We start from the raw sequence: 72,089 nt of genomic DNA on the forward strand, positions 1-72,089 counted from the left end.
ATTGAATTTGTCTTGCTTTAGAAAGGTATCGGCTAAATCCTTCCAGAGTGCGACTTGCTCTGTCATTGTATGCACCATCTCGGGCTGCCCGGAGAGGCTCTCGTGAAAGAAGTGAATGAGAAGTCTATCGTCTTCATTAAAGCGGACATTTTGGCAATGTAGGTTGCCAAGTGGATGCGAGGATCTGAGTTTCCGTGTACTTGTCAAATCCGGAACCTTGAATTTGGGTGGTACCACCACATCTGGCACCAATCTCAGTGATGACACATCGACTGAACCATACATGTTCAGCCCTTCTATTGCTCTCAGTCTTTCTTCTAGAGCTAATAGTTTCTCGTTTTCTCTCGCCCTATATTCTCCTTCCACCGTATGATGTGCTCCTCCAACTGGGAGCTGAGGGGTGGAGTAAACTGGAGGGATCGGGATTGAAGGGTGAGGCTCGGCATTTGAGATAGCCGGGTAATAGGAAAAAGGTAGGTCATTATTTATGGTCACCGGATTGGCCAGTGGCCAGTGGTCCGGATTGATGGTGGAAAGTGAAGGAGGTTGAGCGTAGTGAGAATCAAGCGTTGTAGGAGGTAGGGAGGTAATGGTAGGTTAGGGTCGGAAGTGGGCCTATTTTGGGACATCTCCTCATCATCTTCATAAGTTACGAAACACAGTCTTTTAGTTCGGACACTTGCCCCTGTAGGTTACGTACTTGTTCTGGTCTTCCATTAGTTTTCTTGTTCGAGATCTTGTTAAGTACACTTCTTTGAGGTTGAGCAGTGTGCTTGGTCGGACTTGCGTTGTTAGAAGCAATATTGATTTCTGTAAGGAGTAAAAAGAAAATTTTAAATAAACTTGAATTTTGCAAAGAAACTAAAAGTCCTGTGCGGGCGAAGGATCTGATGGCATTTGAGAGCCGAGTTGAAATCAGAAAAGGATAATCGCCTCAGCTTTATCATGGCATCGTTCGATAGTCTGACCGTGAATGACGGGATTGAATGCGCATTTATGATACCTGTTCATATGGCGCATTTCAATTTTTCACATAACCCTAGCGAGGAAGTTCCTACGGGAGTCATACTATTCATTCACAAATTTTGCTAAACAATGGTCCAAAAATCACTTCATTAACTGAGTAATTTGTACATCGTATCTTTTACATTGGCCTAAGCTCTGGAAGGTTCTTTATAATAAGATGACATTTTCTGAGATACTCATATAACCTTTCTTCTTGCTTGGCGGGGTCGAATGCTTTCAGAGCGTACTCGGATTCAGGTAATAATTCTTGTTTTCCCCGTGCTATTGTTCTCTCCAGCTGGTCAACATTCTCTTTCAGTCCTTGATAGAGAGCAGCTTGTTTTTTTTTCTCTTTCCTTTCTTTAGCACACTTCTTTCAAGATATCGTTGATGAGTAGTGCTTGTACTTTCAATTCGAGCTTCTTCTTCTTACTTTCTTGCTTATATTCTTCGACGAGTACCTCTTGGTATTTCATCTTTTCCTGAAACTTGCTATTCTGTACTTTCGCTTCTTTTACCTCAGCTTGGAGAGAGTCTCTTTCCCTTTCCCACTGTACCTCTTGCTCCTCGAACCCCATCCTTTCGGCCCTTACCTCTTCCTTAAGTCTTCTCACTCTCCTTTTAAGTTTCTACTGTTGGTCCTTCAGCTGTTTATTCGTTCCTGCAGTTGTGAGTTCTCAGTATTAGCCTCTCGTAGTGAATCATCCAGATGTCCATTCGTTTCTTCTAATAGGACATCGTGGAGCGGGTTACTGTCTTCGAATTTCACAGTTGAATGTTCTCGGTCCCTGTCAGCTCTCCATTTAAGATAATCGCCCGAGGTGCTTGGGCCTTTAGGCGATCTCTCCATTAGAGTGACGTTTTCCCAAGATTTGCGATCCTTTTTTAACCCTTCTTCTTCTTTGAGCTCGTGGTAGAAGCGACCTTGGTGGTATTCTTCAATGTTGATCACAGACTGTGTTGAGCCGAACTGCCTCATTACCAATGCCGGAGTGTAACTTGTGTATCCGATTACTCCGATCAGGGACACCGACTGAATACCCCCTGTACCGATCAAAACGGGTTGGCTTGACATCCACAGCTTCCTCCAACAGTAATCATGGCTATTGAAACTCAAAATCCGTTCCCACCATTGTTTTTCATTCTTCGGGCTGATCACTAACCGGATCATCTTCTCAATGGGAGGCTGGTCAAGGTACCAAGTCAATCCTTTTGTCTCCACAGGACACATGTGGTGATAATCCAGGTATAACGATTGAGAACAACACTTAGGGATCCTCCGCCTGTTATGCGATGAGGTAAGGGTTAATAAAGTCTCCGCAAGGATTGCAGGTATTGGATTAATCTGCTGCCTTTCCACCGTCCAGAACACTTCCACCGCGTTGCAAGTTATGATTCCCAATGGTCCCGGGAACAGAATCAGACCGTAGATTCCCAAAGCGAGAGCTACTGAAGCCCGGTCCCACTGTTTCTCTTGGAGGCATTGATCTAAACATTTCTGGAGATATGTCCAATACCAACCATGTGTTTTTCCCTTGGCAGTTTCTTTGGACTTTACTTCTTCTGGGGGAGAACCCAACATATGTGCCAACCGTTTCCAGGTTTGCCTATGCTCGAGGTGTAAGTAGATCCGGTTCTGCAATGAGTATGGGATCCCCAGCAATGCCTGATATTCTTCCATAGTGGGGACCGTATCAATGTCATTGAAAGAGAATACCCCGTACTTAGGATTCCAAACCGACAACATGGCTTTTAATGCCGGGATTTGGACCTTGACTTGCATTAAGGTTGCAATCTTCCCGTACTTCTCTTCAAAACGTACCTTGGCCTGATCGGGAAGCGACCTCCATCCGTTAGACAGACCCTCTAGGCTGTTCATTCTGACCTCTATTTTATTCAGATCTAGCGAAGGTAGCGAGCTAGCAGGTGCCTCGGAAGCATCATTTTGCGAGGGTACCGGACTATGAGCTGATTTGGACCAAAACTTAGCATTCTGAACCTTTTCTGCCGACTGACTCGAGGAGGCCATGATAAAAATGATGCCTATCCTTTTACAGACTCTTGGTTTGGTAATGCCTGTGAGAAAATTTGTTAGTAAGACAAATTAGGGTAATTTTGAATCATACTGTTGACAGAGTGACACGCACACATTTATCAAAGTAGGAAAATGCGTAGGTGTTCTAGTAGGATTCAAGATTACCCTCAAAAGAAATGAACAAAAGGAAATTAAAGCAGAATAGGGTAAGAGAAAGTATGCCCCTTTTGTCCTATAGTAGGGAGACTCCTAACACCGGGTGAGCGCTACCTACCTGGATAGTTCTATCTTATGAGGTAGTTTACTACGGCCTTCAACTATTGTGATAGTTTAGCTCAGGAACTAATTTTCTAAAAGCCACAGGTTCCCAAATTGCCCCTACATGTGATGAGGCCCCATTCTACCCACTGTGATGTTATCGGAAAATTCCATGAGTATCACGATGGATAGAGCGAGATTCAATTTGAGCGAAGCCTTCACGGATACTAACGGGTAAAACCCACAGATGCAGCTACATGACTCCCTCCTACTTTCCTAAAAGGGTAAGAAAGCCCGGGTTAGGACCATAGTGTGTGAGGACATTGTGTGAGTGTTCGGTGTGTGAAGGGACACCTTTACCTCTTCCCAATTTAGGGGATTTTATTTTTCCATTTTTTTCCTTTTTTTTTTCCTTTTTGAAATGAAGAGCACTGTAAGAGATAGAACAGGCAAAACAAAATGGTTAGCAGTAATAATAATTAACATATAAGACATCGCCGAGTGAACCCATCTAACTATAATTTGATCAGACAAAATTAAATCTACTTTTGGACCACTAGACTTGGGATACGATCCCCAGCGGAGTCGCCAAGCTGTCGCAATGCGATTTTGCGGTCGCCTGGTCGATCACTCACCGAAGTGGGAAAAAGTGAGGAGTCGCCACCTTAGTTTTGAGGGAAACCAAAGAAAACCATTTGAGAAGTTAAATTAAAAATGAAACCACTTCAAAACAGAGATTCTAAGTTCGGTCCGTAGCGGGTGGGAAGGTGTTAGGCACCCCACCTCGTCCCTTAATAAGGGTAAGTAGATTTAATTCTGCGTCCTTTATAAATTAGTTAGGAGGGCTTAGACGGCAATGTTAATCCTTTTGGTAAAAGGAATATTTGATTTTTCACTAAATTTGGATCACCCAGATACATAAGTAAATGAGACAACCTTAGTGTACGGGTGTGAGAATCGGATAAGAACTCTCCTCCGATCTCTTTTAAGTTGTTTATTAAAATTTTGAGGGGAGACCGGATAAGAACCCTCCTCCGATCTCTTTTAAGTTGTTTATTAAAATTTGAGGGGAGACCGGATAAGAACCCTCCTCCGATCTCTTTTAGAGTTATTTATTAATGTTTTGAGTTGAGACCGGATAAGAACTCTCCTCCGATCCCTATTTAATGTTTATTAAAATTTTGAAGGGAGACAGGATAAGAACCCTCCTCCGATCTCCTTTAAGAGTATTGAGATTTTTGGATTGGAGACAGGATAATAACTCTCCTCCGATATTCTTTTATTGGGATTTCGGGTTGGAGACCAGATAAGAACTCTCCTCTGATCTCCTTTAGCTGTTGATTTAAAACTTTTAGGCAAGGATAGGATAAGGACTCTTCCGACCTCTTCTATTTTGACGGGACTCGGACAAAGACTTTTCCGACCTTTAAAAATTTAACCACTACGGGTCCTAAGAACCTAAAACTAAGAATTCGGCATTCAAAAATCTTTGGGGATAAGGTTTGGATACCACTGTGGCTGAACGGGGAACACTATACTTAATTCACTGACCTTTTAATGTAGTCATTTTACCAATATCTATTAACATCCGATCTATTCTGTTATGTTTACTTTGGTTCTATTTCGCTTTATGACATCTTGCCGAATTGCTGTTTACGTCAGCCTAATAGTTTGGCTATCTTCCTGACGTGTTATTCATGTTCTCTCTTTTAAAAGAGACCCCTAAGTTGCAGTTACCTACGTTTACCCAACCACTTACGTACTACTAGGAGTTAAAAAACTTGCTTTCAAAAAAAATGAAGATTAATAAAAATGAACTGATCACTAAATAGATGATTTGAGAGTGTCATTCTTTGGGGATTGTTTATGCAAAAATAGTCTTGAAGAAAGTTGCAGATGTAAGAAGAACACAGGGAAATGCGGAAAGTAAATGTAGACACTCGATAAAACAGTGATATGAGCTCTTACAGTAACATTCTTTGGGGATCGTTTGTACAAAAGTAGGAAGTCACAGATGTGAGAAGAACAAGGAAAATGCAGAAAGTAAATGTAAGCACTTAATAAAACAGTAGTATGAGCTCTTACACTGTAGGAGCCAAAGCTACTAAAATTACTATGGGGTGCCAAATAGTGATAAGGCAAGGATTGATTGGCCTGAGGGGTGGTGTTCCTCGTGAACTGGAGGGTGATTAGCTAAAATGCGATCAGATCAAGATAAAAAGAACCGAATAGAATGAAGTTGAGCTTGGACAGAAATGATAAAAGGCAGAAAGTGAGAGTGTGAACAGATAATGAACAAACTGGAAATGTAGAGTTCAGATTGAGAATCTTTTCAAGAAAAACACTTGAAAACTTGTTTCAAAAGTCTTTTGATTGACACTTCTAAGTAGTGACGATAAACTAAATGAAATTTGAGTTCCTCTGCTATAATATGACCTCTTGTCTATTTTTTCTTGCCGTCCGTCCCTTGAGCAGTTTTATGCGGTATTTATAGGAATCGGGTGCTCTTCGTGAAGGGTCAGGATTTATTTGAGGGAGATGGAGGGTCGAGATTTCGAAGGACATGATCGGAGGTTCAGGAATTAAAGAGAATCAAAATGAATGGTTGAGATCACTTTTCATAATATTTGTCCTTTTCTTCTTTCCATCTGACGCCCCAAATTTCCTTGTCCTAACGATCCGAGGGCTAAGAGCGAAAGACGCCGGTATTGTCGTCTTCTCTCTTGATCTAAGGGTTCGGGTTTGTCCTTACAAGTGGGATCAACGGTGGAGATTGGGATGTACAGATGTCATGACATACCACGCACTGTCAAGATTGCGGCGATTCTTAGGCGTGCGGTGAGATCTCGCTGCAACGCCTTAACTACCTCGGCTCCGATTCTCGGCGGCGGTTATTGGAATTTGTCTTATTCTTTTTGCCTACCGATCCCTCCTCTTTCTGATCTCTTTCACATGTTCTTTCCGACCTTTCATGCTGGTCTCCCACCTTCCGATCTATTATTCCGATCTCTCCTTTTCTCTGGTCCGGTTTGGTCAAAGCATTAATTGTCCCTCGATTCCCGGCGTCAGCCGCTTTACGCTAGCAATAAATGCTCATCCTCCCTATATATACCCTTGTCGACGGAGACATTTCCTTCATCTGATTTTCCTCTCTTCCTTTCTTACTTTCCCTGTTCTAGCTGCTCCGGTGGAAGTTCTGGCTATAACTGTGGCTTTGATCTTTTTCCGATGGACTTCTTTACTCACCGACTGAAAATTTACGATCCCGGTGATCGAATGACCTTAACTGACGATGGTGAGAGGACTGGATTTGACCGATCTGTATTGCGGACCTTGGTTGTACCGATCTCGAGTCGCTCAACTGAGTTCATTCGGTTTCTCATCACATTGAGTGTTCCGACAGCGGTTTTCCTCCACATTGGGTGTTCCGACAGCGGGTCGGTTTCGGGTGGTAACATCGGTGACGATGTCTCTCATCTTCATGGGAGTCATAGTCACCCCATCTGAGCTGCACATCTATCCGATGTCAACAACCGGTCTCCTGGTCAAACACGTCTTTTGACTCAGCCACGAGACTAGGCTTTGACATAGGCCTTTTAGATAGGATGTTCCACCGGTCTCTAGAGATTGCCCAAATGATGTAATCCTAAAATGTAATCAGATCTCTAAAGATCGCCCAAATGATGTAGTTAGACCTTTATTGTAGTCCGATCCCTAGAGATCGCCCAAATGATGTATTTTATTTTCAATGCAATCTGATCTCTAGAGATCACAGAAATGATGTGATCCAATGTTAGTGTAATCCGATCTCTAGAGATCGCCCAAATGATGTAATCCGATCTTTTGAAAATAAAGACTTTATTTTATCGGTTATCATCTTATTATTTTTGCATTGACTATTTTTCCGATCTCTAATGTGATTATCCGATCTGGTTCTTTACCTGAATGACACTTAACTGATCCTTTATTCAAAATATTTAACTTATTATGCCGATCTCCAATTAACCGATCTCTGAACATTCGGATATTTGAGAGAAGTGTCAGAACAGCTGTCGAATCCCACCAATCGATGCGCTGCCTAGAACCTCGCGAGCATTAAATGCTCGGACTAGTATAAATAGGGGTGGGAGGGTTAGCCAGTTGTTCTCTCATTCCATTTTCAATCCCCTGCTCACAACTTCGAAGTTCTCTCGTTTTCTCAAGTTCTTCCGACGCCGATCAGACTCCGGTAAGGGCTTTGATCCTCTTTTAATTTAAATTCTTTGTTTCTTTTGAAAATGAACGGTCTGAAGGTCGAGAGCGGCGAGCCCTCCTTCGATTCATTCCGTGGTCATCGTCGATGAAGAAGAGGCGATCGGGCCAAGCGTTCAACAAGAACCTCCCAGGGCCTCCGCTCCAACTCGGGGGCGGGTCATACCATCGAGGCTCGCACCTTCTTCAGGGAGAGAGACTCTCCCTATAGACGAGCTACCGTCGGTTCTTCGAGAATCCGATCTGCAATCGTTTAGCCAAGAATACAATATTCGGCCTGATTCGTACGAGCTAATCAAGTGCCACGGCGATCTTCGTGTCGATCACTCCTTTGAAGAGAATGACATGGTTATGGTGTACGAGGAACAGTTAAAGGCCGGTCTGAGGTTCCCTCTAGACGATTTCTACAAGGAGGTCTTAAAACTTCACCGAGCATGCATTGTTCAAATTCACCCCAACTCGTGGCGGATCTTGGTAGCCTTCCGAGGTCTATGCCGAGCTAAGGGAATCAGACCTACGGCTAAGGTGTTCGCCGAGCTGCACAGACTAACTTCACAAAGGATGACGAACACTGGTTCTTTCGGTAAGCCTCATTGCGGGCTCTTTTCCGATCTGCCCTCATCCCTTAAGAATTGGAAGAACCGTTTCTTCATTCTGAGGAGCAAAGATCCGAGCTGCTTTGAGGACTTCCCCCATAGCTGGTGGTACCAGGGGCCCTTGCTTCCGAAGCACATTACCCTGAGTCAGGAGGAAAGTTTAATAGTGATGGATCTGAAGAGTCAGGCCGCCACTCAAAAGTATTCTTGTTTGGATGCGGTGACTGCCGAGCTGCACCATTGGACTATTCAATTGCTCACCAGCCAAGACCGCGAACTTCCGCTCTCTGACCTCGGCATTGGTATTTTCTATATCTCAGTTCTCACGACCTTAGCGATCTCACTAACCTTTTCTTTGTGCAGGTATGGCGGGTGGTGAGGGTTCTAGGAAGCGGAAGAAGGAAAGAGAGATCTCCCGGAAGATAAAGGAGATGAAGCGTGAACGACTTCAAACACCGGTCATGAGCACAGGGAGATACAAAGAGACCCGCCTCAACCTTCTGTCCGCGACTCGGAAGTCGTCCGATCTCCTCCTAGATCGGAAGTGGAGCCTCCACCTCTACCATTTGTTCCATGCAGAGATAGGGGGCCTACTCAAGCTTCTGGGAGGACCTCTTCTCGAGGCGCTCAAATACTGATCGACTCCTTGAAGAATAACCGGACTGTTAGAGAGAACCCCGATTTTGCCAAAGTCCTGGGGTCTACCATCTTCTTTCAGGAGGATCGGGACAGGCTATCCCGGAATGGTCTCGATGATATCTTGACTCGATCAATGAGCCTAAACGTAGAGTGTCTGGTGAACCAGACCATGGTTCGGGAAAAGATTCAGCGTCTGGGTAAGGAGATCGGGAAGAAGAATGAGGAACTGGCTTCCCTCCGATCCCAACTCTCATCCGCTCGGGATTATATATCTCAAGTCGAGGGACGGGCAAAGTCCCATGAAGACAGGCTGGCCGAACAGAATCATATTTTGGCTGAGAGGGACCGTGCTCTTGGGGAAGTCCAGGCGCTTCACGCCAACGAAGCTGCTCAGGTCGCCCAACTCATCGAGGAGCTTAAGGAGAAGGACGAGGAGCTTAAGGCGAAGGATGAGGAGCTTAAAGAGAAGGATGAAGAGATGGTGACAGGGATAGCCGGAGCCTATGTGAATGCTCACAAGGACCTCTTGGCCGAACTCCAGAAGCGCTACCCTGAAGAGGACTTCTCCTGGATGGCCGACCTGGCTCCTGAGGGCGACGATGAGGACAGTGGGGAGGAAGCCGAGGGTGAGAGAGAGAGTGAGCAGAATGTAAATCAGGCTGGGGGTGATCCCCCAGCCGAATAACTTGTACAAATTATGAAATGAAATGGAATGCCTCTTTGTTCAATGAAGGGTTGTGATCGGAAAATTTTAAACCATTGTTTGTCTGAGTATTTGATTGTATGAGCACAGCAAGACAAAAATGCAATTATTAATCTAAGTATAAGAGATCGGAAAGCACAATAAGCATTAGATCGGTGGGGAAGAAATGCTGAACGGGACTTGATTAAAATTGAAAATTTAACTTGAAAACTTAAGATCGGAACCCTCGTTAAACCGAACCAAAACCTTAGCTCTTGATCTTCCGAAAAGGAGGTCGGCTATAAAACTGGTAAGAAAAGATCTAGTGCTAGTTCACTTCATTTATCAACAGAGATCAGGGATATACCCGACGGGTCCGGAAATTCGACAGCGGGTTTGAGAGATCGGTAAATGATTTGAGAGATCGGCAGGGCTTTAACGAATGTTAGGACTTAGCATTGATTCAATTCCTTTTAAGGAGAGTTCGGAAATATGGTCATTTGGTAAAGAAAAATGAAGAGAAGTCGGAAATGTCATTGGCTGGCCCAGGGAGACCTAGTGCTGGGGATCGGTTTCAAAGTCTTGTTGATTTTGGGGATCGGCCAAAATATGGTGTCGACAGCTACATCTAATAGTTTCAAGATTTTCTTTTTCACTACTTCTTTCATGTTTGGGTTTAGTCTCCTTTGATGTTCAGTGGTAGGTTTACTATTTTCTTCCATAAGTACTCTATGCATACAAATAAAAGGGCTAATCCCTTTAAGGTCTTCTATTATATACCGTATAGTTTTACTATGGGTCCTAAGTTTCCTTAAGAGTTTTTCCTTTTCTAGACTAATTAGGCTAGCACTTATTATTACAGGATAATTAGAGTTTGAGTCCAAAAATACATACCTTAGAGTAGAAGGAAGAGGTTTTCGTTTTACCTATTTAATAGCCTCTTGTAATTCAGCCTTGGGTTGTGACTCCTTTAACTCTTCCACTTGTAGTGCTTAAGCTAAGAGTAAAAGAAGGCTAACGTCCAAAGATTATGCATAGGCAGCAATTCTTTATTGTCATCATCCACTATGTTACTATGCACTATGCATGCTTCAAGAGGATCTTCAAGATATCTCTTGTGGAATTTCTCTTTAACTAGCTTGTCTATAATGTTAACCCTTAAGCATTCATCAGGATCTGGTTTGTGTTTTATTACTCTGAATAGGTTGAATTCTACTTCTTCCTCTCTTACTTTGAGAGTTAATAGCCCATTTTTAATGTCTATAATAGTTCTAGCAATTGCCAAGAAAGGCCTTCTCAATATGATAGAATTTGAACATCTTCTTCTATCTCTAGGACAACGAAATCAACAGGAATAAAGAATTTACCTACTTTGATGGGGATGCCTACTTTGATGGAGATGTTCTCCAAGATGCCAATTGGGTACTTGACAGATCTGCCACCAATTGTAATGAGATCGTAATTGGTCTAAGCTCTCCAACATTCAACTTTTGGCATATTGACAGGGGCATCAAACTCACACTTGTACCAAGATCATAGAGAGCATTGTCTATGTTCATGTTGCTAATAAGACAAGTTATAGGAAGCTTCTAGGGCCTTTAAGTTTTAGAGGTAGCTTGTTTTACAAGATGGTGCTGCATTCCCTCATCAAAGCAATAGCCTCATAATCCTCCAACTTTCTCTTCTTTAAAAGGATTTTCTTTAAGAACTTTGCATAGGATGGCATATGAGATAGTGCTTCGGTGAAAGGAATATTTATGTAAAGTTTCTGTAAAACTTCTAAAAATTTTCTAAATTGCTTGTTCAACTTGGCTTTCTAGAATCTTTTAGGAAAAGGTAGAGGGGACTGGTATGGTTTAGGCAACTTCCTTTTTTTTTCTCTCCTCCTCTTTCTTGTGCTTTTCGGTTTCCTTCTCTTCCTCTTTCGGTTGGTTATCAGAATTACTAGAAGTTTCCTTTACTAATTTTTATTTATCTTTTGGTTTTTGGTCCTCTAAGATTCTGCCACTCCTCAAAGCAACTACCTTGTAATGCTTCTTAGGATTCATCTCCGATTGACTTGGCAGCTTACCCAATAGCTTTGCTTGAAGAACTAGCTTACTGGGTAATTTAGTTTTCAAGCATCTTATTGTGAGTGGCCAATTGGTCCATTCTAGAAGCTAGTTGCTTTGTCATTTCATTTTGTTATTGTTGCGCTGTTAAGAAGCTTTCCATCATGAATTCCATGGTCAACTTGAATTCAGGCTGTTGAGGTTGGGGAGGTGGTGGTGGCTATACTAAGTTTTATTCTCTATTCCAAAAACTAGGTGGCGATGGTGATTTATATCCTTACTACTTGTTTATAGGCTGATTCTGCTGGTTTGACCATGCAAAATTGGGGTGGTTCCTCCATCCAAGGTTGTAAGTGTTTAAGTATGGGTTATTAATCTGTCTCTAGTTGAAGTTTCCTCCATTATTCACATAGTTTATCTATTCTGTATGAAAGGCTCACTGTAGTTGCTACATTCTGAAGTCATGTGGACTCCTCCACAGTTATTATAGTGTTGGCTGCTTGACCCTATTGTATTGGCTTGCACCTTTTCAAGTCTCCTTGTAAGCTAGTCAAACTGAGCATTGATCATGCTTAGAGCATTCAATTCTAGGATCTTTGTTGTTCTCTTAATATCTCCTTTCATTTGACCATTCAAAATTGTGATAAGCAACCCTCTCCAGAAGTTCAAAAGCTTCATTCACTATCTTTTCCATGAGGTCTCCTCCTACTACAGAATCAATTATACTCCTTGTAGATGGTAGAAAACCATTATAAAAGTTTTGGACTAGGAGCCACTCTTCTATACCATGGTGTGAGCATTCCCTTTATAGGTTTTTCTACTTTTTCCATGCATCATAGAGTGATTCTCCTTTTCTTTGCCTGAAAGTGTTCAGCTCTATTCTCAATTTTGCAATCTTTGTAGGTGGAAAGTACCATGTTAAGAAGGCTTGTGAAAAATCCTCCCAGGTGATGAATGTTCCAGCTGGTTGAGAAAGTAGCCATGTTCTTGCCTTATCTCTGAGAGAGAATGGGAAGGCTCTGAGTCTAATAGTTTCATCAGAGACTCCATTCATCTTGAAGGTGTCGCACAAAGCAAGAAAGAACTGAAGGTGATAATGTGGATCCCTCATAGGTGAACCTTCAAATTGAGCCTATTGAATTATCTTGAGCCATGCCGCTTTGAGTTCAAAATTGTTGGCCTCCATTGTGGGCCTGGTAACACTGCATTGGAATCCTTGGATAGTTAAGGCTCCGTAGTGCCTCAAGGGTTTTAGCCTGTTGTTGTTTTTGGCCATGACTGGAGCTTTAAAAACTATAGGTTCTGATTCTTGATGTCTCCTTCCTCTCTCGATGGCTCTTAGAATCTTGTCTACTTCAGAATTCAATTCCAACAGCTCTTCTTCAAGTTTTGTTCTGGGCATACACTGAAGAGAGCCTGAAAAAGGAACGAAAAGTAAAAATAAATTAAACAAATTAAAATAACAAAAATAAATGTCTAAATTAGCTAAATTGCCTATAGCTTAATATTACTAAAATTCTCTGACAACGGCACCAAAAAACTTGTTTGTTGATTTACAACCCCGCAAGTACATGGATCGCAAACAAGTAATACAATAGTGAGTAGAGTATCATTCCCACAAGGAATTTATAGGCGTAAGTATCAAGCTAAATGGCAATTTTGACTATTTAAACTATCGAATATGTTGAAAGATTTATTCTAAACCACTACTACAAATGCTGAGAATTAAAGAAAACAAAGCTATAAATCTAAATTAGAAATCTATTGACTAAAACAATTCCAGAATTAAGATTTCACATTTAACCTTATTATGGACTTAACTTTACCTATTTAATAGATTGAGAATTGTTACCTTTATAGAAATTAATCCTAAAATATCATAATTCTTCTCTTAGAGAACCTAAGGTGTGTTTTAATTAATCTAAACTCTACTTTCGTGGCGATAAATCTTAATTAAAACTCTTTAAGCTCCTTCATTAATTATGAGATTCCACAAAGAATTTGATCCTATCTCTAGGTCAGATTTCCTAGATTCGAAATTCTTATTTCTAATACTAAGCTTCACCTTTCAGTTCTTCAACTAGTATCTTATATCATGTCGAAGTGGGTATCAACACAGAGCATGCATTAAGAATACAGAATATTAAATCAAAAAACAAAACTCAAATCTATTAAATAAACTCAGTATATGTCCATAACAGATATTAAAAGTGCTACTCTCCTAATTCTAGAATTAAACAAACTACTCATTCATAGTGAGTTTAACAAACATATTAGAATTAAAATAAAATAACCTAAGACAATTTGAAGAAATATAACAAAAGAACTCAGAACAAAGATTCTACAGTTTTGAACTTTTGAAACTTCAACTGAGAGTCCTTCTCCTTGATACTGATACAGATTCTCTCCAAGTTGCTTAGAAAACTAGGGTTTGTGCGTAAACTAAACTAACTCTAACTTGAACTAAATGCTCCCCTGCATATTTCGGTCTTCTAGTTTTTATATAAGGTGCCTCAGAGTCATGTTTCAGAGTCCCAAGAGCCTTAGAAGCCTATTCGGAACAAGTAGAAAGGAATTAGAGTCGAATTAAAAGTTTATTTGTTACAAAATACAAGGCCCGTGTAGCACTACATGGCCTTGGATTGTGTAATTTTCTGGACCAATTTCGGGCTTCGTTCATGAGGAGGCAATAAATTACATGGGGAAGAGTATTTACATGAGACAATTAGCACGGTCCATGCACTGTAGCTTCTCCTTGGCTCTCCAAGTTTTGAGTTTCTAGAAGATTACATGGGGCATGATACTTTACCCGGGGTTTATTACACGACCCATGTATTGTGGCTTATTCATGTCTTCTTCAGTTTCTCATGGCCAATGGCAGTCCAGCTCTGTATTTACACGACCCATGTAAAGTTATGCAACAGCTCTTCTTGCTTTTCTTAATTTCCAAACTTGTCCAATCGACTTTCATACCTTGGTTCTTTCTTAAAACACCTGAAAAGATACAAAAAATACGAAATTAAGCAAAAATTAACAAAAACTAATAAAAATAAGTAAAATACATGCAATTAAATGCTATAAAATTCAATGCAATAATGTTTTGAAATATCTATATAATACAAGTGTATCAGTTGTACACCGATTTATGAATTAAAACTTGTGTTGTTGCTTAGAAGCTAGTGCATCACAAGTTAACTCTATTGACAAATTCAGTTTTGCCACTAATATATATATATATATATAGTAGAATTATTGTACTCACCATACAAGAAAAAAACAAGTATGAACTCTTCATATACTAGAATCATATCCAACACATACTTATTTTCTAGGAAAATGTTTGGCATTAGAGGATTACAACTAAAAAGGATTGAAATTAACACCTATGATATAAAATAACTTGGTCATTTGTTGTTCACTATTTATATATATTCTTTCAAATTAAGATCAATTAATAATTTATTCATATTAAATATGAATTATGTTTTTTTTTACTCTATTTCATGCACTATAATTAGACAATTATTAAATGTAAGATTCTCATTAAAAGATTTTTAAGTTATTCCTTCAATAAATAATTAAATAATTACAAAATTTTAATATATTCTAAATCAAATTTTTATTCTTATATATCAAATCAGGAAAATTTTCGAAGTATTGAATAGAATTCAATGGGCATTAAGGGAAAAAAAAAGATATATTCATAAAAAAAAATTGATAACTTATAATTTAAAAAGAAAAAGTTCAGTGGGGTTAATTGACCCAACTGGTGGAGCTGCTTGCCCACAATAATGATACATAGTTGAAGCCACCATCTCAACCCAAAGAAAATTTATAGGAAACAATCAATAACACCGACTTTAATTGTGAATTAATATATGTACATACAAACACAATCGATCAGCACAATAACAAAACAACAAAATCAGACTGATTTTTCACCTCAGTCCTTGCCATCTGGCCTATAACTGAAAATGAAAAAAAAAAAAAATACAGGTAATCCTTCAAGAGAGGTTGCTGGTCTTTTCCATTCTTCAACAAAATTGTATCGGAGTAAATTTCTGTCATCCTATGTAAACTGAAATTGGAGAGAGGAAAAAAAAAAACTCCCAGATGTATTCACATTGTATTTGACACAGTTCCAAGGCATTGCTGTAATCCTCATGCCTTGCACTAATCAACCTGAAAGCCACATCAGGGGGAAAAAATGCACATTTACGTACAGGTAATACTTGAGCCAAACATTCTGCGTAAATGATTTAACTTTAGATTTGTTCTTACTTTGAGGATTTCTATGCCGAGAAAATCTAAAGAACTTATGCACAGGAGTATTCGGAACAGGTATCAGTTTGCCAACCAAAGCAAGAGGCCAACTACAACGAAAAAACAAAATCATTAGTACGAACCAAAAAAAGGACAAACTTGACAGAATCCTCTTATTAGTTAAAACCACAGTCCGTTTAGCATCCAAGGTAAAAGGATTCCAAGTTTCTTTGTAATTTATAACCATCCAAAAGAAACAAAGCTAGAAGAAAATAGCATACGAATTCACGTGATATTATAGATGTCAATTTGAAATACATGAAGCAACTCCCATCACCAACCTGATAAAAGCAATAACTACAGAAATCAACCATTGCTTCCAATTAAGCTTAACCGTTGAGGTAAACTTTCCAATAAACTCGATGATAATGACCTGTAAAAAAAATCAGAAGAGAAAATATGTGTCCAAATATAAATTGCCACAGAAAATGCAAAAAGCTCAACAAACTTGAGAAATTTAGAAGCCCACCTGAAGAACAAGTGTTACCGCAACTATCACCATGAAAAGATGGTTTTTTGTGATTCCATCAAAAATGTTTAGTTCATCTGGCTTCCGGGCATTAAATTCATTGAAGATCTGCAGTTTAAACAGTTAGTTCTTCATCACTTTTCCAAGCTCTATATCATCCTTTCATGAGCTATTTTTCACACCACTAACAGCTAAATGAGATCAAGAACTAAAAAGTGGAAGACTTGTGCAATCAGCAACAGAAAGTAGCTGTCCTTGCACAAGGCTTTTTGCATAATCATACAGAAAATAAAAGCTCTTATGCATATTTGCAGAAGTGAGATCGACACCTTGAGCACTAAAACCCTCATACGACATGAACTAGACAGACACTATCCCAGACTAGCGCTTGCTGCTGCAAGGGGTGGGGGAGAAGGAAAGAGAGAGACAGAGAGAGATAGCTCATAATTGAATGCTGGTTGGGACAATTCCCATGAATAAGCGAAAGCAGCTTAAAATGTTTTGGATGGAAATCTATAAGAAGAGGGGATCTGGATATGATCTTAGTTTGAATTGTTTAAGAGAAAATTAGCATATTCTTTTAACTGATTTGCCTCCTGCATAAATACAATATTCATGAATGGAGAAAAAAAAAATCATTTACTTGAGATGGTTAATTAAGGAAATCTTTTGAGTATTGTTGTAAAATATATTTTTAGCACATTCTTTTAACCAATTTACCTCCCACGTAAATACTAAATTCATGAATTAGGGAAAAAGAAAAAATACTTGAGATGGTTAAATAAGAAAATTCCTGTAACATTTGTTGTAAAATATGCTTTGGACTCTATTGTTTCAAAATTAGCAATGCTAGTCCCTATCTACCATCAATGAAAAGAACAAGATTTTGAAGGACTAAAGTATTTCATAAGATAATTCAAGGACTGAAATACAATAAAATTTTAAAATTTTAGGAAATAAAGTGTTTCATAATATAATTCAAGGGCTAAAATGCAATAAAAATGAAAGTTTTACGAACTAATGTGTTTGGGGGACTAAAGTACAATGAAAAATCATAACTTTATTAAACAAGGACTAAATTGTAGAGTCATTACTAAATCACAAGTGCCAAAATGTATATTATGAAAAACCTTGGGGTATTTTAGTAATTGACCCTATTTGAGGCGGAATTAAAATTATACCTTGTTATATGTGCTTCAAGTCCACATTCAAATATTGCTTTCCATTCCAACCAACAAAAAATATTGCTTTTTATTGAAACTCAGGAATCAAAAGATGCAAAACAAGTCAGACATTTGTTAAAAATTCAACACCTAATTAGGGGTGTCCATTCTTCAATTATATCCAAAAAACCGAACTAACCTCACAAATTCAGTTATTTTGGTAAAAAGTAATTCAGTTATTGGTTTGGATAGTATTTTTTAAATAAATTTTGGTTTTCGATTTTTCGGTTAACTTAACTTTGAAATGCTAATTGAAATAACTGAATTTCTTCAATTAATAATATGAATTATTTATATTATTTATATTATTTATATTATTTATAATTACTCTTATTAATAATATTAAATCTTCAATTATTTTTATTAATAATAAATAATTATATTTTTTATTATTAATATAGAAATTAATATCAAATATTATATAAATTATATTTTTTTTCAATTAGTTCAACTAAACCGAATAACTGAACTGAATATTTTGGTCCAGCTACAATCAAATTTCCATCAAATTTTCAGTTCGGTCTAGTTAGTATTTTAAAAGTGCCATAAAATTCAGTTGGTTGGAATAGTTGGAATTTGGTTCAGTTGACTAAATGCTCACCCTTGCACCCGATAACCCAAAAGTAACAAATTTACATAATTCATTGCAGAGAGAGAGAGAAAGCAGAAGCTCTAAAACAATCTGTATCTTAGTGTGAGAACTGACAGTCAACAAAAGAAACCTTAAATTGTCATTTTAACTAAGCTAATTTATTAGAGCAAGAGAATCACCTGACACAGCACAAATGCATTGAATATCAGGGTATTCTTCACCTCGTTTGCACGCTCAGCATTCTCATCCTTCAAACCTAATAAACTCTTCCCTCGGAAATTAAGGACAAGCAACACGCTCACCTGATATGCTGCCTGAATTTTAAAAGGCATATTCATAAAAACAATTGTTATCAATTTCATAACAGTTGTCATTCATACCTGCCAAGAATAAAAACAAGAAACCATATTACCTGTATCAGCAGGTTCCTCCACATGATATTTGTTATTAGAGGTTCCCTAAATGAATAAGAACACGAGAAATTTAGAAAACATTTAAAATGCAAAATGGAATTTCCAAGTTGGTTTGATTACAGAGCTGAATCTCTGAAATATGAACAAAAGACACAAATAAACGTAAACCAGAAAGATCTAATCAGAAAAAGCCATTTTTCCTCAGAATATGAACAATAGTAATTTCTTGCCTCATTAGTTAGCAAATTTTTAGAGAAATATTTCATAACACCAACAAATATTATAGCTGGCAGAGTGGATTTATCGGACATGTTACCCTTGCTGAAATTGTTCCATGAAAAGGAATTGATTTAGAGATGATAAACAGGTTAACTTTAGGAAGATGTAGGCAAGTTCAAGTTATAACAAATAAGAGCCATCAATCAGGTCTCAGCACCAACTAAAAGAGACCAGATAATTAGCAGTGAAAAAAAAAAAAGAGAGAGAGAGAGAGAGAGAGGCCTCAACCACAAAAACGGAATACACAAGCACACCATCCAAACCTAATAAAAAATAAACCTAATCTTTACAGCATAACGTTGGCCAACTTAAGAATCTGTGCATAATTTAAAAATAAAAAAAATACAATTAACCAAAAAAGGACAAATATCAAGCCCTTGCTACCTAAATAGCCTTACTACAACCACTTCAATGTCCCACTTTTTACAAGGTTATGCAACAGAGCGCACCTTCAATCCTATATATGGACTCCATTTTATCATTTTTGTGGATAGTCACAACATTGATTTAACATTTTTACACCAAAGAGACATCATAACATTCTTACCTGCGACCAACTGGGGGCCGATGCATTAGGTGATCCGTAGGCGGTTCAGTGGCCAACGCCAATGCTCCAAGAGTATCCATGATAAGGTTAACCCAGAGAAGCTGCACAGCAAGAAAGAGATCAATTAACCCGAGTATGCATAGAAAGGAGTAACTATTGCTCCATTTATTCAGTCGTGTATCAAACTTGTCTTCTCTTTTCTTCTTTGTTTTTTTTAATCGAAAGACTAGCCCACACACCTGCACAGCATTCAATGGGACATCACCAGATGAAACTGCAGCCACAACATTTATGATGAGCGCCGCAACATTAACTGTAAGCTGAAACTGGATAAATTTTTGAATATTTGCGTACACAGATCTACCCCATCGAACAACCTACATACAACAAATACTCTAAATTATTTGCAGTTTCACTGATTCAAAGGAATTAAATATTGTATTCAGTTCAAGAGCAATTTTTGCCTCAGGCTCAAATAGCAGGTAAAGAGGAGGGTTCAAGAGTAATTATGCTGTTCTGCACAATGGTGATAGGATGCAAAATATCAAGGCTGGAAACCCACCAATGCAATGCAAAATTTGCAAACAGGGAATTACAGAAGTCCGATACCAATCCTGCTCAATAGTTGGATCTCTAATTGAGACAATATTTCAAACAATCAAAGTAAAGTGAATATAACTAACCTTCACTACAGAAGCAAAGTTATCATCCAGGATAATGATATCTGAGTTTTCCTTAGCAACTTCTGTTCCTTGAATGCCCATTGAAAGGCCAATATCAGCCTGAACATACAGTGATACTAATATTAATGACAGCAAAATAATCACAATTAAGAAAATAAAAAGATAAAAACAACACACAATTGCACTTGCACTCATACAAACCATTGAAGAAAAACAACAACATAGAAAGATTAGTACTATATAGGCATATAAAATCATAAATATGTCACCTAAAGTGATTCATTGACTCAAATACAAAAATTAAATAACCAGAGATTCAAGTGACCATAAGCCAAGCGATTGTTGCATCAGTACTGCCAGGTTACAGTTTATTAGTTCCAGTTCCCTAACCAAAATGCTCTTCAACATACAAATAATTCATGGATTTCAAAGATAACAAACCTCATGCAATGCAGGAGCATCATTTGTACCATCTCCAGTTACAGCAACCACGTGTCCCCTCTTTCTCAATGCTTGCACAAGCAGAAGCTTGTCATTTGGAGCAGATCTTCCCATTACCTACACATTATATTGTGCAAATGTCAAAATAACAAATTTACCACGAGATAAACTAATAGTACAAGAATACAAGATGTACAAAAAGAATCTCAAACATAGACCCATAGTCCATACCAATATCTTCTCAGCAATTTTTTCCTTTTCTTCATCAGAGTACTCTCGAAATACTTTTCCTTCAATAAGAATAGGCTCCACAGCCTCTTCTTTTGAACTTAGTATCCCACATTCCAAAGCAATTGCTCTAGCAGTCTGAGGGTTATCACCAGTGACCATACGCACCTATGAAAGGATGGGGAAATAGAAGATCCCTTTAAATTAAATCCACAGGTTTTCATGATACAGTGTGCCAACTTCAAATAACTTTGAAATTTTTAAAGTTACTAGATCTCATCTGACTGCAAGTTTTAAAAGGACGACAATATATGTTCTTTCTTTTATGGTAAGGCTACGACCAAAAGATTTCCACTTTGGTTTAATGATTTAAGGCATGAACAAGCTACACAATAACATGGCATCCATAAAAACAAGTTTAAATGTGTTTCAAACAAAACATTTCTCTTGCGGCTGAAATACTTTCAGACAAAACATAGCAGTGTTCTCAGTAATGAAAAGGACGAGGGGAGGTACAGAACTCCTTTCATTGGAAAACACAAAAACACATAGGTGATGGTAATGTTCATATCAATCATTTGCATTGTAATTTTTTTGGTTCAAGGGAGGTGATAGGGGCTCAAGTCCTCTCAAACTCCACTATGGCAGGTACCTAACCACACTGGTCCAGCGAAACCTAAAACATTTTACGTCGTTGTACATTATATCTTCAGAATATACAGTAATCTGCATAAGTAACACAGCACAAATGCTTTGAATGTGGCAGTGCCAAAGTAGACTGAGATGGGATATATGCAATCAACACATGAAGTGAATATTCCAAGTATTGACATTAATAACAATCCAAAGGAAAAACAACACAACCAAGTTGATCTTGTATCAACAAAATGTGATTATAAATCAAAAGAGCAAATAGAAACAATTAAAAGCATATATCGCAACCCCATTTTTCATAAGCCCATCAACAAAAGCATGCTGGTAAGTTTGTATATCATCACAAAATAGCACACAAAATGTCAAATTATACACAGCTTAAAAAATAATTATATATTGAAGACCTAAAAAGAGCACAGAAAATATTATAACAAACAAATGAGAATTACTTCATTGCTCACTGTACATGTTTTCAACTTATCAAGTTTGGCATCACAGAAGTACCTTGACACCAGCGTTTTGACATAGTTGCACTGCTTCTTTGACACCTGGTCGGCATGGGTCCTGCATGCAATTTCAACACAAGTTAGTGTACCAAACATATATTTACAATAACATAGTATTTCAAACAAATGAATCCACAAATTTTATTAAAAACATTTGCAGTTTCATACCTGTCATATTTATCCTTACAAGTATTTATTAGAAATTCCACAATTACAAATTTCAATTATTCGGAACTGAATTCACTCGGGATAATTCCCACCAAAATTGTTTGCAATTGAATTCCAAACCACCTAATTTCCAATATAAATGAACCAAAATACCTAAAGCCTTCCCTCTTTGACAATATGCCACTCTTTATGACAATATGCCACCATCTTTTCAAGACCTCTTCTTCAATAATTATAAAGCTATAAAATAAGTGGATTCAATTTTTTGTTTTTTTTTTGGCCCCTACTCACTGATATAAATGATTAAGAATAAGAGAAGAGGGAAAAATCTTAATGAGTCTAATATGTATTAATGGCATTATTCATATTTACATCATATGTAAGAATTCCTTATTCTAATTTCATTGGAATTTCAGTATTTCCATAGCCAAAAGCATTATTATATATTTTATTTTATTTATTTGGTACAAACTATCAAGGTATTAAACTGATGAGTCACACAATGAAGGTATGGGAAAGAGTAATTGAGTGAAAACTAAGGGACACTGCTAAGGCATCGGAGAACCAATTTGGCTTGTTAGGTAGGTTTACAACAAAGCCTATCTTTTTAGTAAGAAGATTAATGAAAATATATAAGGGAAAGAAAAAGGATCTCCACATGGTATTCATTGACCTAGAAAATGCATGTGATAGGGTACTGAGAAAAGTTCTTTGGTGGATGTTAGAGAAGGAGTCAATCTTAACAATATAAATGTTATTAAGGACATGTATGAAGCAGTGGTCACAAGCGTAAGGACAACAAGAAGGTAAACAGACAAGTTTTCCGTAACATTGGGTTTTGCTAGGGATCAACTTTGAGTCCGTACCTATTTACCTTAGTTATAGATGAGCTGACCAATCATATTCAAGATGATGTCCCTTGGTGCATATTGTTTGCAAATGATATTGTAACAGTGGATGAAACAAAAAAATCAATATGTTGTGAGAGTCGAACTCTTGTAGTCTTTTAGTGCCATATATTGTGGTTTCCTAGTTGGATGAGAATTCCTATATTAAATAGGTTTCCTAGTTAGTACATTATAGAGATTGCGTGTGTGTGTATGCATGTGTGTGTTTGTGTGTGTGTGTGTGTGTGTGTGTGTGTGTGTATTCTCTTGAAAGTTAATGAGAATCAGTTTTTCTCCTTAATTAACATGGTATCAAAACATTCACGTAGGGAGTAGGTCACCAGTATTGAGTGACAGTTTTAGTTCACTGCCTACCCTTGGAGGAGCACACCTGCTATTATTCTCCTTTTGAATTAGTCCATTCAAATGTTCAAGGTCCATGTCTTGTTATTTCTAAATCCAAATTTAAGTATTTTGTTACCTTTGTTGACAATTATTCTCGTGTTACTAAGTTATTCTTAATGACGAATCGTTCTGAGTTATTTTTTATTTTTGGTGACTTTTGCATTGAGATTAAAACGCAATTTAATATCTCTGTGCGTACCTCACAAAGTGATAATGTAAAAGAATATATTTCTAGAAACGTCCAAACTTATACATCATAAAATAGTATTATTCATCAATCATCTTGTGTTGATACTCCATCTAAAAATGGGGCTGCTGAAAGAAAAAAACTGGCATCTTCTTAAGGTAGCTTGAGCACTTATTTTTAAAGTGAAGGTACCTAAATGTTTTTTTGGGCTGATCCAGTTTCTACAACTTGTTTTGTGATCAATCGTATGCCTTCTTCTGTCCTCAATAGTGAAATTTCTTATACTATTTTATTTCCTACTAAATCTTTACTTCCTATTAAACCCCGTACATTTGGTAGTACTTCTTTTGTGCGAGATATTTGTTCACAAGTCATTAAATTAGATCCTAAATCCCTTAAGTGTGTCTTTTTTAGATATTTTCGACCTCAAAAAGAGTACCGAATGTTTTCTCCAACTTTTAATCATTATCTTATGTCTGCAAATGTTACATTTTTTGAGTCTATTCCATTTTTTTCTCCATCATCTGTTTATGAAAATCAAGGAGAGGAAGATGATTTCTTGGCTTGCATTGTCCACCATTGTCTAGTCTTGCCCAATAGTTGTCCAGTCCTCGGAATGCTCCAGCTACACGGGCCTCGGAACCTATTCATCCCTAATTGTTCATGTCTATTCCAGGAAATTAGAGACTTTTGACTTAGATCCTCCACCAGATTCTTCGTTAAAAGATCCTGTCCCTCCCATTGCCTAGATCTTCCTATTGCTCTTCGCAAAGGTAAGCTTATATACACTTACCCTATTTCCTCTTTTTGTGTCTTATGATAATTTGTCTTCTTCCTCTCAATGTTTTGTTAGCACTTTAGATTCTATTCCTATTCCTAGAACTATTGTTAATGTATTAGCTCATCTTGGTTGGCATGCTACTATGATAGAGGAAATGAAGGCTTTAGATACTCACGATACACAAAAACTAGTGCCTTTACCTACTGGTAAACAAGCTATTGGTTGCAAATGAATCTTTATAGTGAAGGTGAATCCCAATGGTTCTATAGCTGAATTAAAAGCTCGCCTTGTAGCTAAAGAATGTGCCCAGAGATATGGGGTTCATTACTCTGACACTTTTTCTCCTGTAGCTAATCTTGTTTCTGTTGGCTATTTAGCAGTTACATATGATTGGCCTTTGTATCAATTGGATATCAAGAATGCTTTCCTTCGTACTGATCTTCAGGAGGAGATGTAAATGGAACGATCACCTGGATTTATTGCTCAAGGAGAGTTGGGCAAAGTTTGCAGGGTTCGAAAGTCTCTTTCTGGCCTAAAACAAAGTCCTTGAGCTTGATTTGGGAGATTCAATAACGCGGTACAGGAGTTTAGCATGCAAAAGAGTAAGTGTGATCATTCAGTTTTCTATTGGCAGTCTGAAGCTAGTTTAATTTTGCTAGTAGTTTATGTGGATGATATTGTTATCACAGGAAGTGACTCTGCAAGTATTTCATCCCTTAAATCCTTCCTTCAAGCCCAATTCTAGACAAAAATATTTGGGCTTATTGAAGTATTTTCTTGAGTATTGAGGTTATGAGAGTAAGAAAAGAATTTTCTATCTCAGAGAAAGTATGTTCTTGATCTATTAGTAGAAACAGGGAAATTAGTTGCTAAACCTTATAGTGCATCAATGGCTTTGAATTTGCAATTTATGGCAGAAGATGGTGAAATGTTTGCAGACCCAGAAATGTACAAGAGACTAGTGGATAAATGAATTATCTTATGGTAACTCGTCCTGATATTGCATACTCGATCAATGTGGTGAACCAGTTTATGTCTTTCCCAACCGTTGCTCATTGGGAAGCTTTGAGACAAATCTTATGTTTTGAAGGGAGCTCCATGATGATGCTTGCTATATAATAATCATGGGTATTCGAATATTAAATGTTTTTCAGATGCAAACTAGACAGGATTTAAGGCTGACAAAAGGTCCACTAGTGGGTATTGTGTCTTTGTAGGAGCTAATTTGCTATCTTGGAGAAGTAAAAAGCAGAACATAGTTACTCGATCTAGTGTTAAATCAGAATACAGAGCTATGACACAATCAGTGTATGAAATAATGTGAATACTTCAATTATTAGACAATGTGGGTCTTAAGACTGTTCTACTCACACAATTATGGTATGATAATCAAGTTGCTCTTCATATTACTTCTAATACCTTGTTTTATGAATGGACAAAGCATATTGAGATTGATTGTCACTTTATTAGTGAAAAAATTATCCTGTGTTTCATGAACAGACCAAGCATAATGAGATTGATTGTCACTTTATTCGTGAAAAAAATTAACAGAAAATCAAGTCATATCCAAACTAGATAGCAGTTGGGAGATATGTTTACAAAAGCTCTAGATAAAGCTCGGGTTGACTACATTCTTGAGGGAGAGTCGAAGTGTCCCGTACATTGTAGGTTCCTGGAGGATTCCTAAATTAAACAAGTTTCCTAGTTAGTGTATATATAAGCGTGTGTGTGTGTGTGTGTGTGTGTGTGTGTGTGTGTGCGCGCGCGTGTGTGTAAATGTTCTCTTGAAAATTAATGAGAATCAGTTTTTATCCCCAATTAACACAATAGAACACCTATTGTATTTAATTATTAATTGCAAAACAACTACTATCCTTTCTTTTTAAAATGATTGTTAATTTGTCACCATCTATTATGTCAGCACTCTAATTATCTATGTTAAACCAAAATTCATATCAAAAGTAAAGAAATCCAACAGTAACCCAATTTAACAGAAAAAAAAAAAGTATGAAACTACAAAAGCGAAAAAAAAATTGAAACATAAAATTCTTTTGCAATAGTGCTTTATCAGAATTAATACCTTTAAGCCGATAATAGCCAGCAAAACAAGATCATCCTCAGGTAATGCCCATTGACTTAGCTCTTCTTCACCAACTGGAACTTTATCCATCTCATAAGATCGATATGCAATAGCTATACAGCGTAAACTGCTAGCTGCCATATCTTCAATAGCTTTCTTAAAAAATAAAACCTACAAATAGAACATGAATTGAAAACTTGCCTAAAATGAGAAGGAGAGGATAAAACAATATTTAGATTTAGAGAAAAAAAGACCATTATTTTTAACTACTACAACAATCAGAAAGGAGGCAATTTAACAAACCTTTGCATCATCCATTGCTATGATGTTATCATTTCCATCAATGTAAGCTGTACATGAGGCTAAGACTATTTCAGCAGCCCCTTTCCAGTGTATATGGACTTCAGAATCGGGCTGTAAATGCAAAAGAATTTTGAAATCAAGAAGTTACCACAACCACAACAATGTGTTAAGGAAAGTCAACCATATATTCCTAATTAATTATGTATTCCTTGTATAATTGATTGTATAGCTCAATTATTGGGATTTGTATTCCTAGTTAGTTAGGAACTACCTATATATATATTTGTATCAATACCTTCATGTAATAAAATACATAGAAATTTTTCTCTATCAAAGGAGAGCAGGACTCGGTTTTAGTTTTAATTCACTTACATGGTATAAGTTCAATTTCCCAGTGTTGCCACTATATTTCAATTTCAAGTGTCAACTGGATGTTCCAGTTGTCACTTGAGGGGGAGCATTGGAATATCATTTGTGGGAACAAGTCCCACATCGGTACCATACAAAAAAATTAAAGGGTACATAAGTGTTGGCAAACCAAAACAAAATGGCTAGGCCATTTTGGTGATGAGATGCCTAGACCAACATATAGCTTGCCAGTTTGATAGTTATACTCCTGGGTCCATAATTCTCAAAATTAAACACAGAAACTTTCTTCTAAACAGTGGAACTATTTTGTATATTTACTTCCATATATTTCTATTTTGCACTAAAGCATATTACTATTTTACCAGCAAAACTCCAACTTAACACAAATATCCAGAAAGTCAAGGAATTACATATTTGTAAAGGCTATATTCCTAAATATGTTAGTGACAAAATTGACAAACGAATTACTGTACACAAATTTAGTTATGCAATTTTTGCTTAACAATCTCCTATATCTGTATCCCAAACAAAGCTGCACATTAAATATACAGTAAATTTAGAAAAAAACTAAAAAAGAGAAAGCACTATGGTTCCTATAAAAGTTAATTGACATCTTGAATGAGAAAAACATATCAAGGAAATAAAATTTTACCACATTACTTTGGTCGATTGTTTTTGTTGAGTTTTTAGTAAGAAAGAAGAAAAGGGGGAGAAAGGGAGAGATTTGGAATGAACCTTACATTTTCATTTACTTTTACTTGGCATAAAACATAAGAGTCCATATTTATAATGGAAGATACGAGATATATGGTATTCCTTAAATCAGTACTTATTACAAGTACTAACTAAGCTAATCAATCCCATGATTTTCTTATAAACATATCCCATAAATTAAAGTAAAATCTCATCAATTCCAACACTCCTCTTTGATGAGATTTTTGCTAAAGTTAATGAGAATTTGGAAGAAAATTAGCTTTGGGGCTCAAACCCTAGGCTAAAATGAAGAAGAATGAGAACATGGGAGAAAATTATCTTTGAGACTCCAACTTTAGGTTCTGATGAAGGAAAAGAAGAGTAGGGACTTCAACCCTAGACTCTAAAATCATAAAGAAAGAGAAGAAGAGGAAGATGAAGAGTGAGGGACTAAAACCCATACCTTTGGGACTCAAAACCTGAAAAAGGAAAATAGCTTTTAGGACTCAAACCCATAGTTTTGTGAAGGAGGACAATAGGAAAGAATAAAACATGCCAGAATTTTTTGCAGGCTTTGATACCATGTTGAGTTTTTAGTAAGAAAAAAGAAAAGGAAGAGAGGGAGAATTGGAATGAAACTCCAAGGGTTACATTTTCATTTACTTGGCATAATAAATAAGAGTCCATATTTATAATGGAAGATACGAGATATGGCATTCATTAAATCACTCCTTAATATATGCACTAATTAAGCTAATCAATCATATGATTTTCTCATAAACATATCCCACAAATTAAAGTAAAATCCCATCAATTGCAACAATTTTAAAAAACCCACAATTACCTGCTTGACAAAGATAACAGAGAAAAAATAAATAAATAAACCAGTCATCAAGAAAGCTAGAGGAGAAAACCATTTGAACAAGAACTCGGCGACAATTCACATGCTTAAATACTAAGTGCAGCCAATCAAGCCTCTCTCGTCGAAAGTTTGACGGCCAGATAACAGTTATTTTTCCAAAAGCATTCTGAATATCTCACTCAACAATATTGTTTGAATTTAGTTTGAACAACCACCGATTTAATGAACATGTTTTCTGAATTCACTTAACACGTACCTTTTAAACTAATGTGCATCAAACAATGCAATATGAGCCAACTTATGACATTAGTTAATGAAAAAGCCAATATTAAATCATTTTAAGTTGTTTTAATGTATGATTATAAATATGGTGCAAAATCCTATTATCAAATGCTAGTAGGGACTGAAAAAGCCAATATTATAAAATTCTTAGGATGTATATTGTACACAGAAGAGCGTCAGCAATTGCAACCAACAATAATGTCCCAATTAATCTTTCCCATTTTCTCTCCCAAACTACTCTCTAACAATCAAGTAAAATTACCAATTTTAGCGCCACACCGCCTCTTTTCTTCGCCGAGTTAAATGGGAAAACATGAAGAACAGTTGATTCTGATTTGACAGCATCAAAATTCATGCCCAGCTATGATTAAAAAAAAAAAAACAGTAACCATAATTAGTTTAAGAATTCAAAATTCACCTACTTCACAAACAAGATGAAGTTATGAAAGAAACCTTGACTCCCCAAACAAGAATGGCTTTTTCTGTTGGCGATCCAGAAACCTCTAGGTCTCCTCCACCCTGCCAAAGAGCAAGGACAACAAATCATGAAGTCAATGATGCTATATTAGCTGGATTTCTGTTTGATTATTGTTAAATTCGGTGAGAATGTCAGTCAAATTATAATCAATTCATTTTAATTCGGGCTTATATAAGTGATTAGATTGCTTTACACATCAAAATGACTAGTCAAGTCAATGTTGTAACCCAACCACTTATATATTGCCCTTTTACTTCATTATTTCAATGTGGGATTCCAACACTCCCACTCAAGTGCAACCACATGGTTGTCACTTGACAATTAATTTGTATTTTTATTTTTAACCTAATACGGACCCAATTATACAGCCTTATAGGCAGCTGAAACCCACAACCCAATCCGGGTTCTGATACCATATTAAATTCGGAAAGAGTGTCGGTCAAATTATAATCAATTCATTTTAATTCGAGTTTATATAAGTGATTAGATTGCTTTACACATCAAAATGACTAGTCAAGTCAATGTTGTAACTCAACCACTCTTCATATTATTTCAATGTGGGATTCCAACAATTATGTAGCTCATATAAAAATACTAGTTAGTCCTACCTCAGGAATAAAAACACTGCCATTTGTATTTTGTGCAATGCCTTCAATAAGTAAAGAGGACAGCATAGGAGACAATTGTGACTTGTTTTCTGAAGGATCAATTTTTTTACCACCAACAAAAGCCTCAACAACAGTCATCTGTCAATAAAAGAAATGTTTACTTGTTCAAACAGGTGGAAAAAAAAAAAAAAAAGAAAAACTTTGTCCATATCCATATGACCAAAAAGAAAAAAAAATTGCAGCAACAAACTCTTTTCTTGAAAAAAATCAAGTATGCTCCCGGAGCATTTTCTTCTACAACACACACCCAATTTCTGCAGCCATATGTTATTTTAAAATCTCATAATCTACTAAACTGACATGGTCTGAACTCTATAGAGATCCATACTCAGATTTTATCATGATCCCTGCAACTTTTCCATACATCTCTAGAACTCACCAACTCAGCTGACCCACCCTGCTCATTTGCAACAACTTTTACAACTGAAAATTATGAACTCCAAAACTACATAATAATTTACCTGATTCAGGGTTAAAGTTCCAGTCTTGTCACTGCAAATGGTTGTTGCAGAACCCATGGTTTCACAGGCAGAAAGTCTACGCACCTGCAATTTGATCTCTATTAGGCACAGGTTATCAAAGTTGACCAATGCACTAACAAAAAAAAAAAAAAAAACGAAATTAAACGTACCAAGGCCCTATCTGCCATCATTTTTCTCATAGAGTAGGCAAGACTGTCATATAGAAAATTTTAAAAATGCAAATAAGTACAGAAAGTCCAAAAATATATCACATTGAAAGCAGCAAATCCAGAAGTCAGCATCATTTGCCATATAAAAGGAAAATTGGAAGCTACTCTGCTACAAAAACCAATAACCCACACAGTCACAAGCAATAACAGAAGAGAATAGGTAATGGATTGCTAATAGTGATTGATGTTTACATTAAAAAAAAAAAAAAAATGAACAATACACACAGACATTTTCTATGTAAAGAAACTTACGTTAAGGTAACAGCTAAGGGAAGTCCTTCAGGCACTGCAACTACAACAATGGTGACCTAAAAACTTTAAACATCAGTTAACCACAAAAATGAACATAGGACAAGCATCCAACTAGAAGTGCACATACCGCAATAGTAAGAATTTTAATAGCTCCATCTACTGCATCACCAACACTAGTTTTACCCGCTTGAAACTGAGGTGTTCCATCTGCATTCTTGGAATGGCCAGTAAAGTATCTGTCGGAAAACAAATTTCAAAAAATAAATAAATAAAATTTACACATACACAGATACCCACAGATGGAGAGAGAAGAACACTCAGTTACCTGACTAGAAGGACAACCAAGACAAGAAAAGCCACCGTCAGTCCAACAATACCAATGAAAGTTGCAACTCCATTTAGGCGCACCTACCAGCAGTCATTCACAAATGAGCACAAATTGTAAACACCAAATGTAACTTAAACAATAATGAGAAAAGCAACCTGCAATGGTGTTTCTTCACCAGTATCTTCAGAAATACTAGCCATAAGCAACCCCCATTCAGTGTTAATCCCAACACTTGTCACCTGAAAAAGAAACATCTGTAAGCCATGAAGACAAGATGAGACCAGTAAGGTTTCTTCCTATGTTTTCCTTCTTTTCGTAAGCAGAGATTTTAATTTAATGTACTTAGACTGAAAAAGTAGGTTCTAACTGTCTCCAAACCAGAAAAGTTGTAATGCAACCCAAATAGGGGAGAGCACCACCTCTAATAGTTTTAGGAAAATCACAAAATAAATCACAGAAACAGGCAGTGGCACCATAACTATGATTGAATAGACATGGGAACAGACCCAACTAACAAACTGAACCTTGTATAAAAATATATGAACTGGAAATTTCATGCTGAAGCAGTTTAATATATCAGTGCAGAATTGCAGATTGTTACCAGGCCAAGCACTGTAACATTTATAGCTATAACAAAATCTTATGAAGACATAACAGGTATAGAAACACTATACATTAAGCTGATAAATACTAAAAAGAGAAATATACATGTTTGAGAATAAAAATATCATCCATAAAGAAAACACTAAATTTTGGTGATGAAGCACTTATAAATCCATTGGCCCATGATAAACCTCCAAAATTCAGAAATTTCATTTTTTTCCCCAAGTTCTCTCCTTTAGGAATGTTGGAATATCACCTGTGGGAACAAGTCTCACTTCCACAGTGTACAAGAAAATTAAAGGGCATATAAGTGTTGACAAACCAAACCAGTGATGGGAAGTCCAGTCTCAAGCCCAGTTCAGCATGTAGTCTACCAGTTTGATATTCATACTCCTAGGTTCAAAATTCAACAGGTAATAAACATTTTCAATGAAAAAAAGGCAAAGCTAGAGGCCTTTTATCCAGCAACTGATAAAGGGAATCTTCTAAACAAAAACAAATTGGGAACAAGTAGGCTGAAGCTTTCCATAGTTAGCAACTGAGGTATGAAAGGGTATGAAAATGTTATTCAGTTATTGTCAATTGTCAGTGCAAGCTTATGTCCGGTAATGGAATGTGTTTTCAGTGCATCTCTTGAAAAAATTCAAACAATTCTACACAAGGCCAAGTGCTAAAATTGTGAGAAGAGAATTTCAATACTGATCTAGTATAAAGCAAAGCTCTTCTCTCTATCCTTGTATCCTTTCTTTAATACAGAAGGCATTTCTTAAAAGCAAAGCTCTTCATCAAATCTGGTCACTCTTGTGTAAGAGTAGGAAGACATTTTATATCAAGAGTAAAGGAAAACAATAACCATAAAAAGAATCTCCTTCAACCGAGACTCCCTTGCCAAAGCCTAATAGCAACCTTTAAAGTCCATCTAGATGAACAAAAGACATCAACTGGAAGAAGCATTTGAAATTGAAGTAAGGATAATTTGCAAATTGTTGTAACTTCTTCTTTTGCCGGTCTGATTCAAAATTGATAACAGAAAAGCCATGCAAAAAAGCCCAAAAAAACTTCCATAAGGCTGCATGAATTTTAAAACTGCAACACACCACAAGCTATGGTACAAGATCTGCACCCTCTTCTCCCTTGAAATACAAACCAAAGATTTTTTTTATTATCCTAACAATAACTTCATAATCTGCCTATCAAGAATCAAGGAGATGTGCTTTTATGGTAGGGGATAAAATATTATGCCTGGCAAAGAGACAACAAAATGAAATTTACCAGCATAGTGCCACAACCATCAACCACCTTACAGCCTGACATTAGAAATGGTTCCCTGGAATTCTTGTAAATCTGCAGAATAATCAAACTTAAATGAAAAAGGTACCATTAAGTAATTTCACCATGCAAGGACAGGTCAAAAGGCTTACATTCTTGCTTTCTCCAGTCATGCTAGATTCATCAATTGCAAGAGAGTGACCAGTAATTAAAACTCCATCAGCAGGCACCTAAAGATATATTTAGACCATCCATAAATTATGATGAAAAAATGAAAGTGAAATATAATACAAAGAAGAGAGAGCTGATGTACTTACTTGGTCACCTATGTTGAGGGGCACAACATCTCCAACAACAATATCATATATTGAAACATCAACTCTTTTACCCCCTCTAATAACCTGCACAAATGTTTCTTCATACTTTAAACGCAAAAGAAACAAAAACCAAAGTCAAAAGCCACATTTTATTGTGGTAGAGATGCACCTCCGTATGTATGTTTCTCTTCTCCTCATTTAGATTTTGGAACTGAAGGGATTGTTTGTAATCACTTACAGCTGAAGACAAAAGAATAAAATTAAGGATATTCTCTTCTACAGACAAATGGCATATGGTAAACTATTTTTATTTTCTTATGGCTGTATAGAGTTGGAATTTTTTTTGACAAAGAACACAATAACAACAGTAACCACAACAAAGCTAAATATGAATTGATATAAGACATACTGAGACCCCCTAGCTAGCTGTTGCCAAAAGCTTGTGACTTTTACTAATAATGGAAAGATATAATATAAAGTATCATATACAATCATCAATGAAACTTCACTTGCCCCAGACTGGTCTATCTCATCGCACTGGATAACTTGTTAATATAGCAAGCAGAGCAGATGAAGAAAGAGCAGGAGATGGAAATAGAAATGAGAAAAAAAAATAGAAATGAGGACTTTTTCCATTGTTCAGATGGAAAGAAAGGTAGGTTGGGATGGGGAAAATAAATGTATGCTCCTTTTGATGTGCCATTTAAAACAATCACGCCATTTTGGGTGAATTGGCAAGGCAAAGGGGAGGTCAATAGCTAATTTCCTTTTGTGCCCCTCTGGTCAATAAATTTAACCTGACCTCATTGGTTTCCAAAAACGTAGAAAAATTTTAATTATCCATGTTTTTCAATCCCTTTTTCTTTCCCTCCTATCCCTTTCCTCTGCATCCAATTTCCATCTAACCAACCAGTGTATAATGCAGACTTCCAATCATTACCATATCAAACGATAAAGATTATGAATACTATAGGTAATAAATAGGATAAGCTGTAAAGAAACAACTATTTTAAACATCTTGTTTGTACCTTTACAAAAAAGGAGCAACAATGGGTTTAAAATGCCATATCTGCTAAGCTCCTAATAGTTGTGTTCAGAGACCGACATAAATTTGCATGTAAAACAACAAAAGCAGGCAAGCAGACTACAATTTAATTATCTAACGACATGCGTAGAGATCCATACATCCAGAATCATGATTATTCACCATTTTGTGCAAAACTAGGAAAATAAAATGAGAATGCAATAAGATGATTCAGCAAACCACCTCTCCACAAAATCCACTATCAAAGAAATTGCAAAATATCAAATAATTCTCACCCACAAACCTACACCAATATACAAAATGATGTTCCCCCTCTCAAAATTATACTGCCCTTGTGCACGAAAAACTATGGGCTTGAACCACATTTATATAGTGATACCAAATTCCCTATTCAATACAGTAGAAGCCTCCTATTTCAACAACAAAATAAAATTTCCCAAACAAAACCTACTAACAACTTATAGGCAAGACCCACAATAATTTGCCATTATGGAGAAACTCCGCCTACAAATGAAACATCAATACTCAACCACACAATATAAAGTCATTATTATTATTATTATTATTATTATTATTATTATTATTATTATTATTATTATTATTATTAAAATGAGCAATATAAATGCTTCCACATCTTCATTTAGCTCAAACACAAAACCAGTTACATCTCCCACTAATGAACAATTATACTATAATAGTGTGATGTAGACGTGTAGTAATCAATCTCCAGTCCATTCGCCAGTTTCTACACGCATGACAAAATCAAATATTTAATTGTCTCGAGAACAGATTTACCAATGTAATAAAGTAAGTTTTACACATTTTCAGAATCCATCATTTGCATACATTTTGCTCATGTTTTATTTAGTTTTAGTTAGTTTTCATTTGTTTTTAGTTCATTTATTCTTTCCTGCCTTATTTGAGTTTAATAGCTTGATTTTGTTTTGATTAGGTGAATAAAGTTGCTTAGAAGGTTTTGAGCTTCAAACAAAGGGGAATTATGAATTAATTCAAAGGTTTGGAAGTGTCTAGCCAAACCATTGCATAAGACAAGGTGTGTGAATCAATTTCAAAGAAGTAAAATAACACGCTCCTGAGCCATGTCACTTCACACAAGGCCATGTAACATTAAAGGAGGATGTGAAACATTTCATAAACATTTAAAAAGAGGCAGACTACTACACAGGGCTAGGCCATGTAGCTTGGAAAAATTACACGCCCCTAGGCCATGTCCACATAGAGAACAAAATTTAAAGAGCATGTTTTTCCTCTATTTTCCAGTTTAGGGGAATCTCCTTATCTACTTGAGACTATGAAATCAAGGTTCCCATAAAGTAATAAAAGGGCTTTGAGTTTCCTAAGCTATATATACTCTTCAATCAAGAGGATTCAAGGGAGAGAACCAAAATTGGGGAAGAACATTTTTCTATGCAGGGAGAGATTTAAGCTGAAATTCTGCAAGATCAAATTTGCAAATCTCTTCTGCACTTTCTAATTCTACTTCTATCCATGCCTAGTTTTCTTTGTTTGATGAACTTGATTGTTGATTTGAGCATGAGTGAACAGTTTTCTTTATTCTAGGGTAGCTCTTCAACTTTGCTATGGCTGTTATTTAACTTTTCCTAATCAATGGATTGTTATTTGCTTTTGATTCAAGTCTAGTCTAACTAATGCTTTCATTTTGTTTGGATCCCATAATTGCACGATTCTAGATATTGAATGAAGAATGGAAAGATGAAGTTTGATGTTGGAACTCTAGCACTTGAATTTAGGAATTTATGTCCTAGACATAGGTTTAAATCCTTCAAGGATAAACTAAATATCAAATAGCCTAATGAGTTTTAACTAACTTAATACCATGAAAACAGGTATGATTTTAATTCTAGCATGTCTTTTATGCCTTGAGAGAGGAATACTAGATATTTTAGGATAATTCACTTTCAAAACAATGTCATCCATGATTTAGTGAGTTAAGTATTGGGTCATAGTCAATTGATGTAGTGAAACCCTAGTCCTAGAATCTTTTATTTATTGGTTGTTATTTTTTATTGAAATTGGTTGTTCCAAATTAGTTGTTAGTTTTCTTTAATTCCTATCAGTTAATAAATTAGGTTTTACTAATTGTTCTTTAAATTTAATCTTAGCTCGAATTTCCTCATCCAAATAATTAAAATCATTATAGTATGTACGGCACTCTACACGATAATTGTGGAAATGATATCTTTCTATACTATTTCCGTGCACTTGCAAGTGGCAAACAATCCACTAGAGTATTATTCTTCAAAAGCAATGCTGGAACTCCATACCTGTCACAACAATGACCAGAATAACCGCAAAAGCAATGCTGGCCCCATCATACCATCCCTCCTTAATACCCTACAAGGAAAAAAAAAAAAAAGAAGAAGAAGACATGAAACAACAACAGAAGCAGATGAAATAAATGATATACGAAGAGGACCAACAGTGAATGCACGTAAACAAAATAACATAACAAAATGAGGTGCAATTGTTCTCACAAATACTTACAATCCATGATAATTATAAGTTAAAGGAAGAGAACAACAGCGCTAAAACACTAAGCTCAACAGAAAAATAACTTCTAAAGTTCAGTAATCAAGCAACCCTAAAGAGAAAAGAAAAAAAAAAAAAAATATATATATATATATATATATATATATATATATCATCACTTCAAGTCAAATACAGCTAGGGTGCACATAAGCATGCAGTAATAAAGATGAATTAAAAAGACAGCAACTTATACTAGATCTCCTGGAAGATGAGATCTTGTCGTTCACAAACTAATAAGAATATAAAATATTGTAGGTTCAGTATTGAACTGATCTTAATCAAACCAAACCAAACCAAACTGAATTTCCGGTCAGCTCAATTTTTTATTAAGAATATATTTTTATATTTATATATAATATTTATAAAAAAGTACACAAATATATAAAATTTCAGTTGATTCAATTACTACATAGCTTAGATAACAAGAATAATCCAGTTAGAAAAGACTTTCAACTCTAAAACATTTATACAAATATAGCATTAAATTGAACGAATAGAAGAAACAAATCCACATAACCAACCCCAACTAATTTGGAATTAAACTTAGTTGAGTCGAGTGTACAATAGAATTTAGAAAATATTTGTTTCAAAATATAGATAACAATCACTTCTTTTGTTCTGGAAAAAGGGATTTTTAATATGATCAAACAAAGAAACATTGTCGAGGTCATGTTTGGTTCAAATAAAAACGGGAATGGAATGCAATTCTTAGAAGGATTTCATTTTTTGTGTTTGGTCCACGAGGACTCGAAATATTTTATGACATTTATATTTGAACAACTTGAATTTTTGTTGAAATGCAATCTACTTTTAAGTATAGATTAAATTCCATTTCCTTATTTTAAAAATAACTTTTGAATAGGATTCCTCTAATATGGACATCCATTTCCAAGACGAAACAAACATTCCCCAAGGATACAGTTGTACATTGCTCTTCTCATTTCTAAGTTCCAGCCAAACATAGAAATCTTACCATACAATCTCACACTCCCTAAGAATAGACTTTCCCAGGCTGGATCAGAATGTTCCATTCTAGAAAGCAAACACATTGTTAATCAAGCCATTTTTTTTTTCTTTAATCAAGCTCAATCCTTCATTTTCCAAGTGCACAAGGATTAAGAATTGGTTGTCCATCTATCAAGCACATTTGGGTTTTCAAAATTTACGAATAAATAAATGATTACACAAGCCTATTCTTTTGCTTTAGACACTCATTAAATGGTGATAAAATTAGCAATGCTTTGTAAAAACTCACCTCTGTCTTTATACCCAGTACCAAAGAAGCCACAGCAGCCACCATCAATATGATCAAAGTAAGATCTTGCCAAGCTTCCCAAAGGAACCTCTACAAAATAAAGCACAAAACTACATTTGATAAGGAGTTTACACCTATAAACTCAATAGTGTTTTACAAAATAGCAACTGAACTCCCCCCAAATTGCCATTATAAATCTGCAATAGCAATTACCCAGAAACTCCTTCCTTTTTTCTGTGGATATGTATTTGATCCAAATGCATTCTTGCGCTTCAGTAAATCAGTATCATCCCCATGGATCCCCTTCTCTGTATTTGTTTTTAAAAGATCAGAAAGCCTTTTTACCTGATGCATAAATGCAACAAAAAATAAGAATGTAAAATAAATCGTACCGAAAGTAATACATAAATCAATCAAGAGAAATATACCATAGACTTACCCCCCCTATTCGCTCTAGAAAGTCAAGCCTACGATCCATTGTCATTGTAGAAAGTTGGGCTTGATCAATTCCAAAATCACCAGCAGGTGTTGCATGTAATTCTACTTCTCCTGCAAGAGAAAACTGAAATCAGCCATAGCTAATCCATCATCTATGAAGTCCACCATAAACAAGCCCAATAACCTTTTGAACCACTATAATAAACCTTGCTACAACTGATACTGCATAACATACCAAGAGAGGATAAACAATTTAAAAGCATAAAATAAAAAAAAGCAACAGCACGTCTCAAACACATAGGGAAAAAAGAACTAAGCAGCTAAGTGCTCAAGAAGTAGCTAGGCTAAGGTGTGAATTAAAAATAATAACATATGATCCAAAAATTATTAAAACAAGGTAACTAATCTGGTACCAAATACATTAAAACAACATGGAACAAATGCAGGTGGAAAATTGAATAAAAGAAAATAAAATTTTCATAATCAAAGAAATTGAAGTAAAGCTTATTGCATTTGATATTCTGAACAGCAGCCAATGATATATGGTCAAGCCAGAAAACTGAAACTGAATTCACAATGCTAAAACTGACGAAGGTAAAAATAACAATTTTGAAAATTTTTTAAAAAAATGAAGGGAAAATAAAAGGAAAGAATTGACCCGTTAAGAATTGCAACTGGAAAGAATAGAACAAAGTGCCAACAATAATCAACTTGTACATTCCCTGTTGAAATAATGAAGAAATATAAAGACCTTACTTTCCAGCTAAACCCACAATTGAGGCAGAAATGGCAAAAATATAATAAAGAGCAGAAACTCTTTGGGGGTGGGGGGACAACAACAACAGCTAAAACATAAAGTTACTTCATAATACCAAGTCTTTATATATCAATGATCTTTCTACGCCACATGAAAAATAGGGACAAAGGACACACAAATCAAATGAGAGCCATAAAATAAAAAAAAATAAAAATAAAAATAAAAACTGAAACCACATCATACGGTTCGACAATTTAGTCTACAGTGATTAGCATAAAAATAACAGCACAACTATAGAAAAAGAAATACCGTTAGCTTGTCCCAGAGATGCTGTAAAACGATATGCAGCCTGATGCAGCATAAACCATATATTAAAACATAAGCTTATTAAAGTTAACCACATAACAAAAATTCTAAGTTGGGAAGATTACGCACCCGTATGACTTCTATATTTGCTCTTATCTTTCTATATATTTGTTGCCTCTCTTCTTCCTTTTTCAAGTCCAGGGTGTATCGGAATCGACGAGAAGCATTAAGCACAAGTGCAGCTTGCTACAGAAAAACACATTCTAGTTAGCACAAAAACTATAGCTAACTTCAAGGAACATCAAAGACGAGATAAAAACAAATACTATTATAGGGAGTCAACATGAACGGCAGCCACCTATTGCACAAACATGTGAGATGAATTTAATACATCAAATCAAATAATGATGAGAAAGCAGATTCATAATTCATAAATACCTGTTATAATCTTTTCTTAAAAGGGAAAAAAATAATAAGACTAGTTTACTAATTTTTTATGGGGGGAAAATAAAAAGCCTATAGTAGGATTCATTTCCCTGTGACAATGTTTACTAATTTAAGTCCAAAGTATCAAATAATCAAAACTATTCCCTAATTAGACCTATTCAGTTCCATCCACCACCAATTCAAACACCAGAACACACAATCTAAGCACACTCCAATGAATAATATAAATATATTACCAAAATAGCAACACGAAATATATAACATATCATCAAAATCTCACGAAGCTCACTCCGAATGGAAATATAGTGAGAGAAAGAAAAGCAGAAAATTATATTACCCTCCAGCGGCGAAGCCGTTCGATAGTGGCGTTTTTAGTGCTCGGAATATAAAAGGGACTGGAAAGCTCGTCGTCAAAGGAACGGCCTCCGGCCTCAAGGTCATGTCGCCGGCTGGACGGCGAAGAATTAGATGGACTATTCATTTGTTAACTGTCGCAGGAGAGATGGCACCGTTAGCCTCTTCACAATTTTCCCACCAATTTTCACCACGAAATCAAAATTTAAAAAAATGAAATAAAACGAAATTTCAAACACATATTTTTTCAACTGATTTTTCTCCCAAATTTCTCTATACAAACAGAAAATTTAATAAACCAAAGCAAAGCAGCTAAAGTTCAGTCACATTCAGCTTTTTCTAGGCACACTGAAAAGCTCAAGACAAGACTGGTCTCGCGTGGCCCATCGGGTTTAATCGTCAGTCTTCTGTACGGAATCACAAGCAAAACGACAAACGAGTAACAGTAAAACGCAGTCGTTTTTAACAATTTACCCTTGTTTCTTGTATAAAAAAATGCTCCCTTCAGTGAAGAAGCTGCCAAGCAAATGTATAGGCCAAGAACGGCGAAAAGACGAAACAATCTCCAATGGTGGGTTGCTTGCTTCGCTGCCTGCCAAACACCACCATCAATAAAACATAGAATCCTTGCAAGCAAATCTTTGCTTTTCTGATATGTTTGAACGTGCTAGAGAAAGCGCGTTATTGCTTTTTTTTTCTTCTTCTTCATAAGGTAAGCGTGATTCTTGCTTTGTGGCCCAAAAAGAAATATGCTGTTTTTAGCTTTTGAGTGTTCAGAACATGGTTTGCTCTGACTGTTTCTGTTTTAGCAATCCCAGTTGGGAATTTTACCTTTAACCGAATTCTTTGCACTGGATTTTAAAACTTGATGAAACCTTAATTCCTTTAAAAAGACATTCTTTCAAATAAGCATGACACTCAAATACTAACCAGTTGTTTATTATTAGCAATTGGCGATTAGATGTTACTACTTTCAACTGTCTATTTTATACTAAGTCTAGGGGGTTAAAATTATTTTTTTAAATAAAAATATTATTTTAAATATTAATTTAATATTATTATTAAGTTTTAAAATTATTTTTTTAATAAAAATATTATTTTAAACATCATTAAAAAAATTAATTTAAAAAATATTTTGTATATTTAGAAAGATAATTTTTTAAATAGTAATTCTAATAATAATATCAAATAGAATAATATTTAAAAAAAAATATTATTTTAATAAATATTTTATATAATTATATTTTTTATTTATAATTTATTTTTTTTTTAATAAATTATTTTAAAAATATATATAAAAAAAAATAAATTTTTTTTTAATATTAATTTCAATAAATTAATCATCAAACAAAATATTCTCTCAAGTAATATTTGTATCAATACAATAATTTAGTAATTTAATTTTTATAATTTTAATATTTATAATAATTTAATACTTTACTTTTTAAAATCTACTTCAGTTATAATTGATCAATAATAAATTTTTATAAAATAATTACTTTATTAATAATAATATGCCTTAAAAAATAATTTTCTTAAAAAAATAAATTTTATTCTAAATATATTTAAATAACTTAATGTTTCAGGTTAATTAGGTCTGCAAAGTGGACATTTCATAAAAAAAATTATATATATATATATATGAAAACGAGTGAGCACAGGAGAAGGGAAGTCGGCAAGCAAATTTTACTATACACTCCGAACATTTCTTTCTCTGGTTGGTCGAACATTTCTTTCTCAATCATACAATGTGAGACTTAATTTTAAGGATAGTGATAGCTATTGTCGACATAACAATCACTTCTAATATTTATGATATTCATATTTTTTTTTTTTTTTTATTTTTTTTATTTTTTATTTATTAATAAAAAATAAATTTATATATCTATTTATTATTAATTATTAAATAAATTATACAGAGTAAAAATACGATAAATATTAAAAATGATTGCTATTAAAAACAATAGTTGGTATTTTTTCTAATTTTAATATTTTTTCTTTTATTTTTATTTATCACTTATTAAAATTTATTTTATCTAAAATTCTGTCATTTAAAAAATGTATTTATTAATTTTTTAATTTAATATTTATTTTTATTAAATATAATAATTATTTTTATAATTTTTTATAATTAATCTTATCACATCTCTTTTTTTTAATTACATAAAATAAAAGTTAATTTAATTAAATTATAAAAAAATTACTATAATTTAAATAATTTAAGTGGTTTCTTTTTTTTAAATAATTTAAATGATTTTAAAAAAAATAATAAAAGGGTTTGCTACGCGAATACGAAAGGCACTAAAATTTAATTATCGCCAGGGGTCCCACCGCCCGAAATTTAAGAAAAGAAAAGGTTGCGGATTTGATGGCACGTCATAGGCGCGATAGGCGCGATATGGACGTCCAGAGAAGGACACTTTCCTACTTAAATAACATATTTTTTAATTGAATTTTAATAACCCTTTTTATTACTTAATTATTAAGAACAAATTAATATGATTTATTTAAAAAAGAAATAACAAAAATATTTTATATTTATTAATATTATAAATAAGTGAAAACGTTTAATTTGTTTTTCCAATTCATATAATAGCAATATATTTCATAAAAAAATAGCAATAAATTTAAGTGTGTTTTTTATTATTTAAAATTATAATAAATCTTATAATTTAATTTAAATTAATAAAATTATAACAAATTTGTAAAGTTTGTAATTTTTTAAATTTTGATAACCATAATTTTACAATGGATAATAATAATAATAATAATAATAATAATAATAATAATCCATTACTCTACCGAACAATCAAAGTGTATGAATGTTTGGTATGATTGTTGCCAAAATCATAAAACAAATGTATAATATATTTAATTTTATAGTTTAGACTTATAGCTTTCAAAAAATTTGTATATATTATTGGATGATACCCTTTAACCACTAAAATTTTCATCCCAGATTGAAATTGGAGGTGCTTATTATTTATTTTTTAATAATTTATAATCTAAATAAATTAAATTAGAATTTAATTATTTTAAAATTATGTGATTCAGTTTAAAAAATATACATATATAATTAAATTTAGCTACTAAATTTAACAAATTAAATTAAATTAAATCATAATTTAAGGGTCTACTCAGCAGTGTTATCAACTATAGTTAGAAAAAACATTTTTTTTTGAAATATTTTAATCAGAGAGCATTAAAAATTAAATTTAATAAATTTTAATTATTAAAACATTAAAATAATAAAATAATGATAAAAAAAATATATTTAATAAGTAAATCTCACTATATATTTTATATTTTAAATTAAAGATAGAAAAAAATATTATATTTATGAGATGGGGAAGTATTTTAAAAACCCATAGCTTACCTCATTCGCTAAAAAGGCTATCATCAGTAGGGATAGGAAATTTTAAATTATTTATACCATAAATATTAAAGCAATAAAATTAAAATTGAGACTAACATCATACTACGAATTTATGAATCAACCCTTCTTTTCCAAAAGAAAAATGGAAAAAAGAACTTATGAGTGACTTCTTTTCTTGCAAACAGCAATGTGTTACCTTAATTTGAATGTGACATATTGGCTTTAATTCAAGCATCAAAAATGAGATATGAATGTTGAGATATTGGTTGTAACATTAATTAATTATGCTTTTGGGCTTGTCATTTTTTGTGTCAAAAATGCTTTTCAGATCAAAGGTCATTTCCACATTTAATTTCATGTCAAATTTGATTAATCAATCCTCAAATAAAAATGGGGATTGAAAATTTTTTTAAGAGTTATCCATTTGATCTGCATAGTTTTGATCTGTGTTTTGAAAAATTAAGTTCTTTAATTCTTTTGAAAAAAGAAAAAACTGTTATTCAATCTGTTTTAATCTTAATATTTTTATTATTAACTATTCATACTATTTAAAGGATGTCTGTTTGGCTTATAAAAATGAGTTTATAAATATTTAAAATTTTAAATAATTATATATTTAGTTAAAATATTTATATATTCAATAAAAAATAATTTATCAGTATATTTATTAATAAAATAGCGATTTATAATAAAATTTTTAAATTTAAATAATAATAATATAATAAAACTTTATTAAATTAACTTATAAGCACATAGTTTGTAAGTACTAAAATAAAAATTTAAGTTTCCAATTTACTTTTTTAGCTTATGAATTTAATTTATAAGCTCAAAATTATTATAAATAAATAGGTCAGTTTACATTTTAAGATCTTATAAGTTGCTTTGATCGATTTATAACTTAAGATAAACAACTTCTTAATCCCTCCGATCAAGGTTGAAATAAGTTTATTAACATTTGCAACAGAAAGATTAAAGAGTTTGGTTTGTTAAAATATAAGAATGTTTTAACTGAATTTAAAAAAAGGAATAAATAATTAATTTTGACGAACTACAAGAACATAAGGAGGAAAATGGTTTTGAAATGCAATGTTTTGTTGGTGCTAAAGGCTGAAGCAGATGATAAATAATGATAATTCTTGCAATAAACAAACAAAGGATCAAGAAAAGCACTACATACCTGGAAAAACCTGGAACTGATTCTTGAGATCTCTAGTTTTCTCTGCACCACCAATATTCAAGAATGAAAATTTTGTAACTTCAATCTCCAATGCAACGTTTTCCTTGTATATATGTATATATTATCTAATGACGATTACTTCAGTGGCATGACAAATCCTGATTTTAAAATCAGGATTCGAAGCTCACTAACTGATATTTAAGTATACCTTGAAGCAATATAAACTAGAACACAAGACTCAGCACAGAGAAACAACAAAAAAAAATTGCAGAAATCAGCAAACAGGATCAAGGTTGCAAAAGCAGGAAGTCAACAATTTCCCCAAATAGGAAAAAAAAAAGATGGGAGATGAAGGAATGAACTAAGAATTCTTGGGCTTTTACATATACACATGATTTCGAATTGTTTGCTTGAAGCTTGGAATCGCTTCCAAAACAATTTTGAGTAACGAATCAAAAGTAGGTAAGACAGATTTGCTTTGCCACTTTTAAAACTTAGTAGTACAAATTGCACCTTTTTTCTCCCTTTTCTTCTTCTCCTCCTTTGCTCGTCGCACAAGTTTTATCCTATCTCTTTTGGCAGAGAGTCTTAGCTGCTTGGGAGGTGAGAAATTATATACCGGAATGGCAAACCCATGTATTTATAGTGAGTATCAAAAAATTTTAATCACTAGTCAGTTTTTTTTTTATTTCATTTTTTTAATAATTTTTGCTTAAACTTAATTTATCACGAAACAATATATAATATGTATAATAAGATCTATCTATTAAATATATAAATTTTATATATTTATATTTTAAATTTATAATAGAGTAAAATTTAGAAAATAAATTTTTTTTTTTAATTTCTGTATTTATATATTTGTCCATCTCTTATTCTCTGCCATTCTATGTAAGGTGGTTGCGGAGAAGAGGGAGGGGGAGGGGGGAAGGGAACTAGGGGGAGCCTTAGCCCCAACCTTTTTAAAATTTTCACATACATATATATATATTATTGAGAAAAAATTATTTTATTTTAACCAAAATTATTTTATTTTAACTTATTTTTTCAAAATATATAAAAAATAAGAAATATATAGGGAATAAGTGTAGTTAAATAAAATATTAAATTAATTTTATATGTAATGTTGGACCCTCAAAAATAATCCTCCCCTAGGTACTGACCTGGTTTTGTCGTTTTACTATATAATTTCTTGAGGTGAGGTAGAATTTAAATTCTATAAAGCCTCCATAGATATATGTGGTATGGAAAATTGTTGTTTATATTTGGTTTATTATAGACTCAAAGTATAACATAATATGTAAGGTGTATTTAATATAAAATTGAGTTTGTATAAGAATGAGTTTTATAATTATTACATTAAATATTTATATTAAAATTTATATAAAATAATTAAAGTATATATTTAATTTATGAATTTAAATATAAATATTTGATCTAATAAATTTAGATACCGTAAATTTTATGTAAGAATTTAGTATAATATTTTGATATCAACCCATTTTTATTTCTTTGAATAATATAATTTATACAATGAAATTATAATCAAAATTATTGTACTTTAATACTTATATTTGTTATTGAAATTTTGTTATAATTTTTTAATAAATAAAAATTCTTATAATTCAATATTTAGTGTTATAATCACCAATAAAGTTGTTGAGTTTAGTTCTAAAAAAAATCCAATTAAATTGATGTTCATGTGACAACACTAATATATATTTAAATTGACTATTTACAAATTAAAATAAATAATTAAATATTTAATAAAATTATTTAAATTTAATTTTTAAATAATTTAAATGTTTAATTAAAATATGTTTAAAAGAAACTTAACTTGCCAAAATAATCAAAAGGGATATATTATTGAGTGTTGTGGTGATTGAAATGAGAATAATATTAATATTTTTAAAAATTATAAAGATAATATAATATTTTATTTAATTAAATAATAATTTTAAAATAAATAAATAAGTCATAAATAAATATAATAATTTATTTATGAATAGATTTAATTAATTTATGAGTCAAATTAAATACTGATTAACTAATTAAAATATTTATCTAAAAAAATTTAAAAAGTTTATTTGTAATGCCAGCTTGTTGCTGGCGCCACATCAAAGCTTAAAAATTTAAACATTGTATAATATCTTGCCTACACAAAGTATATATTTTCCAAAAGGACCTTATATTGTCTGAAGTTGTTGGAAATTCTATGGTTACTTTATTAAAATCAAAATACATGTGATTTTGTCTTTTCCCTTTTTTTTTTCACCTTTCCTTTTTTTTTTTTCTTTCCTTTTTTATAATTCTTCCTTTGTCAGTTATCGAAAACTATTGATTTTTATTTATTTTATCACTTTTTATTATTTTTTAATAAATTCTCATGTCTTCTTTCCTTTAAAGTAGATTTGGATTTTTCTTTTTTTATTTGTATCCATTATGAATAAATACGAAAATCTCTTTCTAATATTGAGTCTTGTTCTCTCTATTATTAGAGTTTTATTTTCTCCTTTTATCAGAGTTCTTTTTTTTTAATAAATTTTTTAGCAGTTCGAAATATAATGTGAATTATTGATTTCATTTGGTTTGAGACTTTGAATCTTTTAATGTAGGTAATGACCATCATATTAATGAAATATGATAATATAGCCTATTCCTTCATTGATGTTCGATGATAGTACAACTTGTTCCTCTATTGATGTTCAGTGGTTTAATCTTTTTTATAGACTATAGAAATAATAAGTTTCCAAACATGAATATTGCAAAAGTTTTCTTTAGTCATCCAGAATTAAAAAAAAAAAAAAAATAGTTACTATTTGAAAGATTATTATGATCTACTCAGATCATCTCTTAATAGAAAATTTTAATTGTTTATGTTTATATTTTTTCTCTTATAAGAAAAATTATGTTGTTCTTTTCTTATGATATGTGGTTAACCCTAATTTCCACTTGTAAGATCTCCTTCCCTGGTTAGTCAAAATTAAATTATTTTCCCCTTCTCTAAGTCATTTTTCAAACTAAAGCAAAAGTTTTGGAAACACAAATTTTTATCAATTGTTAGATTGATTAAGTGGCTCCACCTATATTTATGAATTCTTTTAGGTAGAGCTCATCCATCAACAAATATACAAATTTGTTTATTAAACTTTTGAACACAATAAATGGTGTTGAAGTCGTCTCTAGAGCTATAAGATATCGAGTTTAAGAGTTTTTTTTTTTTCTTGAAAATAACTTATATATGAAAAATATTTTATATGAAAATTGTTTTCTAAGAAATTGTTTTCATGAAGATAATTTTTATTATTTGGTTGTAATGTTAAACTAATAGTATATGTTTATATAATGCATATATAAATATTTTTATATTTTATGAAGATTATCAAAATCTAAAAATTTATTCTTTTTTCAAAAGAGGAAGTCATTTTCCTTGAAAATGACTTAATTTTTCTTTTAATTAGAAAAAATATTTTCCATTTAATTTTTTTTATTAGAAAAATTATTTTCCATTGATCCATTTTCTAAGCACACCAAACACTAAAAAATATGAAAAATATTTTCTAATAATTTTTTTTTTGCAAAATAAATTAGAGTGTAAATCTAAATGAGAGTTAATTGTACCAAAAAAAAAAAATGTTTTCTCCCCTTGGTGGAGTTTTTTTTTTTTAGTATTTAAGTGAGCTTTTTAGCAGTTTAAAATATAATATAGATAATTTTTTTTTTGATAAATTTTAACAACCGTCCCTAAACTTATCTAGTATAATATTATAGTTATTCAACTTAAAAATATAACATAAAACCTCCTTTAACTTTCAAATTTTGTACAGTAAAATCCCTTTAACCTCTAATTATCAGTTTTTCAGTTAGACGCTGACCTGAATAGTTATAGCGTAGAGCTTAATTAATATTTCTCTTCTCTCTCTCAAGTTATGTGTAAATTGAATCTTTTTTCTCATTATAAACAGAATGATTTTTCAAGTGTAGAGATAATAATTTTACAATTCGAATAAGAGAGGAGAGAGAAATGTTGACTAAGAGCCATGCGGGAGCTGTTCATATTAGTTTTCAACTGAAAAATCAATAATTAAAAGTTAGAGAGATTTTACTGTGTAAAATTTAAAAATTTAGGGGGTTTTATGTTACGTTTTAAAGTTTAAGAACTGTAGTGTTACAACCATATAAGTTCAGGGATAGTTATTGAAATTTAACAATTTTTTTTTTTATTGGAGACTTTGAATCTTTTCGTACATGTAATAATCTTTTATCAATAGAAGTCTAATAATGTGGCATGTTCCTCTAATCAGTGGTTTAATCTTTTTTGCGAGCCACATAGTTAACAAGTTGCAGTATTATAGAAGATTTCTTTGATCATCCAAAATAAAAAAGGCCAATTACCACTCATAAGATTATTATAGTCTACTTAGATCATCTCTAAATAAAAGATTTTAATTGTGTACAATTGTATTATTTTTTTATTTACTTTTTAATATTGAGAGAAAATAAAATTTGCCCAAATTTAATTCGCTCTAAAATTTTCTTTTCCTTTTTATTTTATTCCCAACAAAAAGTAAAATAATAGAAAATAAAAAGTTATTTTCATCGGAAATGGTCATTTCCCCTTGTTTTCTATCAATCTAAATACAGCGAAAATTTATTAAAATTAAAATAATAATAATAAATTATTATTTCTTTTCAAAGAGATAATGTTGGATTATAAAAACCATTGAATTTTTCAATGCATGATGTGATGCTAATAAAATAGAAGATATATATTATTGACATAATAATTTTTAACTATTGGGTGCATTTTATATTATAATTTTTCATAATTTAAATTAAATACTTAATTGTTAAAATTACTATTTTAATAAAATCTTTATATCAATCTTTATGTAGATAATCTAATTTTTCCAAAAACATTTATCTTTTTCTTCTCGTTTTGTAACATTATTATAAAGTAAATTATTTAAGGCACATAATATGTAAATAAGATTTTAATCAATATTTTTATAAAGTAAATATTAATTTAAGCTTTTAATAAAATTATTTTTACTAAAAAAAAGTAAACATTTTGACAATTAACTTGAAAAAATTAATTAATTCATGTTACACAACCCTTGGTGCATCTAAATGTTAATTCAAGAATAAAAATGAAAATTAAAAAAAATGATATAAATTATTGTATAAAATAAAAAAAAAAGAAAAAAAAATTAAAATTATAAAATTAAATGTGTTGTTCTTATCGTTAAAATAGTTCTATAAGGGCACAGGAGTAAATAGAGCGAAAAGGATTTTCCATTATATGAAAAATAAAAACCATTCACCATTTGAGATTTTGAGAAGACTTAAATCCTGATTGGTATTGAGTTCAGAGTCTGTAACTGTTTTTTTGAATAAAAGTACCATTTTATATGCTGTTGAAAAAAGCTGTTTGAAAAAGCTGTTTTATTATTTTAGTGTTCTTATGACTAAAATTGATCAAATTTAATTTTTAATTATTTTATAATACTCTTTAACTAGTATATTTAAAAGAGTAATTTTCTTAACAGTAGTTTCAACAGTAATGCCAAACAGGTCCTTACTCTTTTGAGAATAAAGTACGATAAAAGTTACAAGTTGTATTCATAACGAGTGTTATTGTCTATTGTTGGTCTTTGGTCGAGGGGCCTAAAAGGTTATCAAATTTTATTAAAATGATTTTAGAAGATATCAAGTTTGGATTTAAAAAATAATATTTAAATTGTGATCGAATATTATGTGCCTATTATTTAAATTAATTTCTATAATTAATTAATTAATTATAAATTATATATATTTAAATAATATTTATAATTTTTTTATATTATATTTTAAATAAATGTAGTTTAAACATTTAGAGAATATTAAATTTTTACAATATAAATTATTAATAAAAATATATTTCCATATAAATTATTAATTAAATTATTTGAAATTAAATGAGTTACAATATTATTTGGATACTATTAATTAGGCTTAAAATGAATTTAAATAGTTTAAAATCAATTTTAATTGAATTTGAAATGAATTGAAATATTAAAAATATAAATTCAATTTAAATTTAAAATAAAGTAATTATTACCAATATCTTAATTGTTGCTATCCCTTTAATTTAGGTCTTCACTTTGCCAGCTAGAAATAATTCTGATTTCTAGGTTGGAAGGCATAACACTTAATTTGGCTGAGCTAAGTTTGAGTTCCCCAACCCCTTGCCTAATGGCCATAAAAATCTATTAAATCATCACTTTAATAATTAATTTTAGCCATGATCATTCAAGATTTTATAGAATTTTAGCTAAAAAATCTTTTTTTTAATCTTTTCTGTTTCCTTTCTTTAATTTTTTTTTTTTTTTTGCTATTGGTGAATATTTTCACCATTAGTAATCCTTCTTTTTTTTTATTTTTTAAATAATTTTAAAATTTTAATAAAATTTTAGATAAATTTTAGTAATATAATATTAATTAAATTGAAATTCAAATTCTGCGGTGATTTTTATTGTCTTTCTATCCCATTTCACACTTTATTCTCCGAGCAAATAAATTCGAATTGTCAGGTAATTATCACACACGATCACTCAATTTTATGAATTTTTTATAAAATTCACTAAATTTTAATTTCTTTCATAAAAATCATTGAATTTTAATTTAATTTCATAAAAATCACTGTAATTAAAAATTATAGATTTTCAGGTTAATTTATCGACTTTTCAACTATTTTACAAATAAAATTATCTAACTACTGATTACTAATAAGAATAAAATAGAAAAAAAAAAGGCAAGAATTTGATGACGAGGGAGGTAGAGGGATGTGTTTTATTCATCCCATTTTCTTTTTTTTTTTTTGAAGAAATTAATAAAATAATATAATTTTATTTGTAAAATTATTGACAAATTAATAAAATTATTGACAAATCAATAAATTAATATGAAAATATTTAATTTTTAATCATAATTTCTTTTATGAAATTAAATTAAAATTTAATAATTTTTATAAAAAAAATTAAAATTTAATAATTTTTATAAAAATACTCATAAAATTAAGTGATTATATATAATATTTATCCTCAAATTACATAAAAATAGAGAGTACTAGTTAGCTACTAGCAAGTTATCCAAAAGCAAAATGAATGGAATTTTTGCTTTCCAATTTCCAAGAGAAAAGCACTTGCTGAAAATAAAAGAAAGTAAAGAAGAGATATTTTTTTCATATAGATTCGATCAAATTTTATTAAAATATTTTTCTATTTAAATTAAAGAGATTAAAAATTGAGAATTTAAGTCTAGTGCTTTATTATATAAGTAATATTTTTTTAGTCACTAGATGAAGTTATACTAAATTTAATAAATCCAAAAGCAAAATGAATGGAATTTTTGCTTTCCAATTTCCAAGAGAAAAGCACTTGCTGAAAATAAAAGAAAGTAAAGATATTTTTTTATATAAATTCGATCAAATTTTATTAAAATATTTTTTTATTTAAATTAAAGAGATTAAAAATTGAGAATTTAAGTCTAGTGCTTCATTATATAAGTAATATTTTTTTAGTCACTAGATGAAGTTATACTAAATTTATTAAAATGATTTCAAATAAAATATAACAAAGTTTGAAACGATTTCAAATTTAAAATATAATAATTAAATTATAATTAAATTTTATTTGTTAGTATTTGTTATCTAAATTTATTTATAAAAATAATTAATTAAATATAAATTTTATATTTTTATAATAATGTTTATAAATTTTTAATATTATATTTTAAATAGATAAAATTTCAATGTTTTACGGAAATATTAATTTTAAAATATAAATTATTAATAAAAATATATATTTTTATATTGATTATTAAATAAATTATATGAAATTAAATGGATCAGAATATTACTTGAATATTAATAATTAAATTTAAAATAAATTTAAAGATTTTAAATGAATAATTGAATTTTAAATAAATTTAAATATTAAAAATACTAATTAAATTTAAATTTAAATAAAGTGATGCTTGTAAAATCTTTTAACTTTTGTCGCCCCATCGTTTTCACTCTCTCAACTATAAACAGTTGCAACTTCTTAGCAGAAGGCATCAACGTTTGATTTATTAGATATTTGTCTTAATTTGTAAGTTATAAATTCATTAATTTTTTTTATTTATAATAATTTTTAAATTTATAAGTTAAGTTTATAAATTAAAATAATAAATTAAATAATTTAATTTTTTATTTTGATAGTTATAACTCCTGTATTTATAAATTAATTTAATAAAATATTATATTATATTATTCTCAATTAATTTTTAAAATTTTATTATAAATTTTATTTAATATATTTTTTAATAATTTTAATAATAAATATATTTATAAACTAATTTTTTATAAAAAATATTAATTATTTATCAATTACTTATAATAACTTTAATGAAACATGTAACTGATTAAAATTTTAAATACTTATAATTTTAAATTAACTTCCCAGCTGATTGAGCTTAACTTCAAGCTTGGATTATTGATTTTCAAATGAATTGCTCTCTGTTCACAAGATTTATAGGCCAACGAAAATTAAATAATTTTATTATTATTTTAATTTAATGTTGGAATTTTACTTAAATATGCATTAATTGTGATTTTATACGTTTGAAATTTATTTTCATCCTAATCTATATTTATAATTATCTCTATAATATATCAAATAAAATATTATAATTAATCACATTTTAAAAAAATATTTATATGAAAAACTATGTTTAGGAGTAGTTTTTGTGTTACTCAGTGAGTCTTGAGTGTTAATTAGCCGTAAAGTTAGATACTATTGCTATTTTAATTTATGCAATTATTAAAAGTTTTATAAGAAAATCAAATAATTATAAAGTAAGATTTTCATAAGTTGAGTAATTTTTATAGTTAGTCTTTAAATTTTATTTTATATTTTACTTTTATTTTTTAATTTTAATTTATTATTAAAAAATTTTTTAATTTTAATTTATTATTAAAAACATTTTAAATTATAATTTTATTTCACTGAAAATTTCTCTAACTCATAATTGCATATTTTCTAATTAATAAAGTCTCAAAATTACACTATCATATTTATAGATATAATTTTAATATTTTTTTATTAAGGGTAAATCTTTATTTTTTTTAGAAAATATATCATTATGGCGATATTAATATTTTTATATTAAGTTTATATAGAGATTAAAATGATTGATATTTTTTTAGTGTGAAAAAAAGATAAGAAAGTAATTTTATTATTTTTTAAATTAAAAATTTGTTATAATATATTAAAAAAATTTATAAAATAAGATTAAAATTGAAAAATATTTTAATAATAAATTAAAGTTAAGGAATAAAATTAAGAATAAACTATAAAAGTTATCACAAAATTCAAAAGTTTTGTTAAGTTTATACGGTTCAAAATCATAAAATTTTAAATAGTATAAAAAAAAAATTTTTTTGCAATTTTTTTTTTTAAGAATCCACAGTAATCTTTTAATTTAAAAAAAAAAAGGAAGAATTATTATAAGATTTTGGGGTGGTGGGCCCTCTCTATTGTTAATAAGTCAGTCACACAGTTGAGCTAAATAAAGTTATGTTGACTGACTTTCGCCTCTTGTTGGGTGATAGAGAAAAAAATTTTAAATTCCAACATTAATTAAAATTAAATTAAGGCAACCAAATATATAAAATATTTCATAATTATAAAAAAATTTTAAAATATAATAATTTTATTAGATAAATTTTAATAATTATCTCTAAAGTTATATTATTATAATATTATAATCTTTCAACCTTAAAATATAATATATAAAACTCCTTAAACTTTTAAATTTTACATAATAAAATTCCTCTAACTTTTAATTATTAATATTTCAATTAGAAATTGACGTGAACAGCTCTCACATAATGCTTAATTAATATTTTTCTCTTCTCTTTTATATAAAATGTAAAATTATTCTTTTTACACGTGAAAATTTATTACGTAATGATTCAATTTACACATGACTCAAGAGAGAAAAGAAAAATATTGACTAAATTCCATGCTGAAACTGTCTAGGTCAGTATCTATTAAAGATTGTAATGTTATAACTAAATAAGTTCACGAACGATTACCAAAATTTATTCCAATTTTATTATTACTATGAATTATAATGCATTTTATACGAGTTTCATAATAATTAATAATATTTATAAATTTATATAATTACATGTTGGGTAAAGGAATTATTTAATTTAATTATTGAATATAGTTGATAATTAATAATCATCTAAATAATTGAATTAATGTATTTAATAAAGTAAAAAATAATAATTAATAGCTAATAAATTATTGATAAATATTTAAATTAAATTATTTACTTTTATTATTCGATAAAAATAACCTTAAGTTGGTGTTATTATTGCCCAACGGTTTTTTTTTTAAATAATATTTTTGTTAAGCATGTCTACTCCATTTTATAAACCTAACATCTAATTCTCGCCCTCTTTCCACGCGGATTGTTTTTTTTTTTCCTTTTCAATTTAGAATGTTAAAGTGTTTGGTATACTGCAACTTTATTAAATTATTCTTTTAATTTTTATTAATAAATAAAATACAAAATATTTATATATTATGAAATATAAAACTTAAAATTATAAGATTTTTCCTTTGTAAATAATAATTGCTGTATTATTTTATAACTTTATTTTTAGATTATTTAATTATTATTTATATATTTTGATAATAAAATAAATAATATAATAATTAGTAATTATATATTTATTTTAATAATACAATATAATAAATAATTAATTATATACTTAATTCTATAGTAAAATCAATTTTATATATATATATATATATATATATATATATAAACCTTTATTAATTATCTTACTTATCAACAATAACACTTAAATAAAATTTTATTAAACAATTTAATTTAAATAAGTTATTATCAATTATTGTTAGTAATTTGCTATTCAATAGCTAACCCAAACAGGTCATTCAGCCATTGATGTGTGTTTATAAAAAAAAAAAATTTATAAATACTTTTATTATTGAAATGACTAAAAAATATATTAAATGAAATTTATGATAAAATTTTAAAAATTAAATAAAAATAATATAGTAAAATATATAATCAAATTAATTTATAGCTGTTGATGTATTTGACGAAAAAAATAGCTTATAAACACATTTATTATTAAAATGACTGAAAATAATATTAAATAAAATATGTGGTTAAATTTTAAAAATTAAATAAGGATAATATGATAAAATATTTTATTAAACTAACTTATAATTATAGTGCTTATAAACATCAAAATGAAAATCTGGTCTCATCAATTTATCTTTTTTAGTTTATAAACTCAGTTTATATGAAAAAAAAAAAGTTAAATAAAATATAAACATATTTTTTTATAAGCTAATTTAACAAGTTTATAAATTAAGACAAACATTCTTTATATATCTATATATAATGATTACACCGAATAAATTTTCTGGCTGCAGGCTTCAAGGAGAATTAATATATATAGTTTTACCCTTTAATTATAGAGAAATTATTTCTGAATCCGTGACTTTATGATTATAAATAGAATAACTTTACCGTTACTCCAAAGCCAACTATATCGATTAGAATCAAGTAAAGATAAATATAATAACTTTACCGTTACTTCAAAGCCAACTCTATCGATTAGAATCAAATAAAGAGAGAGAGAGGAAAAAAAAAAAAACGGTTTCCCTATTTTATATATATATTTATAATTTTTATGGATTTGATATAGTGCATTAGTATGTTTCAACTGTAAAAATACCATTTTTTCCTATCTCTACTTTGTATCTCATCATTTTCATCCTCCACCTCCTATCTTGTCCCTTTAGTTTCTTCTTGACCTATTCCCATGTCTCTATCAAATTTGAAAACTGATAAAAACCTGTAGAACTAAAGGAAATTTTGTGGAACCGCCTTGTTAATATTCTACAATGGTTTGAGATAGATTGATGTGTCTCTTATAAGAATTTGAGCACTCTTCCTCCTTATACTAATTTTTTGATTGTGTTAAGCCTAACCCTCTTTCTTAAGATAATATCAAAGCTCTCTATAGATATTTGATGTTATAGGTGTCTGATTCTAAGCGTGAGGGAGTATGTTAATAACTCATATTGATTTAGGATAGGGTAATGTATCCCTTATAAGACCTTTGACACCCCTTTATTTAAGCTAATTTTTTTAGAATAAGTTAGACCTAACTCATTTTCTTAATAATCTTCCCTCTCCTAGAAACATCAATGCAATAGACATTATTTCTTCTGGTAATTTATTTATTTATTTTTATTGCTGAAATAGCTTATTTGTTTTCAATTTTTTTAAAATATTAATTATTTATTGTGTTTTTTATTTAAAATAAGATAGTTAATTGATAGCGGCATTCAGTATTTTTTTATGTTTTGATTGATTGAAATTAAACTGGTTTATTGAGTGAACCAATTAAATTTACTGATTTTTTTTCTTTAAAAAAAATTGGCAATTCAACAATCAATTCTGAAATCAATAATATAAATTCGAGTTGAAATTCTTGCTCATAGTTTAATCAATGCAATGGAAAGGTAATCTGATTCCTTTTGTGTTGGGCAAGTAGTTGTAGAAAAAGAGGTAAAGAAAGATTGCCAAAGTAAAAAAAAAAAAAGGAAAGTAAAATAATGCCAATATATTCTGATTCTGATATGAAAAGTATATAATACATTGCCTTACCTGGAACGAAGAGATTCTGCTTTAGATGTCTGCCCTTTTCTTTCAATGGAGAGAAGATTGAATATAGATATATTATCACTGCATGGAACATCTCATACTTATGAATTCTTAAGAAAATCGATATACATAGTTTTACAATTTAACTTTTTTCGTGACTCATTCATGTGATTTACAAGTAATAAAATAGAACAATTTACCTTTGCATATCTATGTCACCCTCATATATTATTTGCTTATGTAGCAGAAATGTCAAAAAGTGAAGAGAAGAGGAAAATGGCATCAGAATCAGAAAGAAAGGAAGAAAAATTTTGATTCCCTCCCATGTATTCACACCCTGCTAGCTGCTTTTGCTTCTTTATAAATGATAATTGGTAACTTTCTGGTGGGGCAGCAGAATCCTTGGATTCGATAATGGTTATAGGAGAAGTGAAACAACACCTTCCAACAGCACATCAAGAAATTTCTAGGAAATTGCTTGCTGGGACATCATAATCATTCCCTTCCCCCCCACCAAAAAAAAAAAAAAGGAAAATAAATCTTGCTTTCAGATAAATTTCAAAAATTATCTCTAAATTTTGGAAATTATAATAAAATTATTCCTAAACTTAAAAATAATATATAAAATCCTCTAAATTTAAAAGTTTTACATAATAAAATCTTTCTAATTTTCAATAACTGATTTATGTAATCTAGAATAATAGCGATGTGAATAATTCTCTCTTTTATATAATAGTAATAAAATCATTTATGATTTTCTTTACATATTAACTATAAAAAAATTTAAACAGTACGAAATAATAAAATACTTGATATATAAAGATGATTAGAAGAATTATGCTTTTAAAAAAAGCAATAATCGTCTATATTACCATCATTTTAAATTGTCCACATTAATATTTTATTTATAAATTAATTTTTAAAAGTTAAAAGAATTTTATTATATAAAATTACAAAATTATAGATATTTTATATTATATTTTTAAGTTCATGAATAATTTCATCACAATTCTTAAAGTTTAAGGACTATTATTGAAATTTATCTTTCACATAGTTAAGAACACTAGTAAATGAGTTTATGATTTGATGTTTAAGTTAGAATAGAGAATTAAACTCGTGCCCGACTGAGAATGGAATTAGGAGATTATCATGCATCGTAGTGTCTTTATATAGGCTCTAATGTAAATTAACAAACCACTAGATACGCATGATAATCTGTTAGTTACATATCTATTTCCTTATAATTTCTTATACCGACTTAAGTGATGGTCAACTAGTTCATCCAATATTCTTAATTGTTAGCTTGCAGATTCAAATCAGCTGTACCCACAGGGGAAGAAAACAACTTCATTTATGTTCTTCCTCAACTTTATTTTATTATTATTTTATTATAAACATCAATGTACAAATGGAGCTCAAATTTAAAAGTTAATTATCAGAAATGACTTATCATCGAAGGAACGTAGAGTCAAATAATACCCATAAATTAATATTAAGTAAAGCATATTTTTGATAAATTAGTTAAATTAAATTTTTTAAATTAAAATAATAAAAATTATTATTTATATAATTGAATTTATTTACAATGATTTGAATTTTATTCTCAGTTAATGTAATATATTTTTAAAAAATAATTAATATTTTTAATATTTTTAATTAATAAATATAAAAAAATTATTTTTTAATATTTATATTTAAAAAAAAAAGGGAATATCTATTGCATATCCACGTGCAGTCTGATGGTTCTGGTTTTACTGCTTTGCGCGTATCTTCCACTTCATGCTTCTTTCCTTTTTTGTTTTTTGCGCAGAAGTCATGCCTGTCTCAGTGTCGGCATAAAAGTGGGCCTGGTGAAACTTCAACGAAGCAAACATCAACTTTACTTGTACTGCATTCTTATCTATTTTTCTTCTTCTTTTTTTTTTTTTTTGAAAATCAGTCTGCACTTTTTATATTTTAATAAAATTAATTATTTAATTTATATATTTTAATTTTATTAAATTATTTAATTTATTAATCAACTTTCCATTAATCAACATATTTTAATATTAAGAAAATTATTATTTAATTTATTTATTTTATTAAAATTAATTATTTAATTTTTATATTTTAAAAAATATAATTATTCTCTATTTTAATAACACTAATTAATTAATTTTTATATTTTAAAAAATATATTTCTGAATGAAAATAAAAATTTTATTGTATAGAAACTTAGTTTTGAAATTTATTGACTAGGAAAATAATTAATAAAATGATTGAATTTTTTGATGTAAATAAAATACATGCACTAAATAGTTATTTTTTAAAATATAGAAGTTAAATATATTATTTAATTTATATATTTTAATTTCATTAAATTATTTAATTTATCCATTAACTTTCCATTAATCAACATATTTTAATATTAGTAAAATTATTATGTAGTCTGTTTATTTTATTAAAATTAATTATTTAATTTTTATATTTTAGAAAACATAATTATTCTCTATTTTAATAATACTAATTAATTAATTTTTATATTTTAAAAAATATATTCCTGAATAAAAATGAAAATTTTATTGCGTAGAAACTTAGTATTAAAGTTTATTGACTAGCGAAAACATTAATAAAATGATTGAATAGTTTAATGCAAGTAAAATATAAAAATTAAATAATTATTTTTTAAAATATAGAGACTAAATAATTAATTTTATTAAAATGTAAGAAATAAATGATAATTTTTTATTTTTTAAAATGTATATGTTTCAACCACCAAAGTAAATATTTAATATTTAATTATTAAAAATCTATTTAATATTAAATTTGAAATTTACTTTTTTTGACAAAAATATCCTTTTAAATATTATTTTAAAATTTTTATTGCTAAAATAAGTGAAATCTAATTTAAAATAATATCTAATTAATATATTTAAAATAATATTTTTATAATAAAAATTTAAATAGTAATATCAATTTGACCTAAGAAACAATCTTCACCTAATGTACTATAAATGATATAGCAAGCGTTAAATTTTGGATCACTAAGTCATTGCCATTAAATTTTTTACTACTCTGTAATAAAGTAGACATTTAATTTTTGATCTAATTCAATGGTAAATTCATTGCATTTTATAACCAACAAGTGTTGAATGTAATTTTAAGGGCAAAATCAAATTCCATTTTTAAATAAGATATTGTTGAAAGAGACAATCTCAAACCTTAAAGGAATTAAGAGGTGTTTAGTTCACCTTTTTGTATTAACTCTATTTTTAAAGTTATTTTTTCATCGACTAATAACTGATTTGATTTTATTTTTTATTTAAATTATATTATTTTTTTATGTAATTTAAAAATTAATATTATTAATACTGTTTATTTTTTTTTATTTATAATCTTAACACTTTAATTGGGGCATTACAACTTTGTTAAAATATTTTTTTATTAATAACATAATATATAAAATACTTATTTGTTATTATAAAAAAATATATTTTTTTTTACATCTAACAACTTAAAATTATAAAATTTTTTTCTTTACCAACAATAATAATTACTTTATTGCTTTATATCTACCTTTTTAAAGTTATTTAGTTATTTTTTTTAATTTAATTATTTTTTATTTTAATAATAAAATATATATTTTTATTAATTAATTTATATATTAATAATAATAATTAAATATAATTTTATTAAATACTTAATATAAATTAACTATTAATTATTAACTATCAATAATAATTATCAAACCTTATTCTTAATCTTTTATGTACTGATAAGTCCAAAGTTCATTATATTTCATGAAAAATTAGTGAAGAACAGCACAAGTCCACCTTTGCGTTAATTTGGGTTATTGGGCTTCCAGTTTCTCATGCTTAGATTAATAGGAGATGAAAGAGATTTCCACTTCAACTTAATTTAAAAGAAAACTATTTAGACCTTAAAAAAAAAAAAAAAAAGAAAACTATTAAGAATTGAGAATCCAATAATAAATTAATTGTTTCACACGTAACTGTTGTTTTTTCCGTACACTATCATATGGAAATAATTAAGCTTTTAATTAGGAAGTTATATCATAATTATTACATTTAACATGAAAGTACTTATGCAATCAATACATAAAAGAGATTTCATTTGAGAAGTCATTAATTAGTTCATCCATATTTTTTTTAAGATTAGCTTTGGAAAAGGATTCATCGGATTTTCTTTGTCAATATTTTATTATAGAATTAAGATAATAAAGTGAGACTTTCTTATTATATATATAAATTTTATATTTTAAATTATAATAAATATAATAATATTTATTATTTTTATTATTATTTAAATGAACTTTATGGATTTTTTTTAATATGAAAGGTTGATTTATCTTATGTGTGAATAAATTTTAAGAGAGGAAGGAAAATAAAAGAAGAAAAATATTTTTTATTTTTTATTTTTTCTCCTTGTATTTGAATGAGTGGAAAATAAAAGAGGAAAAGTAAAAGAGTTGACATTAAAATTTAATTTTTTTTCTTTAATTTTTTACTTTTTCTCTAATTTGAAGAGAAAATAATTAAAAAAAAATTAATTTTCTTTTATTTTTTATTTTTCTTCTCTTTTCCAAATAATAAAAAGGTCTTTTCAAAATTAATTTTTCCTACTTATTTTCTTTCCTCTCTCTTTCCCACCTATCTAAACATAATGTTAAGGCTTTGACTAACACAGCGTTTGGATAGGAAGGAAAGTGAGAGGAAAGAAAATAAGTGAGGTAAAATAACCATGATTTGACAGATTTTCCTGTTTAGTTACTGCAGAGAAAATTTTGAAAGGAAAGAAAATAAACTCTATTTTACCTTCAATATTTTCTCTCCAATTTGGAGAGAAAATGAGAAATCTGATAGGATAATTGACATTAATTTTGTATAATTACATAAATATCCATCTCTTTTTTATCGCCATTTCTCGTTTTCCTTTTCTAGGGTTCACGGTAGCCATCTACAAAAATTCCTTTTCTCAGATAAATATCGACTCCTTCTCATCTACCTCTCGCCTCTCATCAGCTCTTTCCACTTTTCTCTCGTCGTGCCTCAGCTTTATTCTGTCCTTCAGAGCTTAGGTGGTGATGACAGTATTGGGCTATAAGCATGATGAGCGAAAATCTTACGACTTTCAGCTCCAAAGTCATGAAAATATGTAATCACATTCATGTGAAAAATGCCATAGTCTACCACATCTTGAGTATATGACCAATTATATAGAAAATTTTAATTTTGAAAAATGAGGGTATAGTAGTAATTTTAATTATTTTCTTTATTCTCCTTCTCTTTTCAAATAAAAAAAAAAAAAATTTCTTCATTTTTTTTTATTTTTCACTTATCTAAACATAAAAAAAAATATAAAAATATAATCCCTTCTTCTATTTTTCTTCCACTCCCTCAAATATTCCGAACGTAGTGTAAGATTAAACCACAAACCACTTATTGGTTTTCACAATAATAATATACTCACATGGTCATGAAGAATGTGGGTCTGCAATTAATGCTGCCTCTGAAAACAAAGCTGAACAGGCACGTTCTTGTGAAAGAATTCACACGGAGAACTAGACTTCTGCTGTCCTACAAATAAGCCTTCTTTGGTCAGGTAGGCAAGTTAAGTGCAATTTCTTGAAAAGTACGAAAAAAAAAAAGTTTTATTTGATTTATATCATCAAATCAACTTTTTAAAAAATAAGATATTTTACTTTTTTTTATATAAAAAATAATTTACTTAAATAAAATTTAATAAATTAAAAGAAAACTGCTTCTATGTATGGCTAAATATTTAGATGATTTCACAGGAGAAATGGCAATATAAATACGTCTGCAACGAAAATGTTTAAATCTACTCGGAGATTGTTCAATAATGGGAAAAGTTGTCACATTTGTCAAAAGGTACAACAACTTGGTAATGACCATATTGGTCAATGAAAGTGACCCTCAAAATCTGGATAAGAAAGATTTCTAATCAGTCACCATTAAACAAAATATTAAAAATAGTGAGATAAAAAGGGGGAAAAAAAGAGTATTCATTTTTTGAATGTAAGTACGAATAAGTCCCCCAATTTTCTATTAGAGTATAAATAAGTTTAATTTATTTTTTTTTATCCAATAAACTCAAAACTTCACATTCAAATTCAAATTAATCTTGATATAATAAGGTATTATTTTTTAATCATAAAATATTATTTTCTTTAATTTTAAAATATTAAGATTATAAACTATTTTAATTAAAATAAAAATTAAAAAAAAAAAAATTCAAGAATACCAAGAGCACAATGTAACTTAGAAATTTAAACCCAAAATATATCAAAATTTCAAGAACGTGACCCAAAACACCAACACCAATCCAGAAATTAACAACACTGATCAAGAAATTTAAGAATAATTCCAAAAATAAACATAAACCTATATAGACGCAAAGTTCGTGAACATAGATTTGAGAACAAGGTGAATGACAATAAGCTTCCATTTTTCAATGAATAACAATCCAATAAACATAATCAAACAACAATGAACTCCAAAAATCTCATTGTGTCTCCGCTAATTGACCTTTTTTTTATTTTTTTATTTCTGATAATAGGATCACCGCTATACAAACTATTAAAATATAGATTGAGTCGCTCATGTTGGTCAACCTAGATTCGTTAGACTTAAAATTTAAATGTCGTGTATATTACTAAAAGGTAACAAAATTTAAATATTATGTACGTTGATCAAAAGATGTAATTACACAAAGAGATGTAACTCTTTTTAATAGTTATTTATGTGAAGTGATACAACTATTGGCTAAAAGTTACCACGACTTTGTAAATAGCCAAGCCATTGTCTTCATTAGATAGAAGAAGAAAAAGAAAAAAAATCACATATAGAAGTATGAAGTATGTACACTGAGTAGTGCTACATTGGCTTTTTCTTCGCATCTTTAAAAGACTCTCGCTTGATTCATTTGTGGAGTATTAATTATTCTGCAAATAAGCACACATTTAGATTGTAAACTAATTTATATAGTTTGTGTTATTTTATGTGATTATATGATAGACTAATGATACAAATATGGTTAAGATCTTAGGGTATTATGCATGAACATTGGTTTGGATTCATGTACTTGAATCCATGTGTTGGATCTTTATAAGAAATTAATATAACCAATCAGAAATTAATATAACTGGTGATGATAGGGAAGAAACGATTCATCTAAAGGAGCAACGAGCATAGGAGTTTGAAATCAAAGTTTTGGGAAGGCTAAAGTACTTTCTTGGAATAGAGGTTGCCAGATCAGATAAAGGAATCTTTATTTCTCAAAGAAAGTATATACTAGATCTGTTGGAGGAAATAGGAATGCTAGGTTGTAAACCAGCAGAGTCTCCCATTGAGGCAAATCACAAATTGCAAGCTGGAGTTGGGGAATCCATGGATATTGAAGGAGCAGAAGTATGAAAAACATAAGTTTAGATCATTGAATTCAAAATTTTTCTTCTAGGGTCTCATGCATCATGCAAGATTCACTATTTATCTATTTGATTTCAATGTTAAACAACATATTTAAACACTTTTAATATATTTTTGGATCTATATTTGCCATTTAAGATTTTAGAATTAACAGATTAATTCATTAGAACCCTAGATTAAATCAAGAACAAGTGCACTAACCTTTTGATGCATTATAGCTGTGTTTGGTACCTTTGGGATGTACCTAGGACACCAGATGTTGTTCCTCTAGCTTGTCCACACCAAGATCACCAATGGCAGCCCCTTGAACAGCTTCTCAAGCCTTTCCAATCAATTAGAAATTAAGGTTTTACTTTTAGAGATGTTATAGATGTATACAGGATACTAGAAACGATTTCTAGTAATTTCAATTCAAGAGAATGTTGGCAATTCTCTTTGAATTGATGAGAGATGAAAAAGAAGAGAGGAAGAGGAAGACAAGGGTGGCGGCACCTTTTTTGAGAAAATCAGATTGTTCTATTTGTTCTTTCATCCTTTCCCTTATATAGCTAGATCATCACTTAAAACCCATGCCACATGTCATCTCCTGATTGGCTTTTAATTTAACTGACCCAATCACATTGTGCCAAGTGTCAAACCTAGATTTAATATTGACTTTGAACATCTTACATGATTAAAAGACAAATGGCAAGTTTATGTGTAGTGCCATGTGTCACCATCTCATGGTGCCACATGTCACCCTGTGAAATGACCAAAATACCCTTGTGTCTTAATTTTGAGTTCTCAACCCAAAATAATTATTTCTCTTCTTCTAATCAATTTATATCAAATATAAATTAATTAATTAATCTCTATTAATTAATTTCTCATAATTAAATTCATATTTAAACACTTTAAATATAAATTTAACTTATACTATACATCCAATAACCTAGATTTGGTTTCAAGCTATGCTAGGAATTTTGCAATCTAATTACAAACTAAACTTATTTAATTAATCAATTAAACTTTTTAAATAATTAATTAAATCACATTTAACTTGGTGATTACTTGTGTATGTGTGTGACTCACTAGGCTCATCACTAATTGGCAATGAGATATGATATCAACTCTTAATATCATCAGAACTCTTTCTTACCATAAATGATTTCTCTAAATCATTTTATGCACCTTATAGACCATGGTTAACACATAGCATAGTAAGCTATGGCTACCCAATCAGTAATAAGGAATACCTTAAATGAACATTTTATCATATGTTACCATACACTAGAATCTCTCTGTTATAAAATTCAAATTTAAGCTGGAGTCATGGTTTATGTCAAACCCCATTTGCTATGAATATTATGTTCTCTTTTAATTTCAGTTCTTGATTAAAAAGATTTTCTCATCAGAAACTCTTTTTTGATTAAATCTATCTGTCATGGCTAGGAACTTGAAACATCAAGAACAATTAAATGAACATAGGATTTTATCCCTATTTACTTAGAGCAACAGATTCCATCTTGATCAACACCTACCTTCATATATAACTAGTAGGAGCCAACACATGCCCATATACCCATACACAGTACAAGTATGAAAGCAGCATCAAACTCAAACCACCTATATACAAGATAACTGTGTTATCTCAGGTCTAAAGATTATATGCACTGATATGATTTATGACAATGCATTGACAAGAGTAAACTCCATGTGCTTATCATAAGTGTCACTGGTTCGGCCTACTTGTCATGTATAAGTGCCTATCATGTTTGTTATATGGCATGAGACTCACTATTCCATCTTATTTATATCTCATATAAATATATTGAGAACAAACATGAATACAATCTTTCTGGATAAGTCATGTCCTGTGTGAAGTATCATTGATTGTGAATCAATTTATGATACTTTGTGCTAAAAATAATGTTACTCATATTCTTAACAACTTAAGAATAGAATTTCTAGCAAAGTATCAATGAATATTTTCTATTACACATAAATATATTATATAAACGAAAAAGTGAAAATGCCTTTTTTATTAATAAAATATGTACAAGATACATACTAAATGATATGCTCTAGGGCATACTATTAACAATCTCTCACTAGCACTAGAGCCATTCATTACAATATCTTAGACCCATCTTCTCAAGATGTCGGTCTAACTGAACTTGTGACATAGGCTTAGTGAATGGATCAGCTGGATTTTCAACTAATGTTATTTTCTGCATGACTGCATCGCCTCGCCCAACTATCTCTCTGATAATGTGGTAGCGCCTTTCTATGTGTTTGGATTTCTGGTGAGATCAGGGTTCCTTATATCCAAACAGCCTCTTTTGCAGCATCTGATGCAGTAATGTACTTGGCCTCTGTAGTGGAATCAGCAGTCGTACTCTGTTTGGAACTCTTCCAACTGACTGCACTTCCATTACAAATGAACACAAACCCAAAGGTAGACTTTCTATCATCGATATCTGATTGAAAATCAGAATTAGTATAACCATCCAATTGCAAGTCACCACCTCCATAAATCAAGAATAAATCTTTAGCTCTTCTCAAGTACTTAAGGATATTCTTGACAGTTATCCAGTGTTTCAAACCTGGATTGGATTGAAACCTGCTAGTCAAACTAACAGCATGTGCAATATCTGGCCTAGTACGCATTATTACATACATCAAACTTCCAATAGCCGAAGCATATGGAATCCTGGCCGTTTTATCTCTTTCTTCAGGTGTCTTTGGAGACATCTCTTTAGAAAGGTGGATACCATGTTTCACTGGTAACAATCCTCTCTTGGAATCAAGCATGTTAAACCTCTTTAACACCTCTTCCAAGTATAGACTTTGGGATAAATCAATTATTCTTTTCGCTCTATCTCTATAGATGCGAATCCCAAGAATATAGGTTGCCTCTCCTAAGTCTTTCATGGAGAATGTATTTGACAACCATACCTTTATAGTTGTCAACATACCTGTGTCATTACCTATCAACAGAATATCATCCACATATAAGACAAGGAAAGTGATAGCACTATCACTAACCTTTTTATATACACATGGCTCATCCTCATTTTTTATAAAACCAAATGACTTAATGGCTTCATCAAAACGAATGTTCCAACTCCTCGAAACTTGTTTTAACTCATAAATGGATCGCTTTAGCTTGCATATCTTGAAACTATCTTGGGATTTAAAACTCCTAGGTTGTTCCATGAAAATGTTTTCTTCAATGTATCCATTGAGAAAAGCTGTTTTGACATCCATCTGCCAAATCTCATAATCATAGTATACAGCTATTGCTAATAGAATCCTAATTGATTAAAGCATGGCAACAGGTGAGAAAGTCTCCTCATAATCAATTCCTTACCTTTGGCGAAACCCTTTCACTACTAGCCTTGCTTTATAGGTCTCTACCTTTCCATCAGAACTAATTTTCTTCTTGAAAACCCATTTGTTCCCTATAGGTACAATACTTTCAGGTGGGTCAACAAGATCCCAAATTTGATTCTTATACATGGAATCAATCTCAGATTTCATAGCATCAATTCATTTTGAAGAGTCTATATCTGATATTGCTTCTTCATAGGTAAGTGGATCATCTCCATGATCTACTTCTTCATGAGTAAACAACTCTTGTTCTTCTTCATGAAAAAAACCATGTCTCACTGGTGGGTGAGAAATCCTAATTGATCTGTGAGGAATAACTGTAGATGTTTCATCAATAGGTGTAGGTTGACTAGATGGATCTATATCCATCTGATCTGTTGGTTGGTTAAAATTCTGCAATTCTAACTCTATTTGCCTTCCTTTGCCTCCTTCTTGAACAAACTATTGTTCAAGAAATGTGGCATCTCTACTTACTACAACCTTTTGTGATGTAGGCAAATAAAATAATATCCAAAACTCTCTTTTGGATATCCAACAAATCGACCCTTTTCTGATCTGGTTTCCAATTTATCAGTGTTCAGCTTTTTGATATAAGTTGGACAACCCCAAATCTTAACATGCTTAAGACTTGGTTTTCTTTCATGCCATATCTCATAAGGTGTGGAAAAATTCCGATTTTGATGGAATCCTATTCAGAATATGCAAAACTGATTCAAATGCAAATCCCCAAAAGGAGATTGGCATATCAGTATAGCTAATCATATTACGTACTATATCCAATAGGGTATGATTTCTCCTTTCAGATACACCATTCAGCTGTGGTGTTCCTGAAGGAGTCAGCTGGGAAACAATGCCATGCTTTTCAAGTATTCATCAAATTCAGTTCTTAAGTATTCAACTCCACGATCTGATAGAAGAGCTTTAATACTTTTTCCTGTTTGATTTTCTACTTCAGATTTAAATTCTTTGAACTTTTCAAAGGATTCATGTTTGTATTTCATCAAATATAAATACCTAAACCTTGATTTGTCATCAGTAAAGGTAATAAAGTAATAAAAACCATCTCTAGCCATTTCTTTAAATGGACCACATACATCACTATGTATTAGATCCAAAATATTTTCAGCTCTTAGTCCTTGTCCAATAAAGGGTGATCTAGTCATTTTGCCTTGAAGGCATGATTCACAAGTTGGAGTAGGTCCATAACCCAATGAGGATAAAATCCTCATTTTCTCCAGCTTTGCAATCCTATCTTCTGCAACATGACCTAATCTTAAGTGCCAAATATATTTTGAACTTGAGTTGATTTTCACCATGGCATTGTTTTCTTTTAGATTACTTGCATTAGATTTGTATTTAACATTATTATCTAAATAATAAAGTCCATCATGCATATAACTCGAACCAACATATTTATTTTCAAAATAAATATTACAAACATCATTTATGAACTGAAATTCATAACTATCTCTAGTTAAACTAGATATAGAAATGGTGTTCTTAAAAGCATCATGTGCATGCAATACCTTATTTAAGTACAAAACATGTCCACACATGTATAAAGATTTAGATCCTATGGCTAAAGTTTCAACAGTTGAGCCATTGCCAACCCAGAGTTTAATATCTCGTTACTGCAAGCTGCTACTACTTGCTATACTCTAGGCAGTTCCTATTTCAGTGCCCATCCTTCTGGCAATAGAAACACTTTTCTTTGCCTCCATCAGCTTTGTTCTATCCTTTCTGTTTAGCTATCTTCTTGGAAGGACCAGGAATTTGAGGTTTCTTTTTCTTATTACCCTTCTTCTTATTGGACTTTCTAGCAGAAGAAAATGCAATCAAAGCTACCTCTTTTCTTTTATTGCCCAGCATATTCTTTTGGGAAATAACCAGCATATTAAGTAAACCAGCCAAAGTGTATTCCTACTTAGTCATATGGAAATTTGTCACAAAATTCTCAAATGACTCAAGAAGGGACTGAAGGATGAAATCCGTCTGTAGTTGGAAATCCATGTTAAAGTCAAGATGTTCCAGCTGCTCAATCAGCCGAATCATCTTGTGGACATGATCCCCAACATTCTGTCCCTCAGACATCCTCATGCAGAATAGTTGTCTAGATATCTCATACCTAGCATTCCTACTGTGCTCATCATACAACTCTTATAGGTGAAGGAGGATCTCACTCGCACTCTGCATGTTCTCATGCTGCTTCTGTAACTCATTACTCATAGAAGCAAGCATGTAACACTTAGCTCTCATATCATGCTCCTTCCACTTGTCCAAAGTTTCATGTTTCTCTTGAGTGGCGGCTGGAGGTAAGGGACCAAGAACATTTGAGTATAGAACATATCCTATATGTTCAATTTTCAGGACAAGTTTCAAATTTCTAAGCTAATCAGAGAGATTAGGTCCTGTCAACCTATTGTGATCAAGTATGCTTGCAAGGATATTGGATGGTGGTGGTTGTGGTGTGCTCATTATTATCAGAAAATTAACTGCAGAAAATAACTAGATTAATTAGTAAATGTATCATGTATTTAACCAAAATGATTATGGTCTTTTTATCAAATTGGTCATCCCACTAACTTAGCGAATCCTACACTTTCAAAGTAGAAAACGGAAATCCTAGTTGGATGGATTTCTAGTGGGTGATTGAATTCTTATAATCTTATTGATCATCCTCAGGCACATCCATTATTGGAATTACAATAAACTATAAGTGAGAAACTCCTTGCCCATCAAATCTCATGTGAGGTTCAATCCTTTACCTAGCCCCTAATGCTCAAAATCTCAGGCACATCCATTATTGACTTATCTTGAATTAGTTAAGTTGATCTCATTGAGCCAGTAAACATGCAAATAATTTTAATGTCCTCAGGAACATCCATTATTGGCCACCAAACCATTTACATATTTACAACATCTCATGCTTAACAATTATTCTTAAGAAAATCTCTTAAATTAATTGCATCATATGCAAGTATGTAAAATTTCTTAAAATAATTGCCTCAATGGAGAGCCCATGATATAATTACCTTTAATTATACCATTTTCAACTTAATCATTTATTTGGAAGATTTTGTGGTCGTCCTAATTACTATTATGATCTCACTTTGCACATTATCCATTTAGCATGCATATATCATATACTTGCATACAATCTCATAAATCTCATGCATTCATGGATAAACAATAAATATGGTATGATCATGGACTTTCTAAGGGATTCAATTCTGAGCCATCAAGAATTGAATCAGGGCATTCCTAGGTGCATTTCATTCATTTATATTACAAGAGTTGCTGAAGG

At 31.0% G+C, this 72,089-nt stretch overlaps 1 protein-coding gene across 4 annotated transcripts; it reads right to left on the reverse strand.

Moving 5' to 3' along the window:
* Positions 1-15,333: 15,333 nt before the first annotated feature.
* On the reverse strand, positions 15,334-58,335 carry LOC110647816 (calcium-transporting ATPase 8, plasma membrane-type). Of its 4 annotated transcripts, XM_058139802.1 has the most exons (38): positions 58,166-58,335; positions 57,969-58,046; positions 45,225-45,266; positions 41,146-41,263; positions 40,655-40,805; positions 40,000-40,116; positions 39,874-39,913; positions 38,809-38,918; positions 38,583-38,714; positions 38,370-38,459; positions 36,850-36,919; positions 33,668-33,738; positions 33,499-33,582; positions 33,334-33,411; positions 33,185-33,256; positions 31,465-31,548; positions 31,307-31,389; positions 31,109-31,217; positions 30,982-31,037; positions 30,670-30,712; positions 30,500-30,583; positions 29,979-30,116; positions 29,346-29,411; positions 29,155-29,253; positions 26,687-26,797; positions 26,384-26,554; positions 21,874-21,933; positions 20,719-20,883; positions 20,488-20,604; positions 20,047-20,145; positions 19,603-19,740; positions 19,364-19,464; positions 18,537-18,582; positions 18,304-18,438; positions 16,310-16,417; positions 16,122-16,213; positions 15,799-15,890; positions 15,334-15,699 (listed from the first exon to the last, which is right to left on the reverse strand). In XM_058139802.1, exons 5-38 carry the CDS (start codon positions 40,796-40,798, stop codon positions 15,695-15,697), a joined length of 3,210 nt encoding a protein of 1,069 aa, XP_057995785.1. In that variant the 5' UTR covers positions 40,799-40,805; positions 41,146-41,263; positions 45,225-45,266; positions 57,969-58,046; positions 58,166-58,335; the 3' UTR covers positions 15,334-15,694. The 4 variants fall into 4 exon arrangements, with proteins under 4 accessions (XP_057995785.1, XP_057995787.1, XP_057995786.1 ...); XM_058139804.1 differs by lacking the exon at positions 41,146-41,263 and having other exon boundaries at positions 58,166-58,320; XM_058139803.1 differs by lacking the exons at positions 57,969-58,046; positions 58,166-58,335 and adding an exon at positions 45,738-45,786.
* Positions 58,336-72,089: the final 13,754 nt, after the last annotated feature.

The sequence above is a fragment of the Hevea brasiliensis genome, chromosome 17 (genome assembly GCF_030052815.1).
Source record: "Hevea brasiliensis isolate MT/VB/25A 57/8 chromosome 17, ASM3005281v1, whole genome shotgun sequence".
NCBI lineage: Eukaryota > Viridiplantae > Streptophyta > Magnoliopsida > Malpighiales > Euphorbiaceae > Hevea > Hevea brasiliensis.

Excerpts from the sequence above, each read along its gene's own strand:
- LOC110647816 (XM_058139802.1), bottom strand. The coding sequence starts at position 40,798 with ATGAATAGTCCATCTAATTCTTCGCCGTCCAGCCGGCGACATGACCTT. Across the intron at positions 38,460-38,582 it reads AAAAAGGAAGGAGTTTCTGG|AGGTTCCTTTGGGAAGCTTG; the intron begins GTAATTGCTATT and ends TTTATTTTGTAG. Across the intron at positions 31,218-31,306 it reads TTGGTTGTCCTTCTAGTCAG|ATACTTTACTGGCCATTCCA; the intron begins GTAACTGAGTGT and ends GTTTTCCGACAG.